Below are 72,089 nucleotides of genomic sequence, written 5' to 3' on the forward strand. Positions count from 1 at the left end.
CCGGTTCCATGATTAGTAGTAAATCGTCATTACAATCTCTCGCGCATCTGAGTTTTCGCTCGTGCATGATTGCGCGTCCATGTTTTTCGAATGGGTGGAGTCGGGGCCAGCGTTGGAGGAAAGAAGGTAGGACCATTTGAATTGTGTATTTTCAAAATCTGCCGGTCGTTTTCCAAATCACATACCCCACCTTTAATATATGCATCTCAATTTATATAAAGATAATCTACCTGCATTGAAATTACACCATGTTGTGCATTCATTTTTTTCCAAATTAATTGTCCACTCTTCTCTATAACTAACTGCGTGTAGCCACAGCCCTTCAGATTGTAAACAAACTTGTGTCTAATGTTTGATGCCAAATCGTAACATTCAAAGTATGCGAGAGATTCTTTCTAATTTAGGAAGACTCCGGATGACAAGCATTCAGGCTGACTTTGAGTGGAATGCTGTAATTAATGAAATCTTTGTTTTTAGCTATGGATTTTTGGTCATATATTTTGAAGGCCACGTTCAGGCTTCTTAGCCTGCAAGAGCACATCTGAAATTGCATGCTTACCTTGACAGGCTTTTCTTAAAAAAAATTCTTAAAAATATTTATGACTAATCTATTTTCCATAACATTTCTGAACTGACAATTCTTCACCATTCACCCAAATGTGACTGAACCAAGAAGCTGTTCTGTAGACACAGGCATGACATAGTAAACAATGACAGTGACCGGTTCCAAACAATTGCATCAAAATGACTCTTAGAGGTCAAATCATGTGGTCTATGTACAGATCAGTAAAACTTAACCCTTCTGTGCTACCGTCGTTTTGTCAGTCCAATTTGTCAATCCCAGATGTCCATCAAGTGGCTATCGCTTTTACTTGTGCTGCCAATCTCCTAAAAATTAATAAATGATAAAAAAAACTCTAGACATCTCAAGCTTTTGAGCTTTCAGCAGATTAATTCAGATTTGTCTAATCCGTATCTACCTTCTTTTCCACCAGCAGATCAGTCAGATTGACACAATATAATGCACTCCCAGACCTCCCATAAGCACACTAAATAGCCGAAGATACCTTCCAATAACAGATTATCTGTCTATCCAGGGCCTTAGTACCCTCTTATTGTACATATTAGTGTTTAGCATGTATTTTAACAGATAATGGAGCCAAGGACTGTCCTCTCCCACATGATGGAGATAAAAAGAGATAAAGCTGTACTAAGTAAGAGGGCACTGCTCAAGGAGGCCTTTCACATGCAAACATTTGCATTAGTTTTGACCTTAAATGATGCTAAATATCCCAATGCCTGTAAGAACAGTATACTGTGGCCTCGAAAGTACTTGGACTTTTAATAAGAATACTTATTATGGAAATAATATACTTTATAATGAATGCTTAAAGAAATAATATAAAGAATATGTTTTAATGCCATTGCGGTGTTCTCTTCAATTTAAGACTGAAGTTTGCTAAGAAGTATTTCCTACTAAAGCAAGGCGGTATTTGGCTCTGGTAAGCGCATCCATAGCAGACTGGTGGGAGTGGCCTTGGGCGGCAACATGCCCAGTGCATTATGGATGTTAAAGTTTAACCTATTGCCTATTACCTATCCTACCTATTGGGCAAATGGAAAGACATATTGTAGTCAACATTTCAAATTGGATGACTTCGAACATAGTGCTTTAGGCCAAACGGAGGGGGGAAACTTTAACAAACTACCATTCTGTCAGTTACGCCCAACTTCACAAAGCAAAACGCTGTTGCGTACAAAATAATAAAACTGTTGCCATATTGTTCCATTTTTACCAAAATGCTGTTTAAATAGTAGACCTAGAACAACACAATTTTTAATGATAAACCTACCCTTAGAATTACTGTTCTGGTATCAACCCTCTGTTGATCTGACTGTCAGTGGGTGGGGATACATAGATGCATAAGTAAAATCTGTAGTTTTGATGAAGCCTTTTATTAAAAAAGTAGTTTTTTTTATACAAAAATTTAGAGTTCACAAGTGCTCATTCAATACAATTAAGCACACTTCTTTTTCACAAGGGACAGCTCACTCAAAAATGAAAATTAATGTTCAATTAATGTCTTGCCCTAATGTAAATTTCAAATGACGTGTGACTTTCTTCAATAATAATTGTGTTAATTACAGCGACAATGAATTAAGAACTCACTATGTGTATATAGCCTATTAATATATAAACTGCAATTTATTAACCATGAATTTACTATAAACTAATACTTTGTTAATGATTTGTAAGTACTTTATTACTTATTATAAAGTTTTACAATGTTTAGTTTTGATTTTGAAAGGTCCAGTGTTGTTTTATTGTATATCCAAAATTGTATTGCATGTATTGTCATATCCGGTCGTGTGGCTATGAAAGAGATTACAGTACATTAGTCTTATATTTTCAGGGTTGAGTTAATATTTCTAGTGAGAGATAAAGTGTACAGTAAGTGAATGTTTGGCTTGTCACTCTTCAAAGGGATGTTCCTTTCACAGCTGGGAGCATTTTGTATGTATTTTAACCAAGTGTCTTCATCACATATATTAAACTGTGTTGAGAGACATTGCAGAGACCAAATTCAGATCGCAGCGCAGTACCTCTTCTCCTTCACTTCACTCTCCCATGGAAATTCTTAAGAAAATCTATACTTGTTTTGGAGAGGAAGGGAAGTAGATAAAATCTTCATTGACAACTAAATGACATTGTGTGTCCCTCGATAAGAGATTGCATCTGAGTGATCTAATCGTTTTAAATTCACTGTTGTTAATTATGGGCAAGTAGAACAGAAAGACATAGGCATGGTATGAAGTGACAAAAAGGTCTTGTTATTGGCCTTTGTTTGAGTAATTTACGGATATTGATCTACAATGACGTCTGCTGGCCAACTTGGACAGCAATTTATCTATGAGTGGGTGTTATGGTTCCCTCATCAAGCCATATAAAAAGACACAATTATGGTCCATGCATTCATAAATACAATAAACACTTGTGAATTTCGTATTCATGTTATGCAACTGGAATCATCCTGTTTCAATGCGATCAAACCCATTGAACACCATGGAAAATGGAAATCCCCGTTTATGATGATGATGATATATTATTACATTAATTGCACATTTGTCAAGCAGTTAATTGACAATAATTAATACTGAGACTGATTTTGGTTTACATCATTGTCACCTTTATGATGACCATTGGGATTTAGGGGTGTGTTTGGGGGGGGGGGGGGGATCTCTATTCATATGGATTTATTTTACGATCTCCTTTTGAACATTTTGAAGCGTCAAAGTGGTTGTTGCATGGATTGTCAGATGAGGGACAGAAAGCTCTCAGATTTCATCAAAAAGATTTTCATTTGTGTTCTGAAGATAAACAAACATGTAACGGGTTTGGAACGACATGAAGGTGATTAAATGATGACATAATTTTCATTTTGGGGTTTAACCGCTTAAATGTTTGGTTTTACCTCATGCAAAATTCCAAAAATATATAATTTCAAATTATACTGCACAAATCACATGGATTACCGTTATGGTATTTTATTGTGATTTTTGTCACCACTTATTGATATTCACTTTATTGATATGGAATAGAGAGGCATGAACAGCCTGACTAAGATCAACCTTTGTGTTTCACTGAAGTCATACAGGTTTGAATGAGAGAAATTGAAAATGTTCATCATTTATTGGTGAACTATCCCTTTAACAGAAAACACAAAAACATGAACAAGTACCTTTACTAACTCAATAATTGAATTAATCCTTTGATAAATTGAATGCAGTGTTTCTTTATCCTCAGCATTTAAAGATACTAACTACCTCAATCACTTTTTGGCATCACAAAAAATGAAAGCGAGATGCAAAAACAAGGTGCCAAATGTTGGAATATTAGATAATTTCACTGTTTCCTCTCTTCCATCCTAAAAGCACTTGAAAAACTGATCTTTTTTTCCCCGGTGGAACACTTATAAACGTCGCCATGGTTTATAGCAGTGAGGGGGAAAAAATGATGGAAGGGAAAAAAGGAATAGAAAAATGGAACAATCTGTGTTTAAGTAAATAATTGAATAAACTCAATTTGGGAAAGTTGGCAAACTGGGTCTAGGTAATGTTTTCACCCTGGTGCTGAAATAGTTTGAGACTGCATCGCACAACATCAGCCTCATCTTGTCAGCTCTGGAGAGCCCTTGAGCATGTTATTAGCTTGGTGTTCGCCTTGCCATTTTCCACCCGAGGCAGATGGGTAATTACCGAACTAATACTCTGATTGAGAGGAATCAGATGCAGTGGCTCACCCAATTAGATGATACATTAGCTTTCTTTCTTTGTAAGCAGCTAATGTGTGAAGCAAAGTGGCATTTCCAAGGGGGTCAGAGTCTCAAACAAGCGGAGAGTTGCAGATTGCGGCGCTCCTCTCTTTCTCGCTCTCTCTCGGTCTTACTTTCTCTTTCCCTCTCTAACTCTCTCTCTCTCTCTCTCTCCCTGCCTTTCTCTCTAATGGACTAATAGAGTGAAGTCTTCATCACCCGAAAAGCACACAGAATGCAAATCAGGCCCCCCACTCCCAAACAAAAGGAGGCAGAGGATATTCATGTCTGATGTGTCAGCTACAACATCAATTACACTGGAATACACTGGAGCTAATGAGAGAGACACTGTAATTGTAATAATTGTATTCTTTTATCAAACACATTGCGGTGCTTGTTGTTTTGGACAGTTGAAGAGTTCACTCTTTTTGATTAAGAAAAAAAAAAAGTTAGGCGAGTAAAAAAACCAAACATCTGATTTTTCTGCATCATGTCACAAAGTGTAAGACGAGCTCAATACGCACTTTAAAAACAGAATGTGACGAGTATGTAAAAGCCTCAAAATCTCCAGTCACTCATACAATATGCTGCTAACACATGTGGCACTTTTATGTCCAAAATATTCTCATAACCCTGTTGTAGCAGGAATTATTTGTGTCTCTGAATGATGCTTGCAGAAGAATTACCACATCTTTATCTTTGTTTTAGCTCGTCTCTGGGTGTAGCCATGCGCTTGATCTCCAGCCAAAACACATTAGAGCACATCTGTCCACTCACGCACGCCACTGCGGCCAACTCTTTATCGCCATATTTCTGAAGAGCCCTCATTGCTGCCATTGTTCACTTTGTCTGACTATTTGCTCTATTCTCTTCAATTCCCCTCCTGTTGATGCTCTGTGACAGCTTTCAAAAAACAGCATATGAATGCAAAGAGCTAAAAAGCTGCATTTTTTTAGGTTGTTTTCTTCAGTTGCTAAAATGATTTTGCGGTTTGTCCATTTCAGTCGAGCGAGATGATTTTGTGAAACTGATCTGCATTTGTTATTTGTACTTTTCATCGCTTGAAAAAGTACATCCAATGAATGTAATACACCTTTACGGGTATTTTAGAGAATAGTAAAAACTGATTCACGGAGGTATCTGCATTAATTGAGTCATTTCTAAAATAAGGGCAGGAAAAAAAAATGAACTATGTTTTTGAACGTTTGCAGTATATCGAGTAGTTTTGGAACTTGAATGTGTCTGCAATGATACAGAGATTGTGGCATCTGGAACTGGGCAGCAGAGAATGCTCTTATCAGCTATTAGAGAAAAAGTTGATTGTATGGTCATTGCTGAGAGCCGTTAGAACCCTTTACCACCTGTCACACTGGACAGTGAGAGCTGAGGTTATTCTTGCATATGCAGATATGGTACATGACAAGATACAGAAAAAAGGACAAGATATTTACAAATATTAGCAAAGCTATTGCAGGCCATCATCACACACTATTCACCAAAAAAAAAACAAGTTTAATTAAATAGAAAATAATTTGTATTTAAGGGTTATTTATCCCAGTAACTAAGGCGGTTACTGTTATGTCAAACGTCCAATTACAAAAATCTCTAGTAGGGTTTTTGTTCACAACAGTTCAAACATTTGGAGGTGGTAAACATTTGGTCTTTAAATTAAGAATTCTTGAAAGATGACTGTTATCACCACAAAACTGCATTTATTTGATCAAAAATACAGTTAAAACAGTAATATTATGATATGTTTATATTTTTATATATTTTAAAAATGCAATTTATTCCTGTGATGGTAAAGCTGAAGTTACAGCATCATTACTCTAGTCTTCAGAGTCACATGATCCTTCAGAAATTATTCTAATATGCTGATTTAATGCTCAATAACCATTTCTTATTATTTTTAAAGCTGAAAACAGTTGTGCTGCTTAATATTCAGTAGGAACTGTGATACTATTCATTTTTAATGAATATAATTATTTGAAATAGAAATCTGTTGTAACATTATAAATGTCTTAACTGTAATTTTTTTTATCAATTTATTGCATCCTTGCTGAATAAATTTCAAAATAATATGTTTTAGTGGTATAGCTAGTTTCATTTATTCTATTCAAGGTCTCTTATTTTCATTTCATTCGTTGGTTCCAGTCTTCTAAGTTAGGGCACTGATAAGGCAGTAGGACATTTTAAAGGGTTTGTTCACCCAAAAATGAAAATTCTGTCATTAATTACTCACCCTCATTTCGTTCCAAACCCATAAGACCTTTGTTCATCTTCAGAAAACAAATTAAGATATTTTTGATGAACTCCGAGAGCTTCGCCCCCCATAGACTAGAACATAATCACCACTTTCAAGGCCCAGAAAGGTAATAAAGACATAGTTAAAATAGTCACAAAATATTTTTTTTTTTTTTTTTGCGAACAAAAAAGTATTCTCGTCGCTTCAACCACAGTTGAACCACTGTAGTCACATGGACAATTTTATTTTTTGGGGTGAACTAACCCTTAAAGGATTAGTTCACCTCAAAATGAAAATTTCCTAATAATTTACTCACCCCAATGCCATCCAAGATATCCATGTCTTTCTTTCCTCAGTGGAAGGAAAATGCGTTTTTTGAGGAAAACATTTCTGGATTTTTCTTTGAATAATGGACTTCAATGACAACCACTGTTTTGAAGTCCAAATCAATGCAGTTTCAAAGGTCTTTGAAGTGACTACAATTGTGCGGATTGAGCTGATCTGCAACGCGCCGTGAACTACATCATAACGTCCATGTCGCTGGCGCCAACGGAAGTACCGTCCTACTGTTTACAAAGCGACCAACACGATTTGAACTATCCTCCTTCGCACGGTCGAGTGGGGCGGTACTTTCGCTGGCGCCGGCGACATGGACATGACCTTTCAACGCGATGGCGTAGTTCCCGGCGCGTTGCAGATCAGCACGAGCGCGAAGGTGAGCGCGGCAAAAATGACGTCATTGCGGTATTCGGTGTTTCACAGACGAGCGCGTCGAGTATAAACGCCTTGTCTGTTTGGGGAGGTGCGCGAGCAGTCTGCGGAGACTCGCGCTGCAGAGCCAGGCGACAGTGTAAACGAGGCTTGACGGTCAGGTTGCGGTCGCGTCTGACCCCAGATCATGTCATCAATGATGCAATGCAATGATCTTTCTCAACAAAAATCAGTAGACTGGTGTAGAAGTTGTATGTGAGTTACTAGTTATTTTTTATGAGGCTTTGTTAAGTAGCCTAGCCTAATTGATTGTTACTGTAGGTAGGCTAATCTCTCACCCTCTTTCTCGACTCCGTTCTCGGATAGTTTTGAGTTACATTTTGACAAAACCTGTCAGATCTAAGAATTATTATGTTTTTGGTTAAGTTATTGTTTAACATGATTTTTTTTAATTATTTATTATTTTGGAACAAACGAGGGTCTTTGTTTAAGAACGCCAACTCGCAGCTGCAGGTTCTGTTGCTTTCGAGCACCGCCGCGCATATATCTTCAAGTTTAGCCTAACCGAACGTCCAGTTTTACTGCCACAAGTTGATCATCTTGTAATAAAGATCTAATCGAGGAAAAACACACTGTATGTTTGTATTTTCATTGCATTTTTTAATTTATAAAAAGTTAAATAAATAATGAATTTGAATATAAAAATATTAATGATTAATCGATAGTCGATCGTTAATTCTCCCGACGATCGACTAAGAAAATTTAATCGAATGCCCATCCCTAATATATATATATATATATATATATATATATATATATATATATATATATAAATTTTTTTTAAAATGGCCTATCGTTTCGCTAGACAAGACCCTCCACCTCAGCTGCGTTCGTGCACAGCATTTTCAAGCACTTCAAAGACCTTTGAAACTGCATTGATTTGGACTTCAAAGCAGTGGTTGTCATTAAAGTCCATTATTCGAAGAAAAATCCAGAAATGTTTTCCTCAAAAACTTATTTTCTCTTCCACTGAGGAAAGAAAGACATGGATTATCTTGAATGGCATTGGGGTGAGTAAATTATTAGGAAATTTTCATTTTGAGGTGAACTAATCCTTTAAGGGTTGTCTCAATCACAAAATCCTTTCAGTGCACTGAAAGTCAAGTCACCTTTACTTGACTTTCACACCCTAAAAATTCCCACAATGCAAGGGGAAAACCAGGGAGCATCGACACTCACAATGTTCCCTTAACGGAAGTTCTGAACCGCGAAACATAAATAGCACGAACAAACTCACTATTATATTTCAACATAAACATACATGACTAGACAAGTACTGAACAATCTAGCTAACATTTATAATTAATTTAACCCCTTAGCTGTCACCCCCCTTTGATAATTGACATTAAAATGCACTATACAAACTTAAATGGTTGTAATTCAAGAATGCTTTGGAATACAGACCTACGTTTGGTCTTGTTTTAAAGAAAACAATCAGCAGATTATTTCTGAAGTGAAAGCACTTCAATAAATTAAAGTATGAAAAAGTTATGGAAGTTATAATTTACAGTGAATCAAATATACTTTATTAATTTTTTTTTAATATAAAATAAATATTTTACAAAAACATTTTACTATAAAATTACTATAAATTTAAGTCAAATCAAAAGTATTTATCATAATGCACTTTAAGTAACAATAAAAAAAAAAAAATTCGGAAAATGTCAGTTCTGATGTTGTTCATAAATACCAGAAGTGATGTTGTCATGCCACCGTCAGTGTCTCAATGTGTAGTGAGCCAGGGTCCTTACATTCCTCACCAGTGCCAAGATTCATGTGCACGATATACTCATTCACAACCTGGGGAGATGATCGAGGGTACATTTACACAACAATAATGTACCTTTGTTTTTACTAAAACGATGTACCTTTGTTTTTCACGTGCAGATGACAACGCTGTCAAAACGATCTCCTTATCTTTGCATGCCGTAGGCTACATTATGCATGCCAGTTCAGTAGATGGCGATGCCACTTTGTAAAGAAACTACGCGCCTATTGACTGAACATGTTGATCAACATGTTGTTGTTTATCATCATCCTGTATATATCTACTCTTTGGTTTCTTTAGTATTCAGTCAGTTATTGTCTTAGTGCCCATTTACACCTGGTCACTTCATGTGTTTTCTCTGATCTGACATGTATCTGATCTTGAAAAGACCAGATATTGTATTGTCTATACTGTACAAAAAATGACACAAAAAAATTAACAATACCCTGATTAAAAAATATTATTTACAGCATGATCATCCCCAGGCGCACATATACAGATTAGATTCCCATTTCCTCAGAGAATCCTTTCAGTGGATAGCTTAAACCGCATGATGCAAAATTTTGTGAATTAGTAAATTTTTTGGGGTGATTGACACCTCGCAGTGTTAATATCCCATTCCCAGTTTGTGTTCAACAAGGGGTATGTAATACAGTAAATGCCACTCGTGCTAGCATTAGTGAACCTTACTTGCTTTTTATCATAAAAAATTAACAGGCTCTCAGACACAAAAGGGGTGTAGTTGAGACTTCAAGTGTAAAAAAAAAGTTATTAGAGGGAGAAAGTGCATTGGAGGTGTCATTATATGGCCAAATGGCCTTCGTGGAAAATGGTTCAACACAAAAGAGAAAAACCCCTGAGGGCATACTCAAATATTGTTACCAAACAATGACCCTGAGTGGCTCCTCGCCATGCAAATGTCAACATTCACACTTGGAAACATATGTGTGTTTTATTCCCGACGTCGAGTGCTACCTAAAGAACAATTATTCGTGTAATCTCGTCTGGCGGGACGGCAAAATGGGACGTATTCCTCCCTGGCGGGTAAAAGGAGCTCTCATTATGAAATACAAAGGCTCTGCTACAGATATAATAGAGGCTTATAAAAAAAAGACGAAGTTGGTTTTGTGTTCCACGGTCATGTTTTATTTTTTCATTAATATGTGTCGCTTTGATAAAGATCACAGTCAATATTTTGCCATAAGAGAGAGAAGCATGCTGTCAATAAGAACAGGCGTCTTTTGTTTGGGTAAAATAATCACTCATGGTAATATTGATGTACTCACAGTAGCCTATATCCTTGCATATGCTGTATAATTAAATAAAATATTCATGTTTCTTTACTTCATTGGAACACAGACTAGAATTAATAAGACAAACAATCTTTTTTTTAAAGTGACATACAGTAATTGTATACTTTGTGAGGAATCCACCTGACATCAAAGGCGAGGGGTGCTTACTCATGATATGACACAGTAGTATTCTGTGTGTCCCCCATGTTCCTGCTGTTTACCTCCTTTTCATTCACAAAACAACCTGAGGTCAGTCTACTCATGTTCGGATCGTACTTCAGCCCAGGCAGAAAATCAATAAACACTATTCCCCCCTTTGGCGAAATGTGGTTGTGAAGCATAGGGACACTTCATGTCCGTGAATCGGGGGAAAAAACAACTTGTAAGTGCCTGGTTTGTTGCTATTGATTTTTCTGTTTATTCTCTCACAATAACTTAACTCCTCTTGTGTGATTCCACAATAGAGAGACCTGTTACTTCTGTAGAGCAATGAGGGCATAATGAACATTTTAAAAACAATCCAAGTGCAAAATTTAAAAAAATGGAGACTTGTACTTTGCTCATGTAATTATATATCTGTATATATTAAAGTAAAAAGCTGTTGAATTAAGCACTTTAATAGACTGACATTGCAGAAATTCTTAAGTAAGTACTTTGCTACAGAAGAATTCTTGAATCACTTTGTTATTAAAATCCAAAATGCTCATCGGGCACAGTCTTGTTAATGTATTTCCCACTGAAACAGAAAGTTGAAGCAGGGCATATAAAACCCATTTGTTTAAAGTTTACATTATTTTTCTTCTGGGAAAAAAAAAGACCAAAAATATTAATGACATCATCTTGCACTCATAGGCGTGTCCAATCAAATGACGCTAGCTAGAATTAGCAAGTAGCAAATCATGTTCATGGCTGGGATAAGTTAAAGGCTGTTGGCTATTTTTTTTTAAAATGCATGCATCTGCTAAAGTCAATGCTAGCACACAGATGACCTCAGATTTTGATTTTGAGTGTTCTAATGGCGCTTTTCCACTGGATGGTACGGCTCGGTACGGCGCAGTACGGTTCGTCTCGGCGCGGCACGGTTCGGCTCGCTTCGCTTTTCCACTGCGTGGTATGACTCGGCGCGGCACGGCTCGGTTCGCTTTAGCTCGGTTGCTTTTCCACTGCAGTTAGTACCGCTTCAAAGTGGGTGGGATTATCAATGATCGTTATAGTTTATCCGCTCCTCGGCAACCAACAAGAGGAACGTCTGCGCTTCTCGTCCAATGACAACGATTCAGCCATTTCTTTTTTGTAAGTTTTTTTTTCTTCAAGCAAGTCAAGCAAGTAGTTCTAAAACAGGTGCTACAGCGGTGGCTGTTACTGGCTATTTAAATCCGGTGGGTTTGATGTCTCGCAAATACAATGACGCTGGTAGTGACGATTCTGTCTGTCTGACCAATCAGTGATCTACAGTGCTTCCACGTCACATTTTAGTATTGGTACGGTATGCTTGGAACCTCAACACAGGTGGTACCATTTAAAGCGAGACGAAGCGAGGCGTACCGTACCATGTAGTGGAAAAGCGCCACAAGTGAGCCGTGCCGAGCCGAGCCGTACCGTACCATACAGTGGAAAAGCGCCAAAGCGTGCCGAACCGAACCGTACCGTACCATGCAGTGGAAAAGCGCCATAAGACATGTGTTGTGACTTGTGAGACATGTGTTAAGGTCCTTACTGTCCTTACCAGTGGCCGAATTCATGTACACAATGTACTGATTCACAATGGAGCTGATTGAGGCTACATTTACACAACAACATTGTACGTAGATCTGCAAAAATGACTAAAACCGCATGCCATGCCAAGCCAGTAGATGGCGATGTCACTTTGTATAGAAACACTACGCACCTATAGACTGAACATGTCGTTCAATATGTCGTTTAACAGTATGTTCTCATTTGTTTTCTTGGTTGCTGCTAACGTTCCTCACCTATGTCTAGTTTAGTTTATCATTATCCTGTATATATATATAAACTCTTTGGTTTCTTCAGTTTTTTTATTCAGTTATTGTCTTAGGGCATATTTACATCTGGTCACTAAATCCGTTTTCTCTGATCGGATATCTATCCGATCTTAAAAAGACCAACTATTGTATTGTTTATACATAAAATGACTTAAAAATAAATTATACCCTGATTGAAAAAATCAATTAGAGCATGACCATCCCCAGTCGCACATACATATACAGATTCCCATTACAAAAAAATATCGATGACATCATCTTGCACTCATAGGCATGTCCATTTTTTTGTCCAATCAAATGACGCTAACTATTTTTTAAATGACGGATATTTTTTTTTTAAATGCATGCATCTGCTAAAGTCAATGCTAGCACACAGATGACCTCAGATTTTGATTGTGAGTCTTCTAAGACACACATGCAGTTAAAAACGACCTTCTGTTAAAAGGACCAATGGATGGTGTGCTGATGCTCACATATTGCCCCTCCTCGTTTTTTTTTTGCCCCTCCTGCAGCGAGAGGGCAGGGGTGTAATTAGCTGTAGGGGGGCTTCTAGCGACCCTCGTCTCTGTCTCACCTTGTAGAGCTCGCTGCAGGCTATCCTGCATTGACTGCTAATGTCACTAATGAAAGCGTGAAGCCCTGGATTATGACAACATGATCGACTAGCAGGTCTTAACGAGTGGCCCAGGTCTCACCTGAAGTTAACGACTGTAATCCTCTATTCAGTCTAGGTTATCAAATACAACATAATTATAAAAAATATAACTGACCTGCTAACATTCATAGCACTGTTAATCAATGAAAGCCCATATCAAAAATGACATTTGTTCTGACAAATTCCATTTGCTGTCAGTCAAATAGTCTGAACGTCTAAAGATTGTCTTTGTTTTTTATGAGAGAGCAGGGATCATTGCTTTTCAAGGTTTTTGCTCATTTATTCAGAAAATATTTGGACCAATGCTTTGAAATTTTGCCTCAAACTTTTTTGATGTGTCAGTAACATTTAGATCTTAATAGAATCGGATACAAATGAAGGTAGAAGTAAGAGACTGATGTAACATTCATAATGCCCATGCTGTATAATTGAAATGGTGGTACACATGATAAATGTAGCATTAAATAAAAAGCTATATAATGCACATTTATGTGTTTTATTTAATTGATCAAATGTGAGGGTAAAGACTTAAAATGTTACAAAAGATTCCTATTTCACTTTTTCCTTAACTTTCTATGCATTAAAGGATCCTGTAAAATGTGTATCATGGTCTTCACAAAAATATTAAGCAGCACAACTGTTTTCAACATTGATAAATAATAAGAAATATTTCTTTGGCACCAAATCAGCATATTAATGATTTCTAAAGGATCATGTGACACTGAAGACTGGAGTAATGATGCTGAAAATTCAGTGTTGTCATCATGTGAATGTTACATTTTTAAATATATTAAAATAGAAAGGAGGTATTATAAATTGAAGGATTAAATATTTCACAATGTTACCGTTTTGTCGTATTTTTGATCACATGAATGCAGCCTTGGTGAGCATAAGAGACCTCTGTCAAAAACATATGACTTAACAAAATCTTACGACCCTTAACTTTCGAATGGTAGTGTATTATAATATTTTTAGTCATTAGAAAAATACTATACTTAGTACATATAAATACATGTAATTGTAAACTCACAGCAAGCAACAAGCGAATATGATTAAATCCTAAAGAGCACTTTTTAAGAGCATAAATATTGATATTTCAGCTGAATTAGTTTCATTTATACAGACAGGAACACTGATTTGTTAGCAATACTACAAAAATCTGCAGACACACAAGACTATTCAAGACACACAACTTTATATAGAGTTTAAAATGATGTATTTGGTTAAAATCACCACGTCTTCATAAACAAGAATCGCAGTGTATATGGCTTGCATCAGTTAAGGCATATGAGGTCAACAAAGACAGAGGGACATCCATATTGTCTTAAAGATTATTCATTTGTTTTATGATGTTGATTTTTTTTATTATAGATTGCAATTATGTCCGCTTAATGACTAGAGCATTTTTTGTCCTTTACATCCACCTGTAATGACATCTGCAAAAGACGATAACAGCTGAAAGAAACACAAAATTAAAGGGCATATTTATAGAACTTGCTTAATTAAAGAAGTTACTTGGTATCTTTTGTCCGTCCACATTAGGAAACGGTATTATTTGCATTATTTTCTGCTTCTTGTGATAGATGCAAGGTTCTAAATTAATTAATGACCTCAACTGCGAATTCAAAAGATGGCCATCACAAAAGCTCCTTCCGTCGTAAGTGCAGCTCGGGTAACTGAGCATTCTTCTCTGCCTGTTGTTTCCCCTTCCATTCAACTGTAAATTGGAAAGCGATGTTCAGAAACTCATGGGGTAGGACGATATAATTGTACATAATTGGTGAAAACTGAGGGCAGAAAAAAGGAAAATATTGAAAAGGAAAAACATTAAATTAAAAAGCAGTGCCCTTGTGATTTGTGCCGCAGAGAGTTTTTTTTCTTCATTCTTCCTCAGAAATGTCTTCTATTGAAATTCTAGAATATACAGGGAGGATTTTTAAATAAAATACGCAGAAAGGACACCGTCAAGCCAAGTGAAGTAGCAGCACAGCAGTACTGACAGATGATGCCAAACCGGCCTAGCTGGAGGTTACAAAAACAAGTCCTTCATAGTGAACATAAATGATTAAAAAAATGTGGCTAAATTAATAAAGAAACAGTTCTTTATATATTTAAAAGTAGATCCATTTGGCAGATTCCCCTTCTGACCTTCTTCTCCTCTGTTTCTCGTATTAATGCACTTCATATCACCAGACAAAAATAAAAATGCATCAACAAAAAAGGCCACAAGGCCTATGGTGCTCTAACAATATCCTTTCTTTCCAAACCAAAAGCAAATGCATTAGTGATTATTGTCTCAGTCAGGTATCAATGCCCATTCCTCATTGATAATGGAACAGATTGAACAGCACTGAACATCTTGGCACAGTGGCACCGTGTCCCTAAGACCCTGCCTGAGGCGTCACATGACTCCAGAAGGTCAGTATCCCCCCCTCCCTATACCCGCGTCTACCAACGACTACTGCATGATTCAAGAGCACGCAACGCAACGTTGTACACCACTCGCCGAATCCCCCCAGACTTCACTTGCAAACTTAATCGAAGAGGCAACTCGTAATCCTTCGGCTCTCAGCACACACGGAAGCACCTTCGCTTGGAAATTACTTACAGCTAGAAAATAATTGGTCTCAAAGGGCATATCTGCGGCTGACTATCAGGTGTGATTCGCTACTGTCTAGTCTGCACTGACCCCAGCCCATGTGCCACCGTGCCAAGAAAGCCTCACATTGTGCGTCTGCGTATAAACAGACAGGAAGCACAAAGAATATGTGGACGGCTATGTTGTATTCAAAGCACATGTGGGTCTGGATGGTCTTGGGTCCTTTGTCTGATCTGAAGCTGAGTGGTTGCCAAGATAAGGAGGCTCCAAGATTTTTCGCCTCTTTGTTCTTCATCTTATTGATACGTTCCAGTATTTTTTCCCGTTTCCATTTTTTAATGGTCCCTTTGGGAAAGATGTTCCACGCCATGAAGAACAAAAACTGAGCATTGGAAACCGCACTGTCCTGTTTGAACGTCATTATAGCTTGAATTATTCGCACCTTGAAAGAAATCTGTTTCTATATTTACAACAATGTCCCTTCTGAAGCACCATTGAGCAGCTCTGACAACTTCGTCATTGTGCACTCGGGAGTGATCCTGAAAGCTCTGGTGTTGGACACTCTCACAGTGTGGAGCAACACAAAGGCCTGAAGGTGTGAATGACACGGCTCACAAATGTAAATGAGTGATGGAAGCCCTTGAATGACTGTCACTATAGGAGGAACCATTAAGGAGCCAGTCCAAGAGCATCTTCCCAAGTGCCCTCTGTTTTTCTGTGTTGGTTCTCCTTGCATCTTCCAGTGTCCCCTAGCCTCCCCCTAGCCCCATTCCCAATCCTCTCTCATTGTGTGAAGCTCTCCTCCCTCCCCAGACGGAAAGCTCTGAAAGCTTCCCCATAAGACAGTCCCATTCTCCAGTATTCCCATAATTTGCTTATCTAAGTGCCCATCCTCTGTTTACCAGGAGTGGTGGACAAGTGGTTCTGGGTGCTGGAGGGGGTAGGTGGTAGTGGGTGGGGTTGTTCAAGGAAATGTTGTAGAGAAAATGAGTCTGGCAAGAAAAAAAACTGGCAACAATGAGCAGACAAGTACTGTGGATGCACGCATACTTCACATATGCAGGTACTTTGTGTACACAGGGCCGCCCATCTTTGTGAGCTGCTCTCTGTTGATTTTATAATACCCCCTCATTTCCTTTCTTGTGTGGAGCACTCTGTTGTTATACCCATTATTCCCTTTCCAAGAGCTTTCTCACATCCTCGCCCATCATTATGGGATTCGAGTGCTGTTTATGCGCTTTCATTTTCAGACGGAGATCTTAATAGATTGAATTGATTATCCCTCACACAGTGTTCATACTCCAGGGCATCATCTACAAATCCAAGACATTATTTGCTCAGAGCTGTAAAGGGTTTTTGAAAGAAACTTATCGTGTACTTTTCGAGACAGTTTTATCCTTCTCCATTCCCTTTCATTTGCATGAACCTATTTAGTAATCTTGCAATTCGACCTAACTTTGGTTGTATCTTAAAAGAGAATGAAAACCATGATTTCTTCTTTACAACACAAAATGAGGAATTTGGCACATTTGTTCTTTTCCATACATTAAAAATATGACCATGAGCTGTCAAGGTCCAAAAACAAAAACAAACAAACAAAAAAATTCCCACCATAATATCTCATAAAAAAGATGATCTCATAGAAAATATTTGAAGAAGAGATCAGGATTTAAGTCAGATACAGAAAAGTTACGAAGTTACATTTTAATTACATTGTGATTAGAAAACATCAATTTTTGTTAAAAAAATAATAGGAAGAAAACTAATCTCAGCCCTAAACGTAACCCTCATTGGGTTAAATATGTCATTTTGGTGATCAAATATGAGTTTTAAGGGATACAATTATTGACTACAGGGGGACTTTAATAACTAGTAAGATACAATTAACATGTAGGCTATATAGATGCTCTGTAGATGCTCTGACAGATAGGCTTACATGTGCTGACAGATACTTGCGCTGTTGAATGAGATCTGTTTTCCTCAGTGCATAACTTACATTTCACAGGTATATCTGTAAATATTAGAAGGTCATGCGCGCCAAACAGACAGAGCAATAGAACAGGAGCGCAATAATTCTGACTAAAATATACATTAAAATATACAATGAACGTAAATCTTTTTGATTACCACCATGTATCTTTTAGTGGGTGGACCTGCAAGCCACATGCGGGACTACACGTGATCTCATGGCCCATGAATGGGTGAGACAGACCCCGTGTCACCGCCCTGACCCCTCCCTCCTAAGTGGGCAGGGCCATGAACTTTCCAATTACAGCTCGAAATACAAGCGTCTCCGTGTCATTACTTTCTCGGGTGGTACACAAACTACATGCCCCTCTTCGACCGTCTCTCCCACCAGTGGAGCAGAGCACAAATCCAGATTTTAAAATTCAAAACCTACAACAAGAATATAGCAAAGTCTTCTGTTTGTCTGTGTTTCTCCAAAAGTCTCCTTTGTGAACTTCGCATCAAAGCCCTGACGAACAAAAGCGGCCAGCCGTCTGTCAAAGACAAGAGCGGATGGTATGTGGAGCCATCTGTTTTGGAGGACACCCAAAATCTTGTGTATGGGCCATACTTAGCTATCCCACAATTCCATTCCAGGAGTGCACTAGCCTCCTATTCACGCAGTGGGCCATATACTGCCCATCTCTTGGCTGGCATTTTTTTCCCTGTTACAATTAAGTAATTTATTCCTTTCTTCGCCCTCCTTTTTAATGAATCCAAGCCACAAACAAGCCCCAGTTGCTCCTATTCAAGGCTCGTGATTGCATCTGGCAGTAATTGCTGCAAAAGCTGAAGTGGGAGCAGGATGGAAGCACATTGTTTTGGGGGTAATAGGTGAAGACCTGCCTCTCTTGACCTGTAATACATTAGTGTCAGTGAACATTTGGCAGCCCTCAAATGATTAGCAATGAAGATGAATTGAGAGGGGAAAAAAAGAAAAAGAAAAAGAAAAAAAGGTAGAAAATCTGCCTCATCTGAAACACTGGAGCCTGCATACATTTGCATGCTGATTAGTTGTTCTTTTGTCTGTGCTCCTAATTATTATGACACATAATGTCTTCATCATGCAAGATTCAGATCTGTCTTGTTCAGAATTTATGTAGGGAAGGGGGGGGGGGGGAACGTTTATTGATTCTACATGGAAGTAGTTTTTGTTGTGCTTGCTTTTGTTGTGCGTTCTCCTTTTTTTAACGTTTCCCATTAATTGAACACAAATTGGATTGCCTCCGACTAGTGCGTTGCGTTTTAGGGAGAGTTTTGAAAAATCATATTTGTTTTGCTCTTGTTGACAAACACGCAGGTAACCTCCTCACTTCATGCTTGGGTGGATATGCATTTGGCTCCTTTTTTAGCATCTCTGGCAGGGGTGGTGAAGCCTAATGCATCCTGGAGCTTCCAAAAGGTGTAGCTGAAAACGAGGCAAAAAAGAAATCATCATCATTTGCTGTTGTGTCTTCATAGGCACCTTGACGACACATTTTAGATATATTTTATTTTTAGTTTCATTTCCTAATTCTCACAGATCACTCCATTTACAGATATGGGGGATAAATCTCCAGATTAGAGATTACGCTGAGTGCCAGTTTTTGGAATCAGGGTGTTAAGGCTGTATGTCTTCATCTGGCAGGGACACCTAATGTCATTTGCGTCATTAAGTAGAGACTCGGCAACTGTTGTTTTTCTCCCAAAATATCAGCGACTAAGCAAATATGGGAAGTGTGATATTGAACATGAACTCAAATAATTTAAATATACAACATAGGCCTATCCAAAATGTCATAACATTTTGATTGTTTAGAGGTTGCTCAGGCGACGGAGGTTTGCATAAGTATTAACTTTATCTGAGACATAAGATGAATAATAACAGAAATAAGAAAATATTTGACTTAGTATAAAATCAATATGCATTGGCTCAGATAATATATTTATCAATACTTCGCACATCATGGTTTGAGAAATTGCTGACAATTCTTCTCAAACTTGAGAATTGCGAGTTTACTGATATCTTTTTCTCAGGACAAACATCTGAGAAGCAGGAGGCTCAATTTGTTTTCCATTTCATCTCATTTGTTTTTACTGTAGATGAGACGATTGGACACATTAAATACCTCATTTGTGATTGGTCTTTCCTGTCACATAGAATAAGATTAAAAGCTCAAGAGGTCCAACATGCTAAAATAATTAACTCATCAACTTCAGTGCGGGCAGTTCATTTTTGTTTTTAATCATCATATCCAAACGTTCCATCCTCTCCCAGCATGTGGATTATACTGGACTCTGGAGATCTGACAGCAGAGGGAGCTCAACAGACCAACCTCAGCTTCTCAACCCACTCTCTCTCTCTCTCTCTCTCTCTCTCTCTCTCTCTCTCTCTCTCTCTCTCTATCTCTCTCTCTCTCTCTCTCTCTCTCTCTCTCTCTCTCTCTCTCTATCTCTCTCTCTCTCTCTCTCTCTCTCTCTCTCTCTCTCTCTCTCTCTCTCTCTCTCTCTCTCTCTCTCTCTCTCTCTCTGCTAAATAAATAAACAAACTACAGTGTCTTTTTTCATGCTTCTTTGATGAAGAGAAAGTTTGAAGAACACTATTCATTTGAAATAGGCTAGAAACCATTTGTAAAATTATAATGTCTTTACTATCACTTTTGATCAATTTGATGACTTGTATACACTCTGAAAAAAAAAATTAATACAAAGCTGTCACTGGGGCAGTACCCTAAGGTACAAAAGGTATATATTAGCACCTTTTAGCTTTTGTACCTTAGGGTTTACTCTTTTATGATGACCTTGTTTTACAATTAAAAATCACTTATATATTAATATAAATTTATATACCTAATATTTTTGGAGGGGAGACAAAGGCAAAAAAAGTAAGTAATACAACTGTCCTGATATCATTATCATAATGAAGAAAAAAGCCTTACCGTAAAAGAAAAACTTATCAAGTAGTATGGTGTATTTCTATTTCATTATTATTACAAAGAAAGAAAACTGTTTCACTGCTTTATAAAAATTAAAACAGAAAGAATAAAAAAATAAAGAAATAAACCTTTGCCCACCAAAGTCATGTGCAGAACACGTGCACAAAAACAGGAAGTGATGTTTAAGGGGTTAGCTCAGGATGTATGTGTATGTGTATATATATATATATATATATATTTTTTTTTTTTTTTTTTTTTTTTTTTTTTTTTGTGAGGAGAAAATAGGCCATTACTTTTTACTTGTTGGTTACACCACACGCTATTTAAAAAAAAATAATGATAGAACTAGATTTGTTTCTTCCTTTTTCTATCATGGACTCTATTACATGTCATTGACCAAGGCTTAAACCTTATATTGGAAGCTGTAATTAAAACTATCTACCCAGCATCTTGAATATACTGCATCAGATAGCAGTACATATGGTTGAAAGGACATGCATCCTAAGACCCACACACTGCCGCTGCTCTGTCCCGGAGGACCAGCGGCCCTCAGACGTGCAGAGGCGCAGAGGAAGCGAGGAGCACTATGTCTGCAGCTACGTCAGCCAGTTAATTTGTTTACTGCCGGCATTTAGCCATCCGACGTACTCCAGGGGCACCTGAACACTTGGTAAAGACAATAATTATCCGGCCCACTGGAGGACACACACACACACACCCCTGAATGCAGTTCCTTTTATAACTAAGCTTATTAACTGTTCAATAGATTGTTATGCATGTTTTTTTTTACTTCAAAAACACAGCGTGCCATAGCACACTCTCAGAGGGCCCGCAGTGCTAACCGAGCGCATACCGCTCCTTGTTCCTCTCATGAAAAGGTCTTGTTGCAGTCGCAGTCCGTGAAATGTGCTTTATTTGATTACTCGTGCTCCACTGTACTCGTTTTTCCATGTGACTCGCTGTACCGTCAAGAGACTGAGCTTTCGCTAACATGTTTCAAACTAATAACCATTGTTTAAAATGTTCACTCTTTTATGAGAATGGCACTTTGTATGAGCAAAGAGAATTTCATAGAGTGAACTGAAACACTTGCACAGCTATGTGTGTCAGTATATTTCATTGTTGATCTTTGAGGGGGGAAAAAAGTGACATGAAGTTTGAGCTGTAATTTGGACAATTGTGATAATTTAGACAATTACCCTTGCCATTAAAAATCTTACTACAAAGTACCAGTGTGACCCCTTTAATTAGTTATGACAAATTCAAATAGGGTATTTGATAATGTATCAATTTTCACTGAAACAAAAATACCCTTTTTCAAACTTGTAGAGTCTGAAGTCATAAAGGAGTGCTGTTATACGAATTGACAAAAAGGGTCTGAAGGAGGTTCTTCTTTTTCATCATTTAAATTAATTGAGATGGATTCCTTGATACGCAGATTATCACACACACTTGATCATTTCGATCAATTATCATGTTGATATTGAGGAGAATGTAAAGGTTTTGCATTACATGATTAGCCTACTTGAAGCCCTTTAAATGAGTATATACAGGTCCTTCTCAAAAAATTTGCATAATGTAATGAAGTTCATTATTTTCCATAATGTACTGTTAAAAATTAAACTTTCATATATTTTAGATTCATTGCACACCAACTGAAATATTCAGGTCTTTTATTGTTTTAATACTGATGATTTTGGCATACAGCTCATGAAAACCAAAAATTCCTATCTCAAAAAATTTGCATATTTCATCCGACCAATAAAAGAAGTGTTTTTAATACAAAAAAAGTCAACCTTCAAATAATTATGTTCAGTTATGCACTCAATACTTGGTCGGGAATCCTTTTGCAGAAATGACTGCTTCAGTGCGGCGTGGCATGGAGGCAATCAGCCTGTGGCACTGCTGAGGTGTTATGGAGGCCCAGGATGCTTCGATAGCGGCCTTAAGCTCATCCAGAGTGTTGGGTCTTGCGTCTCTCAACTTTCTCTTCACAATATCCCACAGATTCTCTATGGGGTTCAGGTCAGGAGAGTTGGCAGGCCAATTGAGCACAGTAATACCATGGTCAGTAAACCATTTACCAGTGGTTTTGGCACTGTGAGCAGGTGCCAGGTCGTGCTGAAAAATGAAATCTTCATCTCCATAAAGCTTTTCAGCAGATGGAAGCATGAAGTGCTCCAAAATCTCCTGATAGCTAGCTGCATTGACCCTGTCCTTGATAAAACACAGTGGACCAACACCAGCAGCTGACTGTGGGTACTTGACACTGGACTTCAGGCATTTTGACATTTCCTTCTCCCCAGTCTTCCTCCAGACTCTGGCACCTTGATTTCCGAATGACATGCAAAATTTGCTTTCATCCGAAAAAAGTACTTTGGACCACTGAGCAACAGTCCAGTGCTGCTTCTCTGTAGCCCAGGTCAGGCGCTTCTGCCGCTGTTTCTGGTTCAAAAGTGGCTTGACCTGGGGAATGCGGCACCTGTAGCCCATTTCCTGCACACGCCTGTGCACGGTGGCTCTGGATGTTTCTACTCCAGACTCAGTCCACTGCTTCCGCAGGTTCCCCAAGGTCTGGAATCGGTCCTTCTCCACAATCTTCCTCAGGGTCTGGTCACCTCTTCTCGTTGTGCGGCGTTTTTTGCCACACTTTTTCCTTCCCACAGACTTCCCACTGAGGTGCCTTGATACAGCACACTGGGAACAGCCTATTTGTTCAGAAATTTCTTTCTGTGTCTTACCCTCTTGCTTGAGGGTGTCAATGATGGCCTTCTGGACAGCAGTCAGGTCGGCAGTCTTACCCATGATTGCGGTTTTGAGTAATGAAACAGGCTGGGAGTTTTTAAAAGCCTCAGGAATCTTTTGCAGGTGTTTAGAGTTAATTAGTTGATTCAGATGATTAGGTTAATAGCTCGTTTAGAGACCCTTTTCATGATATGCTAATTTTTTGAGATAGGAATTTTGGGTTTTCATGAGCTGTATGCCAAAATCATCAGTATTAAAACAATAAAAGACCTGAAATATTTCAGTTGGTGTCCAATGAATCTAAAATATATTAAAGTTTAATTTGTATCATTACAATATGGAAAATAATGAACTTTATCACAATATGCTATTTTTTTGAGAAGGACCTTTACTAGAACAAATAATATAAATAATATCCACATTTGTGGTGAATGTTGGCCATTATGTTTGAGAACCTGCAATGGCAAAGGTAGTAAAAAAAGTTATGAAGCTCATAAATCGACATAAATTGGGGTCAATTCATTATTCTAAATGTTTTTGAAAGTTGCTTAACAAGACAGCATTTATTTGATAAAATACAGTAAAACTACAGTAACACTAATATTGCGAAATATTATTACAATTTAAAAATAACTGCTTTCTTGTTTAATATATTTTAAAATATATTGTAATTTACTCCAGTGGTTATTCTGCAGCTTAATATTTTTGTGGAAATATTCTTTGATGAATAGAAAGTTCAAAAGAACAGCAAATTACTTTACTGTCAGTTTTGATCAATTTAATGCATCCTTGGATTCCTTGCTGATTAAAAGTATTAATTTCATCAAAAAAAAAAATTTCTTACTGACCTCAAACATTTGAAAGGTACATAGTAAGTGTGTTTGGAGTTGAAGTCTAATGAAATCATTAAAATAAACCATGGAATGACATCTAAGACATGAATACATCCAGAGAATATAGAGATTTACATGCAAAGAATACATGTTTCCAGTTAATAGCATGCTAAACTGTTGGTCAAAATGCCAGTTTATCTTGGGTATCCTTGATGCACAAAGCCAGCATGCAAAGCCTCAGCATGTACTCAGAGCAAATGCATTTCCCAAGGCCTGGTCTCCGTTGACTTCAGCTTTTAAGTGTTCCATATATTATCCCTGCTCAAGCAGCTCATACAACAAACAACATTGGGGCTAACCCTCAGATACAACAATGAATACATCTAGAGCAAAAGCAAGCACATGGGCAAAGATGGAGTGAATGGAGGTATTGAAGCGATGACCATCATCGTTACAGTCACACTAATTGATACAGAAAACTACCATACTTAATGTTTTCTAAAATGCTTTCTTGGTTTCGTATGTTGATCCAAAACATATGTGATCATTCGAATTGGTGCATTTCAATTTTTATTTAAAGCAACAACAACCAAAAATAGAGTTATGACCTTATGGATAACGTACAACGATCTGACAAGAAAAACCAGTAAAAAAAAAATTGTGGTAACAAATTTCACAAACATTAGGGAGAGGACCTCACACACAATAATAAAAGATTCTAAAAAAAATAGAAATTAATTAATTTAGGGGCCAACTGCAAAAAAACAAAAATATTTTTGGTTCACATCGTCAATGTCGTAAAAGACAATAGCTCACCTGATTCATTTATAATTTGTTTTTTTTTGTAGAATTTCTGCATAATTTGTGTGTAAGTATTTTTTATTGTTTATTTTTGTGTGAAGTCTGGTATGATTCTTAATGTACACATATAGTTTTTATGCTATTGAGCTATATGTGCTTTTTTTAAATCAACTTTTTGATTTTATCAAATGTAATACGGCAACTACAAAAAAACAACAAAAAAACACTGATGACGATGTGAATCTGAAATGTTTTGTCTATGCATTTGGCCTCTAAATAAAGTATTTTTGTAAGAAATCTTCCACTAGTATGTGTGGCGAGCTCCTCTCCTTGTCGAACTTTGATGTATTTAACATTTTAAAACAATTTTTTCAGTTTTTGGCACTTATGTTCTACAACCATTTGGCCATTTTTGTTATGACGGTGGAGGTGAACCCAAGGCAGACAGGATGCAGTGACACAAAGTTTATTATGAACAGAAAACAGAGAAAACAAAACCCACGAGGGGGCAAACAACACTGGTAGGGAAAATAAAGACTAACAACACTAGACTAAGACTGAACAGTAAACTAGACAATAAACTCACAGCAGATACAAGACTAAACAGCTCTTAGACCAAACTCTTACAGGATACTCACAAGGGTGATTACAAAGTATGAAACAACATCAAACAATGAACCGGCACAAGACAGCAAAGACAAGGGGATTAAATAGGGAACACTAATAACGAGGACAGGTGAAACTGACTAGACAATAATGACAAGACGAGGGTAACAAGGGGGCGGAGTTAAATAACGAGACAACACAAGCACATGGCCCAAACAACAGACCATGCGCTTGTACACAAAACATGGGTCTGTCATGATCCTGCCACAAGACTAGGAAAAATCAAGGACATGATGGCAGAACCATGACAATTTTAAACAATTTCAAGGAAACAGCAAGTAACATTGACATGTGAAATTTTTGATGTAAAGAAAACCCTGAAATGGTATTTCATTTTATTGTAAAGCATATTTCAATAATATTTTATTTATTTACAACTTCGTAAAACTGTCCTACAGTTACTGTTTTTTATGAAAGCCCATTTCCGCCACATGAAAAAAAAATTGCTTTGGCAGGGTTTTTCCTGCTATGAAAATATTTTGGCGGCTGCCAAAATGAATCTTTGTCCTGTCAAAGATGTATTTGATAGTTTAACATGACGATAATCTGCAGTTCTGCAGTACCACTTTTAAACTGTCATGTGAGTGTTTAAGCGCTTTGTGAAGAGTATCAAAAGTTTCTTCTTCAGCGTTGAGCTTCAGCCAATCACAGGAATATCTGTTTGGCGCGTGAACGCAATGGCCAATGGCCACAATGCCTTTAATTATAACAAACAAAGTATAAACACATTGTTAATGAGAGATTTATTGCACAGCTTAGACAGCTTCATTGATTATAACGGGAGTTTTCACAAGAGTGCAGCTTGGTGTACCTCGCGTTGTAATTGACAGCTTCAGTGATTATAATGGCAGTGATCTTGCTCGCTTTCTGTAAATAGGTAGCCTATATATTTTTCTTCATGCTGCCAACTACCCATTGCGAAGTTTTTGGATTGAAAACCGTATTTAAAGTACCCCTGTAGTCAACAATTTTATCCCTTAATACTAATCTTTGATCGCCAAAATTACATGGGCTATTTAAAAGTTTTTTCCTCTAAAAAAAATTCTTCATGTCTTAAAATAGCTTGAAAACACCCTTGTTTCATTTAGTATATGCAGATACATGAATATGCTAATTAGCCCCGCCTCCACTCCTGCCAGCTCACAGATTCACTCGGCCAACTTACTGAGGTAAACGCTACACAATGGTATTGCTGTTTACAACGTCAAACACATAACAGTTATTAATGTGATTATCCTTTTCTTTGACTATCAAACAGCTAATAATGCGTTACTAGCGTTACACAAAACATGTTCCCGTTTGCCTTCTAACAATCCACAGAAACGCTTTGAACAACTCAGAACGTCAGTGGAGAAAGGCATATTGTTCATCATAACATCATAATTTACATCATACACCAGCTATATTGTTAAATCTACTTGATTTTTTAAATCAACAGAAAAATATACCGGGATAACCTGGCTTCTCTCGAGACTCCCCTGCTAGTTTGCTGTTAGTGATTACCATATTGATTGTGATAACCATAAATAGACGGAACAAAACAATCTGATACTGACATACATGTCAAATGATCTGTGCATTAAGTCTAGGATTGTAAACGCAAAATTATAGACCAGCCACTTTTTCTATGTAATGTGTTACTTTATTGTTAATTTTATTGCTAACTTTTCAAATCAGTCACTCAGTTACTTCACTGGGCTAACAGTTAATGGGTAGGGTATTTTACTGTATGTGTGGATAGCCATGTTCGTCCTCCACCACTAAAGACCATTTTTGATCTAGGAAAAACCCTGTTTGGTAAATCACAATTATGACACAAAAAAAAGCCAAAATTATGAAAAAGTTGAAATTGACATAAACAGTCCATTTTTGTATAACTTTTTATCTTTTAATTTTGACTTTTGTCATGATTCCATCTTCTCATAATTGCTTTTGTCAAAATTATGACTTCTCTCATAACGTTTACCTTTTTACATATTCATTTTTGCGTTATGGCATAATTACACATTTCCAAAGCATTGTTTTTATTTATGTGGCAGAAATGGGATTTTAGAGGTTCTGCAATATAAAAGATCCATAAAAATAATGAAAAAACACAACATTTTATTAAGTGATATGCTTTTCCTCTGGTATTATAAAAAAAATATCCTTTACAATTAAAATACAATTGTGGAAAACCTTTATTGCTGCATACAGCTTTCTTTCCTGTAGCAATCCTTTGCCAACATTATTACAAGGTATTATAAACAGAAAGTCAGATAATTCTCAAGAAAAAAAATGCTTAAAAGTTGCAAAACATTCCCACAGTTAAAAGTACCCTGGGAGAGTGTGTTCTCTTTGAGTCTCACGTCTCCTCTTGCACCTCCAAGGTAGCGTAATTTCAGGTTAAGGAAGGTGGAGCGTAAAACATGGAAGCTGCCCATTTTCCTCAGGATGATGAAAATTGATCCAACATTTCATATCATAACTGTCATATTATTTTCATTATTCCTGCCTGCAAGAATGTGGTATTAACACTAATGCAAACTCAGGTAAGGTAATTGCCACTAATGGATGTGAAGGACTCTAAAATTGGATGTCATTAAAGCCGTCAACACATTCTCTGGATAGTTCAATTGTGTGGCTATGCACTAAGAGAGGAAGAGGGTGGTAGAGAGACAGAGAGAGAGAGAGAGAGAGAGAGAGAGAGACAGACAGTGTGAGTATTAAACATATGGCAGTATGGAGAAAAGAGGTCAGCACAAGCAAATTGAGGTTATGCATGTAAGAAACTTTCAGGCACAAATCACACGTAATAAGATTCTTACTCTCAGCTCTAATCTATGTGTTCCAAGGCAATTTGATGGGGTTTTTTTTGCACTTTCAGGAGAGAAGTAACCACACTCCTATTAGTTTGAAACTATATACTGTTAGCAAAACCAAAAAAAATGGAGGAAAACAGATGACATTCACGTTGTTTAGACTTGTTTTTCTCTTTAAAAAGAAAATCTGTACAAAATACAAGTACAACCACACAGTCATTTTTAAGACTTCAAAAATGCAACAGTAAAATTTTCATTGGAAAACGTCTACGGTTACGTATGTAACCCTCGTTCCCTGAGTAGGGAACGGAGACGTTACGTCGGATGACGACGAATGGGGTTTCGCTTAGAAAGCCTATCAACTTCGAGTATTACAAAACGAGCCAATGGCAAAGAAATGCCATGGGTCTGCGGAATTTGCATGGCGTAACTCCGCCCCACCTCGTGGGTATAAAAGGAGGAAGCCGGCAGCAAGCAGATATGTTTCTTCGCTGAGGAGCCAAGACTGAGCTCAGGCGATCCCCGCGGTACAGCGGAAAGTGGCAGGCAGACGTAACGTCTCCGTTCCCTACTCAGGGAACGAGGGTTACATACGTAACCGTAGACGTTCCCTTTCGTTGTCACTCCGAGTTACGTCGGATGACGACGAATGGGGTTACCAGTCTAATCACGCCACCTTCTCAGCTGTCTTCCAGTGCCCTGCGTAATCGAGATCCCTGTCAGCCTGGACAAAGGACTCCATATAACACAGGAATACCAAGGTACACTGGGAAGCATATCCCAAGCTAGGGGAAGTATGCAATTAATGCCAGCCCGGAGGGGGGGGACTTAGAGAATACACATATGACCCGAAGGAAGCATATGGGAAACACTGGGGTGTCCAGCCGCAGGTGGAATATTTCAACCCCAGGGGTGGCAAGGTGGCTTGCCAAGGGAAAGACACACGCTCAGAGAGGCTTACAGTGGAAATACACATGTGGGGGTCGCTCAGAGGAGGGACCATGCACACGGGAGGCACCTAGCCGACGCACAGGCAATAGACACTGGCGCCGACGTCAGGAGTGCTGGAGGAGCTCAGGGCTTTCGGAGAAGCTCACCTGAGAAAATATCGCACGTATCCAGTCCGTGGAGTGGAATGGCGAGCAAGCGAAGACACCTGAGCGGGTCCGGTACTAGCTGGTTGAAGCGAGTACACGAGAGGACACAGGCTCCACTCGGAGATTATAGAATCTGGCGAATGTGTTAGGTGTCGCCCAGCCTGCAGCTCTGCAGATGTCTGTTAGCGAGGCGCCATGCGCTAGAGCCCAAGAGGACGCCACACTCCGGGTGGAGTGGGCAGTCACACCAAGGGGGCACGGTCGACCTTGCTGCTGGTAAGCCAAGGCAATGGTGTCCACTATCCAGTGAGACAACCTTTGCTTGGAGAGAGCCTTTCCCTTCAGCTTCCCACCATAACAGACAAAGAGCTGGTCTGAGGTCCTGAAACACTGCGTTCTGTCTACATAGGCGCGGAGAGCGCGTACTGGACAGAGCAGTGCCAAGGCTGGGTCTGCCTCCTCCGAGGGCAGCGCTTGCAGGTTCACCACCTGGTCCCGGAAGGGAGTGGTAGGAACCTTGGGCACATATCCAGGCCGGGGTCTCAGGATCACGTGAGAGTAAGCCGGCCCAAATTCCAGGCACGCTTCGTCAACGGAGAATGCGTGCAGGTCCCCAACCCTCTTGATGGAGGCCAGTGCAACCAGGAGCGCTGTCTTCATAGACAGGAACTTAAGCTCAACTGATTGCAGGGGCTCAAAGGGAGCACTCTTCAGGGCAGTTAGAACCACTGAGAGGTCCCAAGAGGGAACGAGAGGAGGACGAGGAGGATTCAGTCTCCTCGCTCCTCTCAGGAACCTGATGATCAGGTCGTGCTTCCCCACCGACTTACCTTCGATGAGGTCATGATGTGCGGCAATGGCGGCAACATAGACCTTCAGGGTGGAGGGAGACAGCCTTCGCTCCAGCCCCTGTTGAAGGAAGGAAAGCAAAACACTGATCGAGCATCTCCGGGGGTCTTCTCGGAGAGAAGAGCACCAGTTGACGAAGAGGTTCCACTTCAACGCATAGACGTGTCTCGTGGACGACGCTCTAGCGGAAGTGATGGTAGCCACCACCGCTGGTGGTAGGGTACTCAAACCTGCCTCGTCCCATCCAGGAGCCACACGTGGAGGTTCCAAAGATCGGGACGAGGGTGCCATAGGGTGCCCCGTCCCTGAGAAAGAAGGTTCTTCCTCAGAGGGATCGGCCAGGGAGGTGCTGTCGCGAGGAGTACTAGTTCGGGGAACCAGGTCCGGTTGGGCCAGTAAGGGGCAACCAGAATGACCTGCTCCTCGTCCTCCCTGACCTTGCGCAAAGTGTGCGCAAGAAGGCTCACTGGGGGAAACGCATACTTGCGGCCCTGCGGCCAGCTGTGCGCCAGAGCATCTGTGCCGAGCGTGCCCTCGGTCAGGGAATAGAACTGGGCGCAGTGGGTCGAGTCGTGAGAGGCAAACAGATCTATCTGCGCGTCCCCGAACTGGTCCCAAATCAGCTGAACCGACTGGGGATGGAGTCGCCATTCTCCAGGGAGGGGCTGAAGCCGTGAGAGCTCGTCGGCTGCACAGTTCAGCGCTCCGGGAATGAAGATGGCTCGAAGCGACCTCAGATGCTTCTGACTCCATAGGAGGAGGTGGCGAGCGAGTTGTGACATACGGCGGGAGCGTAGACCACCTTGATGGTTGATGTACGCTACAGTGGCGGTATTGTCTGAGCGGACTAGTACGTGTTGACCCCTGAGCAACGCCCGGAAGCGGTGCAGGGCAAGGCGTACTGCCAACAACTCGAGGCAATTGACATGCCACAGCCGCTGGGGTCCTGTCCAGGAGCCCGCAGCAGCATGTCCATTGCACATGGCGCCCCAGCCCGTGGTGGAGGCATCTGTTGAGACAACAACATGCCGGGAAGCTCGAGCCAGGGGGACACCGGCCCTGAGAAAATCGAGGTTCGACCACGGGGTGAAGAACTGACGGCAGGTCGGAGTAACTGGTACTCGGAACGTGCCGTGTTGCCATGCCCACCTCGGGACTCGGTCGCGAAGCCAAAGCTGAAGCGGTCTCATATGAAGCAATCCGAGCGGCGTGACCGCGGCTGCAGATGCCATATGCCCCAGGAGCCTCTGAAAAAGTTTCAGTGGAACCGCACTCTTGCCCTCGAATTGTCTTAGGCAAGTCAGCAGTGACTGCGCGCGCTCGCTCGTAAGCTGCGCGGACATGGCGACCGAGTCGATGTCCATACCGAGAAAAGAGATCCTCTGCACGGGGCAAAGTTTGCTCTTCTCCCAGTTGACCCGAAGGCCCAGACGGGCTAGGTGCCGGAGCACTAGGTCCCTGTGTTCGCAAACCTGATCTCGAGAGTGAGCTAGGATCAGCCAGTCGTCGATATAACTCAGGATGCGAACCCCTTGCTCTCGAAGGGGAACAAGGGCCGCCTCGACGACCTTCGTGAAGATGCGAGGAGACAGGGCTAGCCCGAAAGGGAGAACCGCGTACTGGTATGCCTGCCCCTCGAAAGCAAACCGGAGGAACGGTCTGTGTCGAGGAAGAATGGAGACATGAAAGTAGGCGTCCTTCAGGTCGATCGCTGCAAACCAATCCTGGGGCCGTATGCATTCGAAAACGCGTTTGGCGGTGAGCATCTTGAACGGCATCCGATGAAGGGAGCGGTTCAGCACGCGCAAGTCCAGGATTGGCCGTAACCCACCGGTTTTCTTGGGGACAATGAAGTAGGGGCTGTAGAAGCCGGACCTCATCTCGGCTGGAGGGACAGTCTCGATTGCACCCTTCGCCAGCAGGGTGGCAATCTCTGCTCTCATGATAGGGGCATTGCCACCGACCAAAGTGGAGCGGACTCCCCTGAAGCGGGGAGGAGACCGTGCGAACTGAATCGCATAGCCGAGCCTGACGGTACGCGCGATCCAGTGGGACAGACGGGGAAGCTCTAGCCAGGCTCCCAGGAACTGAACCAACGGGATCATGCGGGCCACAGGCGTCCCCCCGGAGGGGCAGCGAGGCGGAGTAACTGGCCCAGATGTGGACGGCATAGCGGCCCGGAGAGGGGGCACAGTTAGCAACCGCACCCTGGCAGAGGGGGCCAGGGGAGGACCAGGCTGGTCGTCCCGCGGGGGCCTGCTCTGCCAGGGGTCTGGCGACAGAGGGGGACAAGGGCGAAGCGGTCCGTGGACGGCACGCCGTGTCAACCGCCTCTGGGACAGAGGGGGGCGAGGAGAGCACGGCTTGTGGGCGGCGCTCTGTGTCGCCCGAGAACTCTGTGAGCTCAGGGAAGAGGGGATTGTTTCTGTCTTTAACCACATTAGGGTGCTGCCCACCCGTGGGTGAGCAGCGGGGAGTGGAGAACAAAAGATTCTCCCCCGGCCCTCCACCGGGGGAAGGAGTGGTCCTGCTACCACCTCCTGAGAAACAATCATCATCCCTGAGCAGCCCGTCTCAGGAGCGCCGCTTGGCCCGGCGTTTAGCGGGGGGCGGGGCAGGAGAGGGCTGTGGCGCCTTCTTACGGCTTCCTCCGCGACCGGCCCTGGGTGGAGGCTGCTGCGTGGTCCGGGCGGGAGGGGCGGGAGCCGCAGGAGGGCGCCCTCGGCGGGAAACAGGTCGAGGCGTCTGCCCGGCCGGCAAGGTGGAGGCAGCAGCGGGCCGGCGGGGCAGAATGTGTTTGATGGCCTCGGTCTGTTTCTGGGCAGTTGAAAACTGTTGGGCAAAGTCTTCAACTGCACCGCCGAAGAGGCCGGCCTGGGACAAGGGGGCGTTAAGCAGACGGGTCCGCTCAGCGTCCCGCATGTCAGCCAGGTTCAGCCACAGATGTCGCTCCTGGACCACAGCTGTGGACATCACCAAACCCAGGGAGCGCGCGGTAACCTTCGTCGCCCGGAGAGCAAGGTCGGTCGCGGCGCGCAGCTCATCAAAGAGCCCTGGGTTTGTCCTACCCTCGTGCATGTCTCTGAGCATCTGGGCCTGGTAGACCTGCAGAGTGGCCATAGCATGCAGTGAAGCAGCCGCCTGTCCCGCCGCTCTGTAAGACTTCGCCACCAGGGTCGACGAAAATCTACAGGCTTTGGATGGGTGCTTAGGCTCGCCCCGAGAAGAAGCACTCTGCGGACATAGTTGCATGGCAACAGAGCGTTCAACCGGGGGAAGCCCAGTGTACCCACGGGCAGCTGCCTCATCGAGGGGAGGAAAGGCGGATGAGACCAGCGAGCGGTCCCGAGAAGACAGGGGGGTCTTCCAGGACTTCGAGATCTCATCATGCACATCCGGGAAGAAAGGTATTGGGGTTTGCCGAGGACGAGGGTCGGCGGCCTTACCCAAAAACCAATCGTCCAGCCGCGAGCGCTCAGGACAGGGTGGAGGCCTCCACTCAAGTCCGATGCTCGCGGCTGCCCGGGAAAGCATGGCCGTCATCTCCGGATCAGACTCGAGCACAGCCGTATGCACACCGGAAGGTGGCAGCTGTGACGAGCCCTCACTTCCAGAAGAGTCAAACCCGCCTAGTGATGCTGCAACAGACATGGCATCTTCCTCTGTAGCTTCAACTGAAGCCCGCGGGCCACCAGAGGGTAGACCCGCGGGAATCAGCAGTTCACTAGCGGGCACCGTCATTGAAGAGGGGGGCTGGGGTCGCGGACACATAGTCGGCGCCTTGTTCCAGACCGTAACCCTCAGATCACCCTGGCCACCAGCCGCAGGACGGGGGGTGGATGAGGGGACTCTCACTCTTGCGAGTTCACGGAGTCTCGACCGTAATGACGCGATGGTCATGTTCCCACAGAGAGAACATGAGTCATCCACGAGCGCTGCTCTAGCATGATCAATGCCCAAACATACTATGCAACGCTCGTGCCCATCAGAGTCCGATACCAATCTGCCGCAACCAGAAGTACACGGGCGAGACATCTTTAAAAAGACGTGCCACGTGTAAGCTCTTTTAGTGAGAGAAAACTCAAGTGTTGAAGCACCCGGGGAGAAACGCACCGACTGGCAGACCACTGCAACAGATCAGCAGGAAGCACGCTCTCGCCGTAGATCGCCGTCACACCAACACTCGAGGTACTCGTTTGTAAAGCTGACAATTCAGAGATGGCTTGTGGAGAGAAGAATACACTTGGCTCCGAAGCGAAAACATATCTGCTTGCTGCCGGCTTCCTCCTTTTATACCCACGAGGTGGGGCGGAGTTACGCCATGCAAATTCCGCAGACCCATGGCATTTCTTTGCCATTGGCTCGTTTTGTAATACTCGAAGTTGATAGGCTTTCTAAGCGAAACCCCATTCGTCGTCATCCGACGTAACTCGGAGTGACAACGAAAGGGAACTGTGTTACCATATGCTGTGAAAAATTCTAATTAAAATACTTAAATTGTTTATCACGTTTAATTTCATTTAATTAATTTTACTGTAAAGTAGTCAAATTTATAGAGGTTTTGCAAGTAAAAACTTTGAACTTATACCATATAATTATAAATGGGGGGGGGACTAAAGGAGACGCACGCTGGTGTGGAGAGTTAAGTTCAGCACTTGCCTGTATGCTACCTGCACGTTTGCTTAACCATACAAAGTATTCATTGACGTCTCAGACTCGTGTGAACATTTGAATTATTTAAACAAACAAACAAACATGTAAAAAAAAAACATTTCATTATTTGATTTAAATATAATTTAATTTATCATTTATGTTATTAATAATGTACATTAGAATGTTTTGTGGTTTCTGTTTTTTAATGTTTATTTACAGTTGTCTGTTAACAATATATATCCACCAATATCACTTGATGAAATATTCAGTTGCACTGAATTTCTGGCAACCACAGCTGCCATTCGTTACCTTAAATTCAACAGGATATTTTTTTTACAGTTTAGATTGAGTAAATGCTGTTGGTAGAGGCATTTTATTAATAGGCACAATCAAAAAAAGGGCAACAAACTAAACTATTTTGTGTTATTTTTGTTATTTTTATGGACTCAAAAAATATTTGTTCCATGTTCCGCTGCAGAAAGAAAGTCGCATGGGTTTGGAAAGACATACGAATGAATAAATGATAGCAATTTTCAGTTTTGGATGAACTGTTACTTTAAAAAAAACAGCAACTAAAAATCAAAATCAAAGTTATTTGAACATTCATGTTCGCATTTGCATTCCAATTATTAAACATGTCACTCCACCGCTGCCAGACATTCAATGGAGAATGACATAAAAACTACAGCTATTAAGTGAAACTGATATCTTATCATGAAACAATGAACAGAGATTATACAACTGGTTAAACCATCTCAGTGTAATTAACAATCTAAGCGTTTTGATTAGCGCCACACCAATGTCATATATCTCCCAATTAAACTTCCCACGATCCCACGGGTCATGCTAATGTCATTTCTTACATGTATTTTACTTCAGCACACATAAAAGACAAGACAGTGATCCCAAGTTTTGCTCTGCCTCTTTCAAATCACAGCATGACAGCTATAAATTAAAGCATCATCCTGAAAGAGAGAGAGGACCATAAACAATGATTTTCAGTCACATTTGCACAATTTTTTCCCCCGTTGCTTAAAAAACATGGATGAGGTAAATGGCAGAGGAGTGAGAGTTAACCAGAGACCTCTCCGACTGCTCCTCAGAAGCGACTGGTGAAGGGAGATAATTGATGAGAGTGAAAGAATGGATTCTGTACTCTTAAATAACAGGATTTGCGGTAGCCTGCACATTAAGGTGTTCATAGCCAGTTAGCTGCTGATGACAAAAGGGACAGGAGGCGAGTATTCTACCCTGTCAGGAAGAGGCCACTGCAAAGTGTGCTCCGAGATGTCTCCTATTCATCTGCGCTGGGTAATTACTTCAAACCCTATATTACCATGGTAATGAGACGCTACAGCACTGTCAACCACTGCCAAGCAAAAAACAAGGCGATCTAGAAGAACTTCAGACCGATCTTTTGTCTGTTGGCAGAGATGAGCTGTCTAGTTTCAGAAAAGTGGATTCGGGAAGAAATCAGATTTTCTCATGATTTCTTCCTTTAATTGTTGAGATACTTTGTGCACAAATAACCATTTTGACATCGTTTCAAATGTGACCTCTTTTTCTTGGTCTGTTTATCATGCACCGTGATAGTCTACTTATTTGAACAATTGTATTTGTAATGAAAGGGTTCTTGTAGTGTTTTGGAACATGTTATGAGTTCATGAAGATTCTATATTTTCCGGTATTTAGCAAAGAGACAGTAAGTGCTTACTCTGCCTATAACGTCTAACATTGCAGTTCTATATATTACCTCGCCAAATGATTACGTTTTTTCAGACTACAACAGCAAAAAGAACCAAAACCCACAACGACACTGACCAAGCAAATAAATATAGTAAACAATAGGATAAAAACAACAAATTATTTCCATGTTTTTTGCCACAAAATTACATTTTATGTAGGTACGGAAAGCACTCTCTTTCTCCTGCTCTCTCTCCCACATACAGTACGCGCACACACACATACAGTATGCACACACTTGCACAGAAACGTGTTGTCAGTGCTGCTCTTAAGAATTTATCAGTAAATAGTTTAACAACTTAAAGGCATGCATTTTTTCGCTAGCGAGGCAACGGCAGATAAAGTTACAGTTTCGCTATTAGTAGGGAAGCTGCTGCTGAACTCTCTTGAGAGACGCACACACTCAGGTATTTCACAAAAGCTTAATCAATCTCTCTCTTTCTCTCCCTCTCTCTCTAAAACTGCATTAATAACCACATTAGACTGCTATCAGTGGCTGAAGCCTCTGTAACTAGCTCTAGAATGATGTTTTGGAACTAGCAAGGGAGGCTTGGAATGAGATGTGTAAGAAATTAATCCTACAAACAAGAGTGTTTTAAGGACAAAAACTGTCTTGAAATACGTCATCTGAACCATATTTTGAGGTGTGGTAACCGTAGTATAAGCGGAATAATTGACACTGGGGCTTTTAATTATTTCTTTTTAAAATGCACATCCGAGGTGCAACGCATTATTTTTCTAATAATTTGACGGCCCGTCGTCAATTATTCCTGAATAGTATAGAATACTGTTAAATGCTTGATTCTGATTGGTTGACAGATGTTCTAAGGTGTGCAATTATTTTCCAAGAAACGCAGTTATAGTTGTTCCAGGCAGGTCTTGAACACATTACAGCTCTATATCGCTTCGCCAAATTATTCAATTAATTCAAAGGTCCTTACAGCCAACAACTAGGAATGTCACGTCTATGAAATTTGGCTGATAATTAATTGTCTAAGAAATAATTGTGATTTTTGTGTGCTTCGTTCATTAAATAATTTTAAAAAGAAACTATTTTGATTAATTGAATCCTTTGTAAGTTGTAATTTATTCAATTTGGTAAATAACTGAAACACAACAAACTCTTCAATCACAGAAAAGGCTATAATACATATTTGGCTGGAAGGTGTGCATTAAAATGTTGAATGCACAAGTAGTTCCAGTCAGTTTAATCACCATATTAAATTAATGTACCTTCATTGAAGCACACACACAGACAATGAATTAGTCAAAAAGGCAGTTAATGTTCAATAAAAAATATTTCATTAAAATGCATTTAAAATAATAAAGGGTTAAAAAACTAATATTGATTGCTCTTTTATGTTAAATTGCTCCCCCTCCCTAATTTTTAAGGGCCAACATTCGATAACTGAACCGGTGATCTGCTTGTATCAAAGATCTATTTCTGAAGGACTGTTCTCAACATTATGATCATTGTCATCCAAATACTCCTAATACAAAAAGAGAGAGATACACATGACAAGTTGGCGGGCATTGAATCTCAAGTTACAAGTTGGTCCAATAAACAATTCAAATTTCAAATAAAACATCAGTTTCTCCAAGCTCTGCTCTGACTCTTTTCTAAGTGTGTGTATTATTCAGTCAGTTAGGGATCGGTGTCCGCATCACAAGCAGACCGGCACTTGTTGTGTGACAGGTATAACCTGTCCCAGACGTACAATATGTGTCTGACTGCCTCCTCACTTTTAAATGAATAAATCTTTTTTTGTGTGTGTGATGCGTGTTCAATAATGAAGTCCAAATCAAAATTTTATCACGATAGTTATTCCTGCCACAAAAAAAAACATTGTTTGCCTGAATGCGAATACTTAGAGAAACTAAGACAACTGTAATACAATTTGCATTTAATTAATTCTGAATGAATGGACTGTCAGTCATTTAGTTGAAGGTGTAATTTTGTTACTAGAAAACACTTTTGCAACTTTTAATTTGTTCTAGGTGGCGCAGACAGTATATTGATTCATTTGAAATTCCGTTCATTATCAGCATGAATAGATCAAGCTTTAGATGTGACATACCCAGAATTGTTTCACACAAGATGGCTTACAATAGCTAAACGTGTATTTTAAAAACCTGTCCTTTGTGTGTCCTTTTCACACACATATAATGACATGAAAAGACGTGTACCAGGTGAAGGTTAAATAAAGAATTAGATGGAAAAAAAACACTGTGTATAATTACTGGCCCCAGTTAATTTCTGGAGCACTAATGGAAGCACATGGAGGGGTGAAATGTCTTGGTTGCATCATTTTATCAGCTATATTTTCACTGAATCTCTCCGTCTCTTTGTCAAAAACAACCCACTCTGTCCTTCCAATTGTATCTCGTAATTATCCCTTATTGTTGATGACATTCTACATAGCATAAGTTCAGGTATAGAACAAGACAAAGCGCAGCCATTGAACCCATCAGGCTGAAAGTGGTTAAATTGTGACATCATCCAAGCTGCAGAAATTTCGAAAAACAGGAAATCAAATAATATTGAATAAACACATTTTAATTTAACGGGTGTTAAAAGTTTATAGCCCAAAAAAAAAAAAAAAGATGTCATGAAACCCAAAAGGACATTTTAGACAAGATGTCTAAACTGCTCTTTTCCAACAAAAGCGGATTTAAACTCAGACTTAAAGTCCCTGTAAAGGCAATTTAAAAAAAAAATTCTAAACACATTATAAATGTTAGAAATATATTGCTAAAACATATTACAAAGACTGTGAACTGTGAAGTTCTGAATTGTGGAGTTAGACCGTTAAACAGTTTTTCACCATTGCAATTTTCCGGATTTTTTGGGCGGGTCTAAATCAGGGCTCGATGACGCACTGGAGCCCCTGAGCTCCTGGACACGCTCCTACTTGATGACGCACTAGAGCCACTGAGGCTGGCCACTTTCCTAACAATATAAATAGAGCACATTCACATCGGTTTGGCGCTCAATCGCGAGTTACTGTCAGTACTATTATTAGTTACTACAGCCTACAGTTTGCTAGCTAGCTATGTCTTCGTCATGGAAATGCGTACTACCTGGATGCGATCATGTACAAAACAGATCGGTGTCCTTGTTTAAATTTCCTAAAAATGATCACATCAAGAAGAGGTGGATTAATTTTGTGAAGAGCCACCTTGATGGAGAGCTGAGGATCACCACCAAAACCCGCCTCGTTAGTGATCATTTTACTCGGGATAGTTTTATAAACTTTCGTCGGAGACAACTGGGATTCACTGATAATCCGCTGTTACTGGTGAAAGGGGCTGAACCGACTATCTCCCCCCTCGGCCTTCATCCTCCCGTCGTGCCGACAACTGGTGCCATCATCGGCAGTGCGTGCCCACTAATGAGTGTAAGTTGCCTTGTGTGCTTATGTTATAATTATAATAGGTAGTCCACAGTAACTACTAAATTCTGCAACCCTCTAACGTGATTTTTTTTGTGTGTTTATTTAACGTTATATGATCAATATTCCTTAGCCAAGTAATTTAAACTATTATCTGTTCACAAAGCAGTCCCTTCCAACCACAAGAGAGACAGAGTCTTTCATGCATAAAGTCACTCGAGAAGTAGGATGTCAGACAGATCCCTTTGTGGGGAAAAGGACTGTGGCCACACAACTGTCTAAAAGAACACTAGCCAACAGAAAGAGTACAGGTAAGTTACCGTATGTTGAGAGGTCAAGTAGCCTACCTAGTTTGTCTTTTGGAAATGTGCACGTGTTTTGTCTTGCTTGTTTTCACATTCAATAGATTTTAAACCACTTAAACGATAAAAGAGGAAAAAGATTATTTAATTCCGTTCTCGCGGCTCGCGCACTTTGTTTGCTCACTGCCGCACACCCACAGAGCATCCATTCCGGATGTAGCGGTGACAGTTGAGTGTGGCAACGCAGCTTTACCGCGACTGGGCGTGGTTTCAGCGCAGCCAGCGGACACGCCCCCAGCGTTTGAGAGCAGAGACTACTGCTCATTTTTTCAAGATTTTGATAGCTTATTTTATGTACTTGTCGGCTTTTTTTATCATTCAAATATGGCTGGGTGGCTAATAACACATTTTTCTGTGATATGACAAACTCAGAACACATACTTAATTTTGACTTTACAGGGACTTTAAACTTTTACAAATATTCAATCCGATCTCACGGCAATTCGTACGTATTTTAAGAGGTGGCTAATTCTTACAAATTCATATGAATTACCATACCCCTGACCCCGCCCCTAAACCTTCCCATCAATGGGGTTTAGACAAACTGTAGTGAGGTCGTGCAAATTAGCAACCTCATATTAACTCGTACAAATTAGTCGTGAGATGATATAGAGTTGAATATTCTACCAATTTCAATATTCTACAATAGCTATAATTAAATGGATTGGTGATGTGACATGCAAACTGTGTCATTTTACAATTATATACTATTTTCATATTTATTCACATTTTGAAATGACCTTTTATTTTTGATCAGTTTTAGTAATTTTTTATATTTCTATTTAGCTTTTAGTAATTTTAGAACTTAAACGTAGACTATTTAAATTACTTGCCCAAGGCATTTCTAAGTTTTTTTAAGTTTAAGGTTATCTATTATATTTGATTTGATAAAAAAAAAAAAAAAAAAAAAATATATATATATATATATATATATATATATATATATATATATATATATATATATATATATAATAGCCTTTGTAGTTAATAACAACAGAACCAATCACAAGAACCAAATGTTGTTTTCAGTAAATGGTACCAAATGTGATGCTAATAAACTAAAGGCACAATTATTGAATTGAAAAAGCTCAAATTTAAATTTCTGAGCTCTAATTAATTATAAAATTATTAGGAAAAGCTTTTTGACTATTTCTCACACAAAGCTAACATAGCTATTTCTTTTTAGAAATGTTGGATCTTTCTTGAGCTAGAAGCCCAGTTCACATTAGTTTTGAAGCTATAGTTTTGTATGGTTTTTGTATATATAAATACACATACATATATATATATATATTTTTTATAGTTGTGCATATGTAAAGCTAGAAGATGCTATGGAGTAGGGCTGCAACAACTAATCGATAAAATCGATTATAATCGATTATGAAAATCGTTGTCAACGAATGTCATTATCGATTAGTTGGTCTGCTTACGTCACGGGGAGCGTTTACTGGTACGCACACACACGCAAGGTCTCTCTCCCTCAGGCGCTCTGCCGAGCGCGCGCGCTACACGGTTTGGAGCAGTCTCTTATGTCTCGCATGCGCGCTCTTGCTTGCGCGCTCTAGATTTCGGGAGTTTGAACTAATTCGCGGGCATCAGGGAGCCGCAATCAATATGCGGGCGACTCCCGGGACTTCCGGGATCTTGGGATGTCTGTATTTTGTCTCGAGCATCAGGTTGCGCAATCAGTTCGCTCGCAACGTAAGTGATGGATTAAAATAGCGCTACCGCAGAAATAGGTTAAATTAAAACGGTCTTTACAAAGTGAAGCATTAAATACAAAGGCAGTTAATAACAGCAGCAGTAAAATATTGTTTTTTAGTCACTGTACTCAGTGGTTTTCAGCGAAAGCTTGTGCACTAATGCATAATTTCTCCTGTCCTTTACTCAAGCCTGTTAGCTTGCTGGGTAACGTTACCTCCATTCCGTTCTCTTTTTATAGCATTTGTCTACTAAGTTTTAATTGTTTTTCAAACGCGATCTACTGCGGCTCTACATTCACACAATTGTTTTCAGTCTTTCTATATTTATTTAATCAATTTATCCTTATATTATTCTTTTATATATTATATATAATATATATTATATTCTTTATCCTTATATTCCTTATATATAATTAATTTTAAATACAAATTAAATGAATTATATATTTTAGATGTTTTTAGTTCGTTTTTAGTTCAGATATTCACATCTGAACAACATGTCTGTGTAAATTTGTTTTAACAAAAATTGTGTTAAAACATAATATGTTGGATATCATTTTTTTAACAATAATCATGTTTGTCAACTTGCCATCAGCAATTATCATTAAAAACAATGCAAATATTGATATTAGTAAAACTCAATGTGTGGCTTTTGCACTTTTTAAAGTACACTTTTACACATAAATACCCTGATTTACGGTTTTATTTAGTTATAATAAAAAAAAATCTAATTTAATTTCTATCCGATTAATCGATTAATCGAAAAAATAATCGTCCGATTAATCGATTATCAAAATAATTGTTAGTTGCAGCCCTACTATGGAGAGATCCAGTACTCCATTTACATATGCACATAGACTCTCATTCACACACACACAACCAGCTTAGGCTAAAGCAGTTCGCCTCTCTGTGTCCACACTGGACTGTCCCTAGACAGGAATCCAATTAAGCAGCTCTGGTTTATCCTCATCCGATCCTTTTTTCTCCAGCCCAAGTGAGGGGAGCGAGGGGCCACTGAAGCAGGTTTACTTACAGCAGGAGTGGGACACAGGCCTATCAGCTCGAGGTCTGTGATCTCAATGCACAGGGCTGCCATTGGCACATTGAGAGTGGGGGAAACTGATACAGACATCACATTGCAACCCTGCATTAGCAGTGTGCTTATGCATGAATGCACACATTTGCAGATATTATTACAAAGGGGTCGCAGTGTTCACTGACCTCAGCATCTCGTGTCTCTCAAACCTCACCTTCCCATGCTGGCATGTCTGCCCTACACTACCCCCACATCCCGCTCTCAGCAGGAGACCTTCATTCCTGAGCTCAGCAGAACCTACAACAGGACCTTCTCAGTTCAGTGGGCCAAGGGAGGCAAAACAACAGGGTGACAGTTTGCTTCATCTCTATCTCACATGAAATGGACACAGAGTGCAGCTTTAGATGTTAAATTATCTAAGTGTCCTAGTACATGCTTGAAGAATTTGTAAAGGAATATCCTGCTTTCAATGTAGTTGTGTAAAACAATGAATGTTTTAGTGTAGTTCTAGTTAAGCTCAGTAGGCAGTATATGTTGCATAATGTTGATTTCCTCAAAAAATGATTTCCTTTCATCTCCTTTTCTTTAAAAAAATAATATATATATATATATATATATATGGATTAAATTGAGGCACACAATGGAATAGGGCCAGTCTGCAATGTTAAAATACTCACTTAGATAAATAATGTGTGCTAACATTATTTTTTGTGAAAAAATTTTTAAGTAGCTATATCCAATTTTACAACTTCACTGCCATGACAACGTACTGCCTAAAAATGCTGCCTAACCCCATAACCATGAAAAAATGGTAATTTTAAAATGTAAATACATAAGTTGCCAAATTAAATGGAAGTGCTTTTATGAAATCAAATCATCAGCATCACATTTAATATTAAAACCTCCAAAATCACCCTATTTATTTGTATTATAAGTACTATAAGTGTTTAAGAAAACGAAGGGGGTCAAAACTTTTGTGGTAATCAAAATTATGCCACAAATGCAGTCTACCTAAGGTTCTTTATTGTTGCTTGTTCATTGTAAAGTGTCCTTGAGCCCAGGAGAGGCGCTATACAAATAAAACTTATTATAATTGTTGATATCAACTTGTACTGAAAAGAGTACTATACATGAACAGTTGGCTAGAAGTAAGACTCATATAAAATGTGACTCAAAAACACATTCACACCAAAATAACAATTTTTTCTGTGGTAGAAATGCCATTTTAAATGAACTCTTAAATGTTAATAAAAGGTTGTTTATCTAATCCTGTCAATCATATCACAAGGGTATATGAGCAGACGCTAGCCTCATCCCCCTAACATCTCTTCCGGATTCCCTCCTCCACCCCATCCTCACCGTTATTCTAATATCCATTAAGTACTTATTCATTAATTAAATGGTCCAGGAGAAGCTTAGAGCCTGAATCTTGCGCTCAAGCCTCTGCGTTACAGACAGTAAGCCAAATCTGTTTACTCGCATCCCATAAGGATTATATGGACAGGTCACAGGAATGAAACATTTTATGAAATAAAATCCCAGACTCCTTTGTCTTGATTATGTATCGTACAGTAAATACACATAATTTAGCAAAATTACAGTTTGGCAAGAAATTACATAATACAAATATATTCTAATCATTCTGTACTACAAAAACTTTCCATATTACTTCAACATATTTTATGAGAAAGAAAGAAAGAAAGAAAGAAAGAAAGAAAGAAAGAAAGAAAGAAAGAATCTACCCTTGGAATATAAAAAGAGCCCAGATGTGAAGCACACCTTTATCAAAAAGGAAATTGGATGCAATTAATAGAAAATGGCCCAAAACGGTTAATTCCATTAAAGAAAAAAGTAATGTCACTATATATTCCCAGCCTGATCTCATGCACTTTATATGCGAAAATTTGTTTTTACGTGCATATGATACAGTTTTCGCGTGCATATGATACGCACTTTATTGCGTGTAATACAAACGCACCCCACACCACTAATCCTAACCAAACATATAATACATACATACATACCCCACATCACTACTAAACCTACCCATGCGTAACAAACACGTAAAAACTAATTTTCATGTATAAATTGCATGATAAACACTATATGTATCCCATGTTTTAGATGCAAGGAGTGACTAAACAAATTATCCTGAAAGAATGAGCACACAACAGCAAACATGTACAGACTCCATGGAATAGGGCTGGGTAAAAATATCGATTAATCAATGCATTGCAATTATTTGTTTCTCAATTCAATATCGATTCATCAAATCCTATGAATCGATTCAGCCCACCAGCCAGTGGCGGCGCAGTGGGCAACACTCTAGTGAGAGGGTTCAGCATTGTACAAGACGCGCTTTACCAAAACAGCAAGATGACGGACAGTAGCTGCACTCCGTTCAAGCCTGCACCACCAACCAGGGACGTCGTTAGGCCTATTTTAGGGGGGCTGAAGCTACCCCAAAATGTTCCTAAGCCCCCCTAAATGATAATAAGAACAACAAGTCTCCGGGAGTCTCCCGCATATTGATAGCGGCTCCCTGATGTCCGCAAATTAGTACAAATCTCCCGAAATCTAGAGCTCACAAGCTCCAAACCGCATAGATCGCGTACTACAGAGAGGAAGAGAGCGAGAGTCCTTGCGTGTTTGTGCGAATGTGCGCGCGTGCCTCACGAAGCGCTTTTTTTTTCATGAGTATGCACATTTTGTGTTTCCGTTTACATTTCTTTTATAACTTGAATGTATAGGAAGAAAGAAATATACTTTCTATTACAGTTACATGCACTTTAGAGGTGTTAATAAAGCACCTGTTTGTTACAGTTGTGGTTTGTATTCAACACATGTACAATATTGTACAGTTTATTCTGCTAAATAAACCATGACAGGAAACATGCTGGGGTCAATTTGTTCTTAAACATTGGTAATACTGCACACATTATTTAAAAATATACTCAGGTACTTAATTACTTGTGTATTTATAATTATCGAAGCTAATAAATCAATATCGAATCGAAATCGAATCAAAGCCTCAAGAATCTAAATCGAATCGAATTGTGAAATTCCTAACAATACCCAGCCCTACCATGGAATCTTTATAATTATTTGTAAAGAGTGAGCTGTTGGAAGTAGAATAAATGGTGTGTTTTTTGTTTTGTTTTTTTGTAGTCTGTGCTGTTCGCAAAGGTTTAAATCTAAACCTGAATCTTTGTAGAAAGGTGAATATTGTCATGTTTTTCTTTACCTTTATGCTCAGGCCAAGAAAAAAAAGTGACTTTGAAAAGGAAAAACAAGCAGCAAGATGCTAAAACCCCACCCCCTTTCTAACTATTCTCGTCTCACCTTGAGCTGCGTCCACACAGACCATTTCCCCCGAATCTTTCCCTGACAAACGAACGCGAGCCTCTGCGGTCCCCCTCTCTGCCATGGCACAAACAAGAGCTGTCCACACATCACTCATTAACGTAACCCCCCCACATCAGCCTCCATTAAAAATAACCCGCCCTGACAGCCTCAGAAAGGACAGCGTACCTCCCGAACACCTTTTAGTCTCTCTCTCCGCCTGCACCCTCTGCCCCTCCTTTCATTAGGCCTGTTTTGGAGTGCGCTGTGGTATCTACACCATAACTAAGGCTGTTAGCATCTGTTTTACTCCAAGCAAAGTCAAAAGGTGCAGTGCTTTGAGGAGCAACCCCCTCTCCCGCAAGGATTCCCTCTCTGGCGCCCCCACCTCCCCTCCCTCCCTTCCTATTACTTTGCATACCCAGAAATGTCACCTTACTCCAGCAAGCTGTTACCATGCTGCCTCCATGCCAAAACAGCCAGCCTCAAAGGACACTGATGGATCCTGCATTTTTCAGTGATGGCTCTTAAAAGGCATTAGACGCCCGCGGCACCTCAGGCTTGGGCAACAGAAGAAGATGTGATATAATGGCGCTGGAACGAAGGACTGTGCCTCAAAGTCAAACCCAGCATGTGACACTGAGGGAGGTTTGGAGGGGTTGGAGAAAAAATGATTCCTGACTGCTGATATCTTGGCTGCGTCCGTGAGCCGGTTTGGACAATCGTTGAACAAGCACAAGCTTTTATAAGGGAAGCATTTATTGCAGCACGTGGAAGATAGATCATGCTGCTTTTTAACTCACAAACATTAAGTGCAACTTTGATAATAAAAACATGACATATTTTGATGCTGGCTTGGAACACTGAGTCAAGATTCACCTTGATGACCACCAGAGTTAAAACAATAGCTAACTTTCATCAATGACCGTTTTTTTCCCAACAGAAAGGTCGAATATCAATGTGCATGATACATTTAGTTATACATGTATATAGTATATGTACATTCATTTGTATACGATAATAATAATAATAATCAGAAACAATAAGCTCAAGGTCATCGCTTAATATGGAGACAAAACCAGAATTTTTCAAGTTCAACAGACTCTGCTCAAGTGGAAAAAATAGAAAGGTCTCAACTAGCATTGCATATTTGCTTCATTTAGAGACCAAACTATAGCAAGTAGGCTATTTGTATGAAAAAGCGCTGCAGACGCACATGTAGAGTATACCCGATGCTTTTGCGCCACATTTTGGTATATAACTTTGAGAAACATTACTAAACCGTAGTAGATCGCATATCTTTGTTTAGAGCAGGTGGTCTCGAAAGAGCCTAAACACAACATAAGGTAACGCTTAATCACAGAATGACATGACATGCTGCTTGGGTAAAGCTATAGAACTTCAGGGATCTAATTGCTTCACAATTCTGATGCAGTGTTTTCCAAACGACATTTGAAAACTCAACCAATGGGAACTGGATCTCATGTATGGTGGATGGGTATAGCGGGGAGTGACGATGTGTAGAGACCAATCAGACACTGTACGGGCTTGTTTACCAGCTTGTCTGCCATTTAAGTGTTAAGAATACATGTCGAAATTAGGAAAAGTAGTAGTAACAAAGACCCAACTCTGGTCCTGAGGTACCCCTAACAGTACACATCTGACAACCATTTCAGGTCTTGAAGTCTCTGCTAACGAGCTGATGTGTTGAATTAGGTGTGTTTGATTAGGGAAACATATAAAATGTGCAGAGTTAGAGGTACTCCAGGACCAGATTGGGAACCACTGTAGTAACAGACTCAAACCTGATTTTTTAACCGTCAGAAAGAAATTTTAAAAATAATGTAGTTTGAAAATGGTTGACCCAGTGACAAGACCCAGCAAGGTGTTTGAATCTGATGATCAGTGTCTGAAGGTCACATCCTTAAGGGACAGGAAGAAATCCAGTGAAGTACTTGCGCAGCATTTAGTATGTCTTCCATTTCCAGGATATACAGTAGTCTTCAAATGTGAGAAGCAGCTAAAAAAACAAACAAACATGGAAAGGCCTGAAGAGGCAACAAGTGGCAGTGAGTCCTGTCAAGCAGTAAATACAACTTTAATGACTCAATCAGAAAACTGGCATAATATCTGAAGAAAAGTTCATAAGAACAACAGTGACTAAGTTAACATGCACCCTCATAACGTGATTATAATGAGATTTAGGCAATATTGCAATTAAACCTTACCTCATAATCATAGTAACCATAATAATAGTAAAATAAGTGGCTTTATGCTTATTTTAAATCGCAATAAACATGTAAACACTCTAATCTTATCTATCACTCTGACCAAAATGTGCATGTGCTTGAAATGGCTACACTGATGACGTTGTCTTGCACAGATTCGTAAACATAGCAGTAAAGAAGGCATCACATTTTTGGGGTGCTGAGTACACGTTGACAATGTTGCGTGGCACAAATTTAATGCAGTATATTGATGGCCGAAAACAAAGAAATTAAGATCCAATACATCCATAGAGATGTGTTTTGCTTTTGACGCAAGTAGATTGAAACCTATTGTATGTGAGTTCATCATGTGCTGTGCATTGGGGTATGTGAATTATACCCCAATATATAATAGCCACTATTTTTAGTGAATAATCAGAATAATGAAAGCTGCATGTAAACGGGAGTGAAGAGGTATGCTATTTTCATGTAAACATCTTACTGCGTTTAAGTCCTTGTGATTATTGGAAACAATCACATTATTGGTAAACATGTAAACACTCTCAATGATTCTTCTCTTCAGCCATTTGTAAAGCAGTGGGGCTTCAATTCAATTAATGATGGAGGTCACAAATTAATTCTGAAAAGCATAAACAGTCTTTGATTTATCATGCCCAACATTCTTCGAGTGATCTTACTCAGGCCTATTGGAACAGGTCTGCAGGTCACATCACAGCCATGACCTCAACATAAATTAAGCTGTGTGGAATAAAAGATTAGATACTGATAAGAAATCAGATACTGATTTCAGTACCAAGTCGGTGCTAAAATTTTAACAATGTAAATGTAAAATGGAGCTACTTGACACTGCGTTTTAAAAAATCTGAGCTCCAGGCGTGAGATGCAGAAAAAAACAGCGAGATGTGATGCAACAGACCTATATACAGTACATAGATCAACAATTTTTTAAGACCTAGCCCTCTATAAAACCAGTGAAGTCCCTTAAAACACAAAGAGTAGGCCTACCTTAATATTTTCCAAAAAAGTCTTTCACGCCATGCTACAAAAGCTTAACAATTTTAAGACAAAGATGAAACAACGCATTTTTTCCATCACTTCATCAATTACAGCTACAGAACAATGGTCGGCAAAATAACGGCATGTTATATTGTTTGGCTAAAGCCTCTTGTCGCTGCATAATGGTGGAGAGTAGCGTGTGTGGGAGTTTCCTGAAGGACTGGAGGACTCTCATGCACAAACGGCGCTTCAGGCCGGCTAGAGGACTCTTTCAAAGTGAACAATCTGTCTCCTCACTAAAGGTCTCCCTCGCAGTAAACAGTATGTGATACTGTAGTGAAGGACGGTCACGGAGTGGCTAATCGGATGGACACAGCGAGTCTCCACTGGCGGAGCGAGAACAATGCAGCTGCGGCTGCTTAAGAGCAGCAGGTCCTGAGGCGCGACGCTGAACTGCGACCTTGCTCGTATAGACCGGTCCCTGCCACTACCTCTTTGACAAAACTTATGATTCATATAGCCCTAGTGCACTCTTTCCCTCCATCCATTTCTCTCTTTCTCACTCTCTTTCTCTCATTGCATGACCTTTACATCAGATTGCTGATAGTTATACTTTCCCTCCGCCCCTCGGATGTCCTACATATCACAATAGCCTTGCCTTAAGTGAGAGCAAAACTCTTTATGACTCTCTCGCAATCGCATTTGAAAAAAAAACAGGGCTCGCATTGTCTCCAACCTCTGGCAATGCCTTAATTAGAACACACTAAGGCTCCTCTTCGGTGTCTCTCTTTCTTTTTGGCAGTATAATTAGATTAGTGTCGGAGACCTGGTGTAATCGCTCCGAGGGAAGATGAAGGAGTGGGAGCAATGAAGGGAGACAGGTGGCCCCTCTTCGCTCTTATTTCCCCCTCTTGTGCTCCGCTGCAGGACAATATGTGGAGACAAGGCGAGGTACAGCCCCGACCCCCATCTCTCCCCTCCCTTTGACAGGTGCTCCTTTACTGCAGGTGTTTTGTGAGAGCCGGTCCGGCTTCAATATGTGTGCGTGGGTGCGCAAGTGTGATCTCCACCCAACGTGTACTGCTCGTGTTCAGACGACACATAAGAATGCACCAAGTTATTTTAAAACCACAACCATCTCACCTGTTTTCTGATAGCATCTGAAATAAAGTAATTGGTGTTCTTTATAAGATTTTATGATCATATTTTTTCAATTTTGCACAAATGTGTCTAAATAAGTATTTTTTGTGCACTTATAATGTGTTGACCCCAAACCCCTCAAGAGATATATGACCCTTTTCCCGCTCTTTTTACTTTTCTGAAGGTATCTTAAAATCTGACATTACTGTCCAAATCTCATTTTGCCTCCAGAACTCAAAGCTATTCAAGAGACCATTAAGATATATAAAATAGGATGGGCTGGAGATATGTAACCTCTGGGATGAATCCAGTTTTCTGAAAGAGTGCCTAAAGTGGAATGAGGAATTTCACTTTGGTGGGTGACGTCTTAAATCATGAGCTAATTTGACCAGTGAAGATATAAAATCCAATCCATCCAAATGGATACTGCATTTTATAAAGATTGAGCTTCAGATTAAAGAGTATCTGACAAGTGTATTATTGATTATCAAAGCTATGAGTTCAGAAACAGTGAAGTTGTGTGGTTTCCATATGGGCCGCAAATGTTGTCAGTTAATAGGTTTCCAATAAGACTAAATAATTTTTCGTCAAATAAGGCTGGTTAACAGCTCAGAAAGTCAAATCTTCCATCAAGCCACATTCTCATGATGTTTTTTTTTTGTCTTATTGGAGATACAGGTAAACTAGAAAATAAGTGTTTAACATCCATTCAAGTAAATAATTAAGTAAATTAAAAAATCTTTCAACCACCAATGATGTGAATTTGTGGTGGGGCAATCAGTTTGCCCAATCAATTGCTGGAATTGTTTGGAAAACCTGTTTGAATATTCATTAGTTTTGCATCCTGTAAGGTGGTGCAAGTGTAAAAAAAAAAACTTCACCTTTATTTAATAATTATATAATAAAATTTGATTTTTAATAAAAATCGTGATATAACCAATAACGATTTTTTTAAAGTATAGCCTAGATACAAATTAATTTATATTTATATATTCATTTAATTTTAATTAAATATTTAATTATAAATAATAAAAAACATTTAAAATGTTATATTAAACTGGGCTGACAAACTCCACCATTACATACTGAATTGATTGTTTTTGCCTTGTTTATTTGTTTTAATAGCTAGTTGTTTGTTCATTGGTTTGCCTTTGTTTTATAGGCTATGGCAGTCGCAAATGAGCCAATGCAAATGTCTAAATTCCATCAGGGTGCACTCAAATGATCTTTCTGTGTAAATGTAAGAGGGATTAAATTAATAAAAAGAAGCAAACATCCAAAAACACACTCAGGGTCACCATAAATAACCCATTACTGACGCTCATGTCACAGGGCTGATGAAGTCAACCATTAGGGGCACTCGAGAGAATATGTGTTGAAGATTGGCTTGCTTGTGGCAACAACAACTGCCAAAGCCAATTTCTCTGCTCGACCACAGTGAACCAAGAGGAGATGATACTATTCAAGTGCTCTTGTTGAATGGACAGAGCACCCTAGTGGCCATGTTTCCAGGCCAAAAATTAGACTCACCAAAACCAGGACCAAAAAGCAGTGTTAATCTAACACATGAACTTACTTATCTAAGACAAAAGATGTCTGCTAGACTGACCTAATGCACTGATATTGTCAGTCCTAAACTTTTACCCTACAAGACAGACTTTAAAACTTAAAATACAATCTTAATGTGCCCTGTAACCTGATCGGTTTACACTCAACACATTTAATATGATACCAAGCAGATGTCAACACTACTGATAAAGAACAGGAGAGTTTGTTTTCTCATGTGTTGGGTGACATGACAGTAAGACAGTCATTGGGTATTTACTCAAGGCTGTAAGGCCATTGTTGTCCCTCAGCCTCTCCCTAAGGTCACAGGCATCAACTTAATTAAAGCTGACACACTCAAACATCATCCCTACAGCTGGTTCAACAAACCTGTCAAAACACAACAGCACCCATACAGGTTTAAGAAATATAGATCCGATGAACAATTTCCTTGATCAGAGAGGAGAAGACTGCTTGAACATAAGAGACAACTGACTTCTAATATGGCTCCTACAGTTAAATATGCTAAAACTATGTATGACACACATAAACAATGTAGGCCTATATAATACAATTATAGTTTATTGTAAATGCTGATTGTGCATGCACGTTTTAAATAGTTTTCTGCTGAATTAGCAAGGCCACACTGCTACTCAAATCTGTATTGCACATTTAACATATTTTGACCACAACCATAATAATAACACTGATAATAGTGAGAAAACCACATGATGAATCATAGCTTTTCCACAAATACTAACATATGGAAGGTGCTCTGGTGTGTCATTGATTATCTCCGCTATAGTGCTACACGATTAATCATATTGCAAACGCAACGTCAAGCCTATGCGATTATATGACGCAAAATGCTGCAATTTTATATGAAATAAAAGGGCACAGGTAAATATGACATTTATTATGGGTTTATGTGAGGATTGTTTGAAGTTCACTTAAATTAAAAGCTGTTAGCTTTCAATTGTAATGACGGAATCACTGTAATGTTGGATGGCTATAATTGATGTTTAAAATGGGTGTGGGGGTCATTTTTATCCAGACATCATTGGCTTATTGATCATTATAGGTGTTATCAATCATTTAGTTGTTTTTGCTAGTTTGGGTTGAGATATACACATTTCAGAATTATCACTAATCTGAGTGTTCATTTTGCTTTAGAACCAAGCAAGTTGACTCATGAAATCATTTGTTTATTATATCGCAATCGCATATCGCAATTGCAATAATGACCTCAATAATCGCAATATGATATTTTTCCCAAATCGTGCAGCCCTACTTCCCTGCATGTATATATTTAGAACAAAATGAAATAAAAACACAACCCTGCCTCTTTTCAAAATTAAACATTGTAGCAAGCAGGACGAGGTCGAGGGCCATGGGAGGACGGTGCTAGGCCGGTGGCGTGATTACTCATGAGTGACACCTACCGCGACGCACCGGTCTCGTATCTCTCACAGGAAGAGCGGAAGCATAAAAGGAGGAGTGACGACAGTTGAGATCAAGAGAGGAACAGGCCTGGTCTTATGTTGCATTTTGTTTTATTAAATGTTTTATTTTCGTTTTGCATTTGTTTATTTATTTATTAAAGTTTGTTGAATGTTCGCCAGTTCCTGCCTCCTTCTTCCCATAACAACGAACAGTGTTACACTGGTGCCGAAACCCGGGAGGAAGGAGGAACACGCAGTCTGAGAGCCCTCACTGCTGAGGGGGATCGTGGTGCAGAGAAGGTCGGGCAGCATGAAGGGGCGATGACTGCCGATGGCTGCCCAAGGTGATGGTGCTAGAGCAATGGAAGAACAGGTGGGAAGTAGAGCTTTCTGGGTCGAGGAGGGGTGGCTGCCGTCCGAGAGGGAGTGGAGTCTTCACTCCCGTTCGCCGGAGCCTGTTGCCGTCGGCCATGATGGGGGCGAAGCAGAGAACGGGGGACTTGCTGCTGATTGCCCTCGACCGGAGTAGCCATCGCCGTCCGCCAGGTGGCGAAGGAGCATAGAGCCGTCCTCCAAAGGATGTCCAGTACCATCGCATGGCACCGCGAGTGAGTCTCTCAGTGGTTGAGGACTGAACGGCAGTGTGTACGGGAACCGGACCAAGTTTTTTGGGGGGGGTTTCTCACCACTCTCGACTCTGTCGCTCCTCAAGCTTCTGTCTCCTTTTCTCTCGCCTCGCCTGTCCATACCCCCAGGTACCGCAGTGGCCGTGTCGGGTCCCCCCGGTTGGAGGGTGAGGCGGGGGTAGAGCGCAGTCTTGGGTGTACTGCCCTGCCTGCGAGAGATGATGGGGGTATGTGGCGAGCAGGATGAGGTTTGCAGCTATGCATTACCACAGCTATGCAGATGACACACAGATCTACTTTGCCCTATCGCCTAACGATTACAGCCTAATTGACTGCACGTGCCAATGCATTGATGAAGTAAACAGTTGGATGTGCCGAAACTTTCTTCAGTTAAACAAAGACAAAACTGAAGTCATTGCGTTTGGAAACAAAGATGAAGTTCTCAAGGTGAACACATACCTTCACTCTAGGGATCAAACCATTAAAAATCAAGTCAAGAATCTTGGTGTGACTCTCGAGTCAAACCTTAGTTTCAGTAGTCATGTCAAATCAATAACTAAATCAGCATACTATCACCTGAAAAATATTGCAAGAAATAGATGCTTTGTTTCCAGTAAAGACTTGGAGAAACTTGTGCATGCTTTCATCACCAGCAGGGTGGATTATTGTAATGGACTCCTCACTGGCCTTCCAAAAAAGACCATAAGACGGTTGCAGCTCATACAGAATACTGCTGCCAGGATTCTGAGCAGAACCAGAAAATATGAACACATCACACCAGTCCTCGGGTCTTTACAATGGCTCCCAGTTACATTTAGGATTGATTTTAAAGTATTATTACTGGTATATAAATAATTTAATGGCCTAGGACCTCAATACATTGCACATATGCTCACTGAATATAAACCTAACAGATCACTCAGATCAGGTCAAGTCAAGTCACCTTCATTTATATAGCGCTTTTAACAATATAGATTGTTTCAAAGCAGCTTTACAGTGATAATAGGAAATTAAAGTAACAGAGATTGTTTTGGCTTTACAGCAGCTTTAGAATAAAGTTATTGTCTAGCTAAAGTTAGTTTTGATTGATTCACATCCGTCGCAACAATCATTATTAAAGGGTTAGTTCACCCAAAAATGAAAATGATGTAGGCCTAATTAATGACTCACCCTCAGGTCGCTCCAAGCCCGTAAGACCTCCGTTCATCTTCAGAACACAGTTTAAGATATTATTTTTTTTTTTTTTTTTTTTTTTTTTTTTTTTTTTTTTTTTTTTTTTTTTTATTTAACAATCAGGCATACATACAAACAAACCAACATAGTGCAGTAGTGAGCAATCTTGTAAATCCATACTTCCAGCAGTGACAAGAGTGATTTAAGTGTTTAAGTGTGTATGTGTGCGGGTGTGAGTGTGGTTATGTGTATGTGTGTGTATGCGTAAACAAAGTAACCGTTTATTATGTATTACCATTGTTATTACCATCACCATCCCACTTCCCACTACCACCATATTGCCAATATTGTGTTGGTAGATTTTTTACTTCCATCCTTCCTCCTATGTAATAATTGCCATTGTCAATCCTGCATAAAATACGACATAATAAGATAATATAATATAAGATAATATAATATAACCTTCCCCCTCATCTCATCAGTCCATATCTTTTCCTATTTTTTTTTTAATTTTTAATTTTTTTTTTTTTGTGTGTTATGTGTGTTATGTGCAATGTCTAAGGTGCATTAAAATAGGGAGTACAGTGCGAGAGTGTCTCAAATTGGGACAGAGATGCTGTCCCGTTGAAACCACTTCTCGCCTGTCTAGCCTGCCTTGGTGTTTGTGAGGTTTTTCCATATATCCTTAATCTTTCTTTTTTTTTTTTTTTTTTTTTTCATTCTATGTTGTGGTGCATTAAAAACCCATGAAGAGATAAGGGGGAAGTTATTGCACTAGTGATGACAATGATATCTAATTCTAAAACAGCATTGACAATGGCAATATTGATGATGATAATAATAATAATAATATTAATAATAATAATAAATGACAATGATGATGGCAGTGGTGATCATAACGGTAAGAGCAAAAGACAGCAACAACAGTAGTTACAACAATGAAAAAAAAAAAAAAAAAAAAAAAAAAAAAAAAAAGTGAAATTAGTAATCATAACAGTAACAGTAAAGATAGCAATAACAATGATGACAGAAACAAGTTTAAACAACTAATATGAATATTCGTGGGTTGAGTAAGAAGGTGAGAGAAGTCAGAGTTGAAAACAGAGAAAGGATTCATAGCTGTAAGAGGTCAGAAAGTGTTGGACGGCAGGGATCAGTTTCAGATGTGTTATTATGAAGGGGAGATGCGAGTTCCATTGCCATGAAGTCTGTTATAAGATTTTTCCAGATGTTAATGTGTAATTTATTTCTGGTTTTCCAGTTCATGAGGATAGTTTTCTTGGCGATGGCTAGAGCTGTGAGGAGTATTTTAGAGTTTATGGTTTTATCAGTTATTATTGTGAGGTCCCCCAGCAAGCAAAGGGAAGGCGACATTGGGATGTGGCAGCCAACTATAGTTGATAGTGCCTGTGTGACCTCTTCCCAAAAGTGTTTGATTGGAGTGCAGTGCCAGGTTGCATGAATGTATGTATCTGTAGAATTTTGATTGCAATGTGTGCAAATTTCTGATGTGAATCCCATTTTAGCTAATCTATTGCCCGTGTAATGCGTTCTGTGAAGTATTTTGTATTGTATTAACTGAAGATTCGAATTTTTGGACATGTGATAGATGTTTTTACAGATTTGGGTCCAGAAGTTGGCATCAGGGGCTATTGATAGATCGTTTTCCCATTTTATTGTTGGTAAGTATATGGTCTGAAGTTGATTTGAGATCATTTTGTATATTTTAGAGAGAAGTTTCTTTGGAGAGGAAATGTTGACCAAGTCTGATATTGCCGGTGGAAGTTCTAAATTTGTGTCTCTGATGTTTATTTTTGTCAGAACAGAAGATTTGAGTTGTAGGTATTTTAAAAATTTGTTGTTCCCGATGCCATACTCCTGGGCCAGTTCCGGAAATGGTCTAAATGTGTTAGATTTGAAAATATGCTTAATGTGGGTGATACCCTTTTCCGCCCATGTGTGAAAGTTCAATATTTTTTTATTGCTTATAAAGTCACGGTTGTTCCACAGTGGGGTGAGGTTAGATGGAGCTAATGTAGAATTAGTGATTTGGTGAAATTTCCACCAGGCTGTCAGAGTGGTGGCTATAGTTACTGCCTTAAAACATGTGTGTTGTTTAATTGATTTGGTGAGGAATGGTATGTCAGCTATATTTAATTCTTTGCATAATGATTGTTCTATATCTAGCCATACAATATCAGATTGGGTGGGGCGAATCCATTTGTATATGTATTGCAGTTGGTTAGCCATTGAGTAATATTGGAAATTTGGTGCTTCTAGTCCTCCTTGAACCTTACTTTTTTGAAGTGTAGTGAGTTTTATCCTTGGCGTTTTATTTTTCCAGTAGAAGCGAGTTATAATGGAGTCTAGTGATTTAAACCAGGTGAGTGTGGGGTGGGTTGGAATCATTGAGAATAGGTAATTAATTTTCGGTAAAATCGTCATTTTTATTGCTGCTATCCTGCCGATTATGGAGATTGGGAGATTGAGCCATCTGAGCAAGTCGTCTTCTATTTTTTTTAGCAATGGTGTGAAGTTGAGTGTTACCAACTCTGACAGTCTGGAGGAAATCTTAATGCCTAAGTAAGTGATGTGATCTTGACAAATAGGTATTGGTGATTGCTGGGGAGCCACATCCCATTTGGTTTTATGTAAAGGGAGGGTGGAAGATTTATTCCAGTTTATTGCATAATCGGATATTTTTGAGAAGGACTGAATTGTTTTAATTATTTCTTGAGTAGATGTTAGGGGTTCTTGTATATATAGTAGGATATCATCTGCATAGAGTGAGATTTTATGTGTTTGTTGTGGTGTTTCAATACCTTTGATTGCTGGGTTTTGACGGATAGCTGCTGCTAAAGGTTCAATAAAAATGGTGAATAGGGATGGAGAGAGTGGACATCCCTGCCTCGTTCCCCTGTGCAGTGTGAAGCTTTGTGATGTTAGTCCGTTCGTTGTTACTGTGGCCGATGGTGATGTGTATAAAATCTTGATCCAGTTAATAAACGACTCTCCAAAGCCGAATTTTTGTAACGTGGTGAATAAAAATTTCCAGTTGACCCTATCGAAAGCTTTTTCGGCGTCTAATGTGGTAATGAGAGTATCTTTCTGTTGTACTGATGAGTAGTGCATTAAGTTGTATAATCTGCGGGTATTATTAGATGCATGTCTACCTTTTATGAAGCCGGTCTGATCAGGATGGATTATATACGGTATAATTTGTTCAATTCTATGGGCTAGTGCTTTGCTAATAATTTTTATGTCGACATTCATAAGTGAGATAGGACGATAGTTGGATGTGAAGGTGTGGTCTTTGTTAGGTTTAGGGATGAGTTGTCACGGTAGATGTATTCGCTGGTTCCTTCTAGTCTTGTGTTTATGTTGTTGTATGAGTGCACGTGTGCAAGGGGCGTGTCTGTATGTCATTACCTGATCCACTCCAGCTGTTCATCATTACAATCACCAGCTGCAGTTCATCTCACCACGCTTCTTAAACTCACCGCTGTTCTCTCACCTTTGTCAGATCGTTGTTTGATGTTCCCCTGTCTTCTGGTTCGTGTTCCTGCCTGGTGTTTCCTGTTCGTCGTCTTCCGTGTGGATTTGGATCGTCTCACCGTTTGTCTGCACATCACCGGTATTGACCATCGAAGTCCCTGCGTCACCTATCTCCACCTGGCTCACTGCACCCTGGACTTGTGTGTTTTGTGCTAAATAAATATTGTATTATACTCGCGATTGCTTCCTGTGTTTCTGCCTAACATGACAGAACGATCTGACCATGGTATGGAAGCAGCGAGCGCCTCGTCATCCTCACTCGAAGAGTTCATCCATCACAGCATCCGTAGAATGGACTCGCAAGAGAAGGAGATTGGAGATACGGGCCGTGCAGTTCAAGCCCTGGTGACGCAGGTGTCCGAGCTCACCCAGCAGATCCAGCGCCTACGACCTCCCACTGCGCCACCCACACCGGCCGTTCCTCCCGCATCATCAGGAAGCCCCTCCCAGTCAGAACCCCGGCTACCCACCCCAGAGGCATACTCAGGTGAACCGTCATTTTGTAGAGCCTTTTTGACTCGATGTTCTATGCACTTTGCCCTGCAACCTCATACTTTTCAGACCGAGCAAGCCAAAGTGGCGTTTGTGCTCACGCTATTGACTGGGAGAGCGGCACTCTGGGGAACGGCGGTGTGGGAAAACCAAAATCCATGCTGTGCCTCGTTCCAGACCCTCGCCGCCGAGATGAGACTGGTTTTTGACCGTGCGGTCACTGGAAGAGAGGCGGCCAGAACATTGGTCGAGCTACGGCAGGGAAGAAGATCAGTGTCCGAGTTTTCCATCGAGTTCCGGACCTTGGCGGCAGAGTGTGGATGGAACGAGGAGGCGCAGTGGGACATGTTCCTGCATGGGCTGGCTGACCACGTCCAGAAGGAGATCTACGCCCTGGATCTTCCCACTACCCTCAACGGACTCATTGATCTGGCCCTGCGGGTGGACGCTCGGCTGTCCAGAGTCGAGCGTCGAGCCACGCCCACCCGCACACTTGAGGCAGCCAACGGGCTACGATCCAGCGGCAGGGACGTGGTCAGCCCCGTCTACGATCACGAGCCCATGCAGGTGGGTCGAGCTCGGCTTTCCCGGGAGGAGAGGGAGAGGCGGAGGTCCCAGGGCCTTTGCCTGTACTGCGGAGGAGCCGGACACTACGCCTACAACTGTCCGGTAAAAGGCCCAGCCCGATAGTAAACATGAGGCTACTATCGGGTGGGATCTCCGCCAGGAAGACCTCATCCACGACAAGATCTACCTCCACCCTCCTCTCGGTAAGACTAAGATGGTCAGTCCACCAGCACGATTGTCAAGCACTGTTGGATTCGGGGGCCGAAGGTAATTTCATGGACCATAATTTTGCACGCAAATTTCAGATTCCCATCAAACCCCTCCCACAGCAGATTGCAGTTCATGCACTCAACGGACAAGAACTTCCCACCATCTCATTATCCACTGAAGAAATCACTCTCATCACCTCTGGCAATCACTCGGAAACTATTTCATTTTTTATTCTGGATTCACCCCTGGCACCCGTTGTTCTAGGACACCCATGGCTCATTCAACACAACCCCCGAGTGGACTGGATACATAGATCTGTGCTGGAGTGGAGTCAGGAATGTCATAGGTCTTGTCTCGTCTCTGCTTGTTCGTCTGTACCTGTTTCTGTGTTTCAGGAGGAAGCAGGGGATTTGTCTAACGTGCCCGCGGAGTATCTGGACCTGAAGGAAGTGTTCAGTAAGTCTCGTGCTGCTTCTCTCCCTCCGCATCGTCCCTACGACTGTGCAATAGATTTACTCCCAGGTAAGTCTCCGCCTAAGGGCAAGTTATATTCGCTTTCGATTCCTGAAAGAGAGGCTATGGAGAAATATATTTCTGATTCTCTAGCAACCAAGTTCATTCGCCCTTCCTCTTCTCCAGCGGGGGCGGGGTTTTTTTTTGTGGGGAAAAAGGATGGTTCTCTGCGACCTTGCATTGATTACCGAGGGCTGAATAACATCACGGTAAAGAATACTTATCCTTTGCCGTTGATGTCTTCAGCCTTCGAGAGGTTGCAGGGAGCATCCATCTTCACCAAATTGGACTTACGTAACGCTTATCATTTGGTCCGCATCAGGGAGGGTGATGAGTGGAAGACTGCGTTTAACACCCCTAGGGGGCACTTTGAATATTTGGTCATGCCGTTTGGGCTGTCCAACTCCCCAGCAGTTTTCCAGGCACTGGTCAATGACGTGTTGCGAGATATGATCGATCAATTCATATATGTCTACCTGGATGACATATTGATTTTTTCTGCATCTCTCCAGGAGCATGTGCAGCACGTCCGACGAGTGCTTCAGAGGTTGCTAGAGAATGGGCTTTTTGTCAAGGCGGAGAAATGCGATTTTCATGCACAGTCTGTTCCTTTTTTAGGATACATCGTGTCGTCTGAGGGGATGCGGATGGACCCTGAGAAGATTAAGGCTGTGGTGGATTGGCCAAGTCCAGATTCCCGCAAGGCCCTGCAGAGGTTTCTGGGGTTCGCCAATTTCTACCGGCGATTCATTCGCAACTTCAGCCAGCTGGTCGCGCCTCTGACTGCCTTGACCTCCCCCAGAACTGCGTTCAGGTGGTCCGACACAGCCGAGACTGTGTTCAAGAAACTCAAAGGCCGCTTTGTTTCAGCCCCCATTCTAATTACCCCTGATTCATCACGTCAGTTCGTGGTGGAGGTCGACGCATCAGAGGTGGGAGTAGGGGCGGTGTTATCTCAGCGTTCACCTGTAGACGACAAGATGCATCCTTGCGCGTTTTTGTCCCATCGTTTATCTCCAGCCGAACGTAATTACGACATTGGTAATAGAGAGTTGTTGGCAGTCAAGTTGGCGTTGGAGGAGTGGCGACACTGGTTAGAAGGGTCGGGGGTACCTTTTATCGTCTGGACTGATCATAAGAACCTCGAATATATCAGAACTGCTAAAAGATTGAACTCCAGGCAGGCTCGGTGGGCACTTTTTTTCGGTCGTTTTGATTTTTCTCTCCAATATCGTCCGGGTTCTAAGAACATCAAACCCGACTCACTTTCTCGTATATTTGATTTTTCCGGTCGCCCGTCCACTCCCGAGTGTATTTTACCCGAAACCGTATTTGTTTCAACACTCACATGGGAGGTCGAAGCGAAGGTCAAAGAGGCCTTGGAAGGGGTAACGCCTCCGCCCGGGTGTCCACCGAACCGATTATTTGTGCCGGAGGGCTTACGGTCTGACGTTATCCAGTGGGGTCACAGCTCCAACGTAGCTTGTCATCCAGGAATTAATCGCACTGGATTTCTAGTCAAGCAACGATTCTGGTGGCCACTTATGGCTCGTGACATTCGCGATTTTGTTTTGGCTTGCTCTGTTTGTGCCACGGGTAAGTCTTCCAATCGACCTCCAGATGGGCTACTTCAACCGCTGCCGGTGCCTTCGAGACCTTGGTCCCATATCGCTCTAGATTTTATTACCGCCCTCCCACCCTCCCAGGGTAACACAGTAGTTTTAACTGTGGTGGACCGATTCTCGAAGGCAGCACATTTCATTCCCTTACCCAAATTACCTTCAGCTAAGGAGACAGCGGCTACGGTCGTAGATCATGTCTTTCGGTTACATGGCCTCCCGATAGACGTGGTCTCCGACCGGGGACCCCAGTTCGTGTCCAAATTTTGGCGAGAATTTTGTAGATTACTGGGGGCGACGGTTAGTCTGTCATCTGGGTTTCATCCCCAGAGCAATGGTCAAACAGAGAGAGCCAACCAAGATTTGGAGAGAATGTTGCGATGTTTGGTTTCCAGAAATCCTTCGTCTTGGAGTCAACAACTGTCTATGGTGGAGTACGCACACAACACGTTGCCAGTGTCAGCGACGGGCCTATCTCCGTTTGAGTGTAGTGTAGGTTACCAGCCACCAATTTTTCCCAGTCTGGAATCCGAGGTTGCGGTTCCCTCCGCTCACGCCTTTGTCCAGAGGTGTCACCGCACCTGGACTAGAGCCCGGGAGACTCTACTCCAGGTGGGGGCGCGCACCAAGGCCAAGGCCGATCGCCACCGGTCAAAGCCTCCCGTATACGTCGTTGGTCAAAAAGTGTGGCTCTCAACTAAGAACATTCCTCTTCGCACCGTTTCTAATAAACTTGCTCCCAAATTTATTGGCCCGTTTCCTGTCACCAAGATTATTAGTCCGGTGGCAGTCCGCCTCAAACTACCTCCTGCGTACAGGAGGGTTCATTCCGTGTTCCATGTATCTAAAATCAAGCCCGTTTTTCATTCTCACATTAATCCGCCTGTCCCGGTTCCTCCCCCACCGCGGCTCGTAGATGGGGAGACCACATATTCGGTCAACCGTATTCTGGACTCTAGGCGGAGGGGACGCGGATTTCAGTACTTGGTGGACTGGGAAGGTTACGGTCCGGAGGAGAGAAGTTGGGTTCCTGCTAGGGACATCCTGGATCACTCCCTTATCGATGATTACAATCGGCAGGTAAGGGAGTCTGAGAACGCCAGGAGGCGTTCTTAGGAGGAGGGGTACTGTCACGGTAGATGTATTCGCTGGTTCCTTCTAGTCTTGTGTTTATGTTGTTGTATGAGTGCACGTGTGCAAGGGGCGTGTCTGTATGTCATTACCTGATCCACTCCAGCTGTTCATCATTACAATCACCAGCTGCAGTTCATCTCACCACGCTTCTTAAACTCACCGCTGTTCTCTCACCTTTGTCAGATCGTTGTTTGATGTTCCCCTGTCTTCTGGTTCGTGTTCCTGCCTGGTGTTTCCTGTTCGTCGTCTTCCGTGTGGATTTGGATCGTCTCACCGTTTGTCTGCACATCACCGGTATTGACCATCGAAGTCCCTGCGTCACCTATCTCCACCTGGCTCACTGCACCCTGGACTTGTGTGTTTTGTGCTAAATAAATATTGTATTATACTCGCGATTGCTTCCTGTGTTTCTGCCTAACATGACATGAGTGATATAAGTGCTGTATTCATGTGGGAAGGGAATTTTGCGTTATGTTTTATGTCTGTTATTGTTCTGCTAAATAGTGGGTATAAAGTTGACCAAAAATGTTCATAGAACTCAGCAGGGAAGCCATCCGGACCTGGTGCTTTATTATTTTGCATGCTTTTCAATGCGGAATGAAGTTCTTTTTCAGTGATTGGTGATTCTAGTGTGTTTATTTGTTCCATGTTGAGTTTTGGTAGAATGGTGTTATCGAGGAATTGGGTTATGTCTTCTTGGTTTGGATCAAGATCAGATGAGTATAATTTTGTATAGTAATCTTGAAATATCTTGTTTATTTCAACTGGTGAGTTGGTTAGCTTCCCTGCCGAGTTTCTGATGGAGGTTATGGCTGTTCTTTCTTTATTTCTTTTAATTTGACTGGCTAAATATTTTCCGGATTTATTGCTATGGTGAAAAGTTTCTTGACGGAGCCTGTGAATCAGAAACTGGTTTCTTTTGTTTATTATTTCATTGAGCAATATTTTTTTTTCTCTAATTTCTTAGAGTTTAAGATATTTTAGATTTAGTCTGAGAGTTTTCTGTCCCTCCATTGAAAATTTATGAACGGTATACTGTCCTTGTCCAGAAAGGAAATAAAGACATAATCAAAGTAGTCCATGTGACATCAGTGGGTTAGTTAGAATGTTTTGAAGCATCGGAAATAAATTTTGGTCCAAAAATAACAAAAACTAGGACTTTATTCAGCATTGTATTGTCTTCCGGTTCTGTTGTGGATCCGCGTTCAGTGACGCTGCTGACGTAAGACGCTGCTGACGTGTGTCTGGTGCGCCCGAGCTTCGTTTACAGTCTGAGGGAGACGCACGCTGTAAACAAAACAATCTTCGCAAACATGTCTAAGCATTTCCACACAGAGGAAGACTTGCATTTTTTTGCCCAGCCATATTTATTTGAACCCGAATACACGGACGCACCAGATACACGTTAGCAGCATCTTACGTCATCAGCGTCACTGCGGACTCGTGAACGTGCATCCCCAACAGAACCGGAAGACAATACAATGCTGAATAAAGTCGTAGTTTTTGTTATTTTTGGACCAAAATGTATTTCCGATGCTTCAAAACATTCTAACCAACCCAATGATGTCACATGGACTACTTTGATGATGTCTTTATTTCCTTTCTGGACAAGGACAGTATACCGTTCATACATTTTCAATGGAGGGACAGAAAACTCTCGGACTAAATCTAAAATATCTTAAACTGTGTTCTGAAGATGAACGGAGGTCTTACGGGCTTGGAGCGACCTGAGGGTGAGTCATTAATGACATCATTTTCATTTTTGTGTGAACTAACCCTTTAACTTGGGGACCGCTAACACGACACTGTTCTAAAAGAAAACCCTTAATGCAATCCTCATTTGCACAAAAACACCAAAAATCCATCTCTGAGCCCTGGGTTAACAATACTACTCAACCCTGAGACAGATATGCAGAAGGGCTGAGAGGAAATGGAAAAAAGACAAACTACAGATCTATTATGAGATGCTTTAAGACTCCCTTTTTAAAAATCAAAAAGAGTTGAGAGTGGCCAAAGCAAATTATTTCTCTACCCTTATAGATAAAAACGATACTCGGTTACTAACCTCGGTTCTCTCTAGAGAGGGAACGAGTATTGCGTAAGTTTAGCTTACGCTACGGGAAAGATTCATCTTCTCGAGATACTGAAGCCAAAAAGTTATCCTTAATTTTGTATACCTTGTCAACGCAGTGCAGCAGCTAGCAGACCTAGAGCAGGCCATCTCGCGTGCTCATTGGCTGCCCTGCGGGCAACTGCTGCAGCCTACCAGTGAGCCCGGCGTGACGTCACGCCCAATGAAGGGCGCCCGCGCCTTTATAGCGTAACAGCCCGCCAGATAGGCGTGGCTTAGCTTATAAAATAGGGGCTGTAGGCTGAATTCTCTGGTTTTTCGACGACTGAAGCGAAGTCGCTCGTGGCGTGAGCACGGCCGGTTACGCAATACTCGTTCCCTCTCTAGATAGAACCGAGGTTACGTTAGTAACCGAGTATCGTTCTCTTACGAGAGGTTCTCTCGTATTGCATAAGTTTAGCTTACGCTACGGGAACACTTTGTCAACGCCGTGCGCGCCAAGCATCCACATGAGACCCCGAGCTTGAGGGGAACCCCATAAGTGGAAAAAAAAATAAGGTGGCCAGCCACACGGGCCATCACTTGTACATAAGCACACATAGGGAATACAGAGCAGCGCGCCGGTCTGTATAGTCATATGGCACATACCCTACTTAGTGCAGCTCAACCAGGAGAGCTGAGTCATGAAAGTGATCTGAGCAGGAGATCTGGGCAGAATACACCTCTTTTTCAGACTGACAACAGTTTAGCCTGCAAGGCAGGAACTTCTAGGTTATAAAACCTGACAAAGGTAGACGGGGAGCTCCAGCCCGCCGCTACACATATGTCATGGATAGAAATTCCACTGGACCATGCCCACGACGAGGCCACGCCTCTCGTGGAATGAGCCCTGATGCCCAGAGGGCATTGCAGACCTTTTGACGCGTAAGCTGCCGCTATAGCGTCCACTATCCATCTGGACAGGCTCTGTTTCGAGGAGGTGAGCCCCTTGGCACGCCCACCAAACGAAACGAAAAGCTGTTCCGAATGCCTGAAGGAGGCGGAGCGCGTAATGTAAAATCTCAGCGCTCTGACAGGGCAGAGGAGATTCACATCACTTTCGCTGTCAGATGCTGGGAGAGCTGACAGCGAAATAACTTGCGCTCTGAATGGAGTGCCCATCACTTTAGGGACATAACCATGTCTAGGTCTGAGGATGACTTTAGAGTCATTTGGTCCGAACTCAAGACACGACGCGCTGACAGACAGCGCGTGCAGATCCCCTACACGTTTTACTGACGACAGTGCAGTCAGAAAAACGGTTTTTAGTGATAGATATTTCAACCCCACGGAGTCTAGTGGTTCAAATGGAAAAGCTTTCAGGGCCTCGAGGACCAATGAAAGATCCCACATGGGAACCGACGGCGGGCACGGCGGATTCATCCTTCTAGCTCCTCTAAGGAAGCGGATGACCAACTCATGTCTTCCCAGTGACTGGCCGTGCGTCGATTCAGCGAACGCTGCCACGGCCGCCACGTATACTTTGAGCGTGGATGGGGACCTTCCTTTATCCAACAGCTCTTGTAGGAAGGTGAGCAGCTGCGCCACCCCGCATGTCCGCAGGTCCAGACCTCTGTCGGTGCACCATCTAGAGAACACCGACCATTTAGACGCGTAGAGCCTTCTCGTGGAAGGGGCTCTAGACTGCGTGATCGTGTTCATCACTCCTTCTGGCAGGGCAACGAGTACCCGTTGATCAACCATGCATGCAGAGACCAGCGCTCTGGATGGGGATGCCAGATCGTGCCGCGAGCCTGAGAGAGGAGATCTGCCCTCACCTGAATCGGCCACGGAGCTGTATGTGACAGCCGTGCCAGTTCCGGGAACCAAGTCTGATTCTCCCAACGCGGGGCTATGAGGAGCACCGAGTGGCGCGTTTCCCTGATCCTCTTGATCACCTGTGGCAACAGAGAGACCGGAGGGAAAGCATATAGCGGGAGGCTGGGCCAAACCTGGGCCAGCGCGTCCTCGTCCTTCGAGAAGAACGTCGGGCATTGAGCGTTGTCTTTTGACGCAAACAGGTCGACTTCCGCTCTGCCGAACAGGCGCCAAAGTTTCTGGACCGTTTGGGGGTGCAGGGACCATTCTCCTGGGGGAACATTGTCCCTGGACAGTTTGTCTGGGCCCTCGTTCAAATGGCCAGGCACATGCGCCGCCCTCAGCGAGCGCAGGTTCATCTGTGACCAAATAAGGAGGCGTTCCGTCAGATTGCAGAGATTTCTGGATCTGACACCGCCCTGATGGTTTACATAGGATACCACAGATGTGTTGTCCGAGCGGACAAGAACATGCTGGTCCTGTATGAACGGGAGGAAGCACTTCAGCGCGTTCTCGACCGCTATCATTTCCAGACAGTTTATGTGAAAACCCTTCTCCTGGTCTGACCACTGGCCAAAGGCCGGTCTGCCCTCGAACAGCGCGCCCCAACCGGAGTTGGACGCGTCTGTCGAGATGACCTTCCGATAAGAGATGGTTCCCATCATTACTCCCTGCTGGTACCAGTCGGCCACTAACCATGGCTGCAGAGCTGTTATGCAGGTCTGAGTCACTCTGATTTTCTGGCCGCCAGACACCCAGGCTCGGCGAGGCGCGCGAGCATTCAACCAGCGTTGGAGCGGGCGCATGCGCAGTAGGCCCAGCTGGAGCACCGCTGCAGCTGATGCCATACAGCCCAACATCCTTTGAAATGTTTTCAAAGGGAGAAAGCTGCCCTTCTGGAAAGATGCGGCTAGGTGGCGAACACGGCACGCGCGCTGTGTCGATAAACGAGCCGTCATGGTCACCGAGTCCAGTTCTATTCCTAAAAAGGAAATTGACTGGCTGGGCAGTAATGAGCTCTTGGTCCAGTTGACCGTGAGACCCAAGCTTTCCAGATGACTGAGAAGCACTCTTCTGTGAGATAGTAGTTCTGTCTCTGACTGTGCCAATATCAGCCAATCGTCCAGATAGTTCATTATGCGCAGCCCCTGACTTCTCAGGGGGGCGAGCGCCGCGTCCATGCACTTTGTAAATGTACGGGGTGCCAGGGACAGGCCGAACGGCAGGACGGTGTATTGATATGCCTGACCGTCGAAGGCGAATCTCAAAAATTTCCTGTGACGGGGTACTATCTGAATCTGAAAATAGGCATCGTTCAGATCTAGAGAAATAAACCAGTCCCTCGGGCGAACGTGCGCGAGGATTTTCCTGGTCGTAAGCATTTTGAACGGTCTTTTTGCAAGCACTTTGTTCAAATATCTCAGATCTAGGATAGGTCTGAAGGCTCCGTCCTTCTTGGGTAAAAGAAAATATCGGCTGTAAAAGCCTGACTCGCTCAGAGAAGGCGGTACCTTTTCTATAGCCCCTTTGCACAGCAGCTTTGCTATTTCTGCGTGAAGTAGGTGTGCTACTTCCGCATTCACTATCCTCGCGGTCCGGGCTTGAAAGCGCAGGGGACCGCGAATGAATTGAAGTGTATAGCCCTGCTTTATTGTGCTCAACACCCATTCTGAAATCCCTGGGATAGTTTCCCACGCAGCTATGTGAGCCGCTAGGGGGCGAATGGCCTCCGGGTTCAGACCGCGCCATTTGCGGGCTTGTGAAACTGAACCGGAGCCGAGAGCGTGGCGCGCGCGCTCTCGGTTCTGGGCAATGGCCGCTCGCTGACAGCCGAAACCGGCTGACTTATGTGAGATGTCCCGATCATAAGGGATGGGGAACATACTTTTACCACACTTTGACGCGCGAGCAGCGCTCTGGGCGGAAGAGCTCTCTGTAAGCGTGAGCGCGCGCACGCGGGCACGAGACTTACAACTGTATCTGACGCCTCGATCATAATAGATGGGGAGCGCTTTATTAACGCCCTGTGTTTTGTGATAACACTTAAACGCGCAGGCGGGGCCCGGGGGGAGGTTTGTGTCAGCAAGCGTGAGCGCTCTCTGGCGGGCACGAGACTTACGTTCATAACCTGCTTCTTTGATCGGGTAACAGAGCGGGCAGATAGTGGGCACAGACCTGTGGACACATGTCTTACATTCAACACTCGAGCGGCTTTTCTGCGCTTTATGAGAGTGTGCTCTGTGAGTGACACGGGATTTGGGGTGCTTATGTGTAGGGGTGAACACTGGGGCGTGGGCACATTCACTACACTTAAAACACTGATGGCGTGAGCCGGACCAGACATTATACTCTTTTTGAGATTTCTCTGGGTCGCCGTGAAAACGGCGTTTGTGTGCAGGCGAGAGGGTGAATAAACCGGCTCGTTGGCTGCTAGTTGAACCACTGCAGTAGCCTGTTCGAAGGGGACTGACAGGGAAATGAACTTTGACGGCGGTCCGGCCGCAGCGGGACACGCGCGTCTTTTCTCTCTCGCTGTTAGGAGGGCTTCGCGTGCTCGGACTTCAGCGTGATTCTTTGCCGAGGCCCTCTGGGGGGCGGCGGTCTGTGACGGCTGTCTGAGCTCGATCTAGGGCGGCCGCCCTGACGTCGCTGCGAAGGCTGAGGCTGAGGCTGTGCTGGACGCTGGGTGCTGGTTCGCACAGGAGGCTGGCTTTGTCTCTCGCGAGAGCGGCCTGTGGCAGAACTCGAGCGTTGCGGCAGGAAGAGGTTCATGGCCTGCGTGGTCTTTTGTACCACAGAGAAGCGGTCAACAATCCCGTTCACCGCTGGGCCGAAGAGACCAGTGGGGGAAAGCGGCGCGTTCAGAAAGGTGGCTCGCTCAGTTTCCCTCATATCCGCAAGCGTTAACCAGAGGTGCCTCTCCGTCACGGTCAACGCGGCCATGGCTCGTCCGATGGCTTGGGCTGCGGCTTTGGTGGCGCGGAGAGAGAGATCCGTCACGCTTCTCAAATCCGTAACCGCAGCTGGGTCCCGGCCCTTCTCATCCCATTCACGGAGGAGGTCGGCTTGCAGAATCTGAAGCACAGCCATCGAGTGTAGAGCAGACGCGGCCTGGCCGGAGGCGGCATAAGCGCGGCCGACCAAGGCGGAAGTGGCCCCCCCTACAGGGGGAATCTCTGTGTACCCTTTCTCGGCGGCGCCGTCCACTCGGGAGAGACTGAAGTCTAGCAGAAAACGGTGTATTCCATGACTTCGTCAGCTCCGCATGAAGTTCCGGCAGGAATGGAGCGGGCCTAGTTTCTGAAACTGCGCGGCGGCGACTTTGAAGGAAGCAGCCGTCGAGCCTGTTCGGCGCGGGTTCCTTCGGCAGCGACCACTCGAGCCCGAGACGGTCAACAGCTTGCGTCAGCAGGCGCATAAGTTCCGCGTAAGCTCCAGCGCGGGTACGGGTGGATTCCTGGATTGACGAGGAGGCGGAGTGAAGCGACCATTCCTCGATGTCTGATGCCAGGATAGAGCAGCAGTCTCTTGTGACGTGTCCCTCGGACTCATCCTCCGAAGCGACGGCAGTGAGGCTCGCAAGCAGCAGCTGCGCGTCGGTGAGGAGAGGTGGGGAAGGCGAGAGCGAGGCTCGAGGGAGGTTCTCCGGCGAGCGCGTCGCTGTGGCCACAGGTTCCGGCTGTCTCAGGGAACGGCGCTTCTTTCTGCGCGGTCCCACAGGGGGCGGAGTGACTGCTGTGGTGTTGAAAGCTTCGAGTCGAGCCCGCAGGGTCGACAGCGGAAGCTCCTCACAGAGCTCGCAGCCCCCGGACGCGAGGGCGAGTTCTGCGTGTTCCAGGCCCAGGCAGAGAGCGCAGATCAGGTGGCGGTCTCCTGCGCTGAGCGGGGCTTTACACGAGCCACAGGAAGTGCGAGGCATCTTTAAAAAGACGCTCGCTGCTCTTTTAGAATAATAAGCAAAAAAGGATACGTCGCCGGATAGCGTAGCTCGCACGGATGGCTGAAGGTGGCGAAGACGGCCGGCTTCCTCAGCGCTGTCCTAGGCTGGCTGTTCGCTGTTCGACGGCGGCGGTGGCTTCTCTCAAATCCAGCGATGCGAAGAGCTCGCTGAAGAGTCGAAAAATCTGAGAATTCAGCCTACAGCCCCTATTTTATACGCTAAGCCACGCCTATCTGGCGGGCTGTGACGCTATAAAGGCGCGGTCGCCCTTCATTGGGCGTGACGTCACGCCGGGCTCACTGGTAGGCTGCAGCAGTTGCCCGCAGGGCAGCCAATGAGCACGCGAGATGGCCTGCTCTAGGTCTGCTAGCTGCTGCACTGCGTTGACAA

General features: G+C 42.0%; 1 long non-coding RNA gene across 2 annotated transcripts; it reads left to right on the plus strand.

Moving 5' to 3' along the window:
• The first annotated feature begins 20,791 nt into the window (after positions 1-20,791).
• On the plus strand, positions 20,792-55,860 carry LOC143747286 (uncharacterized). 2 transcript variants are annotated; one of them, XR_013206703.1, is made up of 2 exons: positions 20,792-20,838; positions 55,795-55,860. It is a non-coding gene; the product is annotated as an uncharacterized LOC143747286 (long non-coding RNA). The 2 variants fall into 2 exon arrangements; XR_013206702.1 differs by having other exon boundaries at positions 20,804-20,838; positions 55,789-55,860.
• Positions 55,861-72,089: the final 16,229 nt, after the last annotated feature.

This window comes from Siphateles boraxobius, unplaced genomic scaffold, assembly GCF_051911475.1.
Source record: "Siphateles boraxobius isolate OS27281-9 unplaced genomic scaffold, OSU_SipBor_1 22, whole genome shotgun sequence".
In the NCBI taxonomy this organism is placed as follows: Eukaryota; Metazoa; Chordata; class Actinopteri; order Cypriniformes; family Leuciscidae; genus Siphateles; species Siphateles boraxobius.